We start from the raw sequence: 72,089 nt of genomic DNA on the forward strand, positions 1-72,089 counted from the left end.
GCTTTGCTTTTGCAGCGAGGGAGAAGTGCAGGGGCACTGAAGCAGTCAGGATCTAAAGCACAGAGCCTGCAAGCAGCGCGCTTCTTGCCTAAGTAACCAGCCACTCTGAGACTGCAGGCAATGAACTGTACACAATAGAATTAAAATTCCCCCCCCCCAAATTACTGAAAATGGAGAGTATTTTTTAATAAGAGCTAAATTGCAAACTTGTTTATTTCACAAACCCTTTGCAATTTTACCCATTTATGAAGGTAAGCCAACCCCTTTTAAGGCACATGGCGCAGCTACTAGGCTACATTAGGTTGTTCCCGGCATAGGTCATCAATAATTTTCTGCACAAGAAACTAAAAAATTTGTGCAAAGTCTGAGTTCAAGTCAACTGACAAATACAAAAATAGCTGGGGGTAATAGTGAATTGGGGGTTATAGTGGCCAATATACAAACATATATACGAACAAAATGCATCAGCACACTGGAAACAATGAGAATTCATTCATTGCTGTGTGCTGATACATTTTGTTCATATATACGTTGGATAAATCTAGCAGATGTGCATGAACACCATTATTTTTTCAATGCAATTATTCTAGTATAATAGCATTTATTAAAGCAATCCAGATATTTACTATGCAGGAATCGTCCGATATGACAAAGAACTTGCTAGGGCCTGACCATTCTCATGTCAATTCTGAAATAAAGTATCACACAGACTGAAGGAAACTAGAACACATCTTGTAATGTGATTATATTTGGAGAGGCGTTAGATCACATGTCTCACAGAACGACTCTTGTATCGTCTGGAGAGTCCCAGTTCATATTATGTAACATTAACAGCCGTATCCCCAAATATAAAAAAAACAAGACCACAATTTGCTTTTATTAGAAAGTTATTTCTGAATGACTGTATTGCTTTAGTTTTTTACTGCAAGTGGTACTGGGAAAGAACTAGATTATTGTCAAACATCTCAATGGGAGCTGTGCAATACTTCACTTGTCCGGTGGTGTCAACTAGAGATGAGCAGATCGCTTCTCGCCACCCCCGGCCCATAGTCCAGGTCAGTGCTCCCCGGCCATGGACAGGAGCTGTGCAAATTTCCTTACCCCCTTGGATGTCAAGCTGGCGAGACATCACATCTATGAATAAAATGCCGCACCAGGGAACCCGGAAGCTCAGGAAATTGCCGCAGATCCTGTCCACGGCCTGAGAACACTTACCTTGACAGGGTTTTGATCTGCACATCTCTGGTGTCAACTGATTGCTGGTGGTGCCAACTACTGTGTGATCACCAAATAGTTAAAGTGGATCTGTCATCAGATTTCACAATAGAAACTGAATACACCATTATATAGATCTTAGTCCTTTTTGAAAGTATTTACTTAATCTCCAACCTCTTAGCCTGATTGACAGCGCCTTAGTGTCCCCCCTCCCTGCTAAGATCTCACACTGCTCAGTACAAGCTGCAGCTATGAATACACTTGTACTCATGAGCTCTCTCACTCTATAAAATTCTCCTTTTAATATTAGGTGTAAAAATAGCCATTCTGGTGGGGTTTTCAGAGTAAGTACACCAGCCTCATCAGTTTGGGGAGAACTTTTTTTAATATATTCAGTTTGGATTGTGAAATCTGTTGACAGATCCTAGTGATTTTTTTTTTCTCATTTTTCTTTTTTTTTTCTCCCCCTTTTCTAGGATTTATAAGTTTTCAATTTTTTCCATTGACGTAGCCGTATGAGGACTTATTGAGCTGTAGTTTTTATTGGTATTATTTTAAGGTGCATGCAATGTTTTGATAATTTTTATTGCATTTTTTTTAAGGAAGTGCTTTGATCGAAAAATGGCAATTATGGCATTTCAATTATCTTTTTTTTTCTGTTTAACAGACGATTTAAATAATTTTACACATTTTTCAAAACTAAACAAGTTAAACTTTTCTAACTTGTCATCATAGGAGAGGCCTCCATCCCTTGTAATAATCTAGTTGTCCACCTTTGAATTTACTCTAACTTCTGAATATCCTTGTAAGAATGTGGAGCCCCAAACTGGATCCCATATTACAGATGTGACCTTACAAGCGATTTATAGGGGGTAATAATATATTGGGATCATGGGATTTTATCTCTTTTTATACACCCTAAAATCTTCTTGGTTACACCCTGTGCACGACCTGTACCAAAAATGAACGTCTCAGATCACCAAGGGGTTAATGGACAGGTGATGTTCCTAATAATGCCGTGATATCTCAGGGAGAAGACTCCGGGTACAAGGAGAAGTGTCCGGTGGGCGGCTCCCATACAGGTCTTCCCTGCCTTTCTCAGCTTAAAGACTGCTTCAGATATCTGTGCAAATCGATCCAAGCATTAATGGACTGACTGCTGGTCTCCCTACCCGAGCAAGACAGCCTTATGAAACTGCCAGTCTGTGCTTTAGCAGCCTGTGCTTTAGCAGTCTGTGCTTTAGCAGCCTGTGCTTTAGCAGTCTGTGCTTTAGCAGCCTGTGCTTTAGCGGTTCGTGCTTTAGCGGTCCGTGCTTCAGTGATGCGTGCTCGGACAAATTTGCTTGGACGTCTGCCTTAGCCCTAATTGATGGGTCTTTCCCCACTTGCATCCATTTAGAGACTTGTCAATCAAGTCAACGGACACTTTTGTCAATTCGCGGATTTTTTTTTTTAAACTCTTAAAATCGAATTTCTCCAAAGTTTCCAAGTAACATATGTGCAAAACTCACAATCTCCCAGCTTTTCCAGGTAAGACATTTCCGGATATAATTTTCCACATATTCACAGATGAGCACAACCCAATGATATATATATACACTGATGATCTTTTTCTTTTGGGGAGAAGGTGCTTGAATTGTGAAGAGCGATATTATGTAACGCCTGGGACTCATTAGAGGCTTCAGATGCAGCAATCCCGTTGATTGAAAAACAAATTGGATTTTAAAAGTCTAATGTTATCCCGGAGATAAGGGGCGCTCTCCAGCTAATACTGAGCGCTGCTCTGCCGCTTTTCCAATCAATGCCTATCCAGCTAGTTCAGTAACATCTGGAGAGACACATGCTCTCCTATGGCTGCGGCTGAAAACCCAGAGAGATGAGATTATGTGAGGAGAGAGCAGTAAGCTGACAGCGTGGCAGTAACACGGGCACCGCTGAGCCGGTAATTTACAACAGATTTAAGAGGCCGAGTAATGTGATCTAGAAAATTATTAATATTAGTGGTAGCAAAAATCTAAAAATATTCCAAGCCTCGGACATGACATTGCTCTCTGTGTGCAAGTTCAGGCTGTTCCTAGATAGACATGGATTCTCAAGACCCGGTCTGGCAGCCCTGCCAGTAACCTGTTCCTGCTTAACGGGAGCCGCTTACCTGGCAGCATCCGTGGCCAGTGGCGTAACTAGAGTCCGATGGGCCCTGGTGCAAAATTTGGACCTGTCCCTCCTGCATGTTGGTCAGATGTATGGGACCTCGTAGCATTCTAAATTCTATAAAGACATACATGTTTGCCACCTTCATTTTGTTAATTTGTAGTAATGTCCTCCATGCTGGGCTCCTTACAGGTATATATGTCCCCCATCCTGGGCCCCATCCTGGGCCCCTTCCTGGTACATATGTCCCCCTTCCTGGTATACATGTTCCCCTTACTAATATATATGTCTCCCATCCTGGTATATATGTCCCCCATCCTGGGCCCCTTTTTGGTATATATGTCCCCTATCCTGTGCCCCTTCCTGTTATACATGTTATGTCTCCCATCCTGGTATATATGTCCCCCATCCTGGGCCCCTTTTTGGTATATATGTCCCCCATCCTGGGCCTCTTCCTGTTATACATGTTATGTCTCCCATCCTGGTATATATGTCCCACATCCTGGGCCCCTTTCTGGTATATATGTCCCCCATCCTGGGCCCCTTTCTGGTATATTTGTCCCCCGTTCTGTCTCTACATAAAGAAAACAAACCCAAAAACATTTTTCTCACCTTCCTCCGATCCCCCAAAGCATGGCGTCCTCTTCTATAGCCGGTACAGAGGCCGACAGCTGACATCGACACTCCTGCTATGGCAACGCATGGCGTCACTGCCATGTGACACCAATACCTGTAACGCCGACGTCAGTTGCCGGCCTCTGATTGGCCAGCGACGTGTATTGCAGTGCAAGGAGTCGGAGGGTCCCTGCGCTGCAATACACTTAGCTGGATTTGCATCAGAGGACACACATCCAGCTGAAGTAGGCGCTGGTGTCGGCAGGCCCCTGTCCAGCACGGGCCCGGTCGCGGTCATCTGAGGACGCACCCTCTGCAACCGTGATCGTTATGCCCCCGTTCATGGCTCCTCTTTTGATTAGCCAGCCTGGAAAACTGAATATGGAATATTACCGCTATACACTTGAACAATATTGGCTAGGTTGGTAGCTATTGTGATATAGTGAGTAAGCCCACAGTATGCTTGTAGGAAAAAGCCACGGCACTGACATAATGCAGACAACATTGGCCAGCTCAGTGTATCTGGAGTAACATATGCCGGCAATTTAAAGGGGTTATTTCGTGTTCAAAAATGGTTAAAATTGCAAGTGCCTGTAATAACAAACAATTTTGTAATTTACCTCTTATTAACAATTCTCTGTCTCTTCTAGTAGCATCGGAGAGCACCAAGTTAGAACTGTTGTCTTCAGTAGCACTGTCCTCCCCCAACCAGGAAGCTGAAGGCAGAGGAGCGGTGCGCTCCTGAAGAGCAAACATGACACAACCCACTTGAAAGGGTTTTTCGGTTTGCCAAACCCCTGTCTTTAGGTGCAGTTTGTGACTCGCCCAGGGGGATATGGGGGACTCGGTACCCGGGCCTTTACCTTCTTTGTAGGATGTCACGGCAGTCGGCTCCCGGGCCCGTCCTCTGGGGTCACTCTTTAGAAAGGTGGTTTTTGTTTACAGTTTGTCTCGTGACGCCACCTGTGGTTTCTGGTAATGGTTACCAGCGCTGCTGCAGACCTCCGGGGGTGATGGGATGGCAGCTGGGATGTTTCTGCTCCCCACAGGCGGAGCGGGCCCCCGGGGCAGTGTAGGTTAAGAAGGTGATGCTGGGCGTTGTAGTGCAGGCGCGGTAGCATGATGGAAATAACTGACAGAGACAGTGGAGTGCAGTCATCCGAGTTTACTCACAGTTCTTTTTAGGTACACTGTCCAGGTGTCAGACTCCCGCGTCGCACTGCGTTTGCCAGGCAGGGGTTCAGCACTCCTTCAGGTATTTTAGAAGCACTTAACGGGACCCCCTTCCTTTATGTTCCTTCCTCGGCCGACTTCCCGCGCTGGGTCTTCTCCCTCCTGCCCTGCGCTTCCCCACACACCGTCCCGATCGGGTGCTCTGAAGTCCCGATCAGGTGCTCTGAAGTCCCTCTGGGCAACCTGGAGTTCCCGGACCTGCTTGATGCCCTTCACGGCGACTAGGGTGAGGCTGTGGCAACTGCACCATGAAAGTGCAGAAGCCTCCGGTTTTCCAGCCGAGACTTGGAGTAACATGGCTGGTCCAGGGACCGGTTCCCTTCCTGCAGCCTGTTCCCTCTGACGCCTGGCAGATTCGGGCGAACGGGTGCCGTCCTGCACTCAACGTACCCCCAGGGATCCCTTCTTTTACCGGAGCCTTCCTTCCTGACTCCTCTTACACTCCTGGGCCTCCATCTTACTAGGCCCCACTCTGGAGCAGAGGTCCTGAAGAGACTCTGCTCCCCTCCTCTCCTTACTGCTCACTTCACTGCACAGCACTGCACTAACTAAGATGGCTTCCCTTTTTATATCTATTCTCTAAGTGCTCCCCTGTTCTACGTCCTCCACCCACATCCACTACTGGTTCCCCCTCTCTTTGTTTCTCCCAACTCCAGCCAGGGACAGGGCAGCAGAAGAAGTGCATAATGCCCTTCCAGCCGGCCTGGAGTAGTGTAGTGTTGAGTGCAGGTGTTGGGGTCCCGGGCAGTACTCTACTCCATCCTTACCTGAAGAAGTAGATGCCACACCTCAGGTGAGGTGCAGTACCTCTGTGGCGACTGAACCCTCAGGGGCGCCACATTTGTGTTCAACCAAACTGTGTTTTGTGTAAAGAGTCTCTGCTGCTGCTCCTGGTTTCTGTCGACATAATGTCAGCATTCCAACCAATAACAGAACTCAGCGGCTCTCCCACTGAACTCACCTGATTGGCTGCAGCGCTGTTGGCGTAGAGAGACAGCGCTGGACATGGCGAAGGGGAGTAGAGCATTTTTTTTTAAACAAACTAAAGTCATGAGTAGGGGTGTTCTGAAATTTGGAAAACCCCTTTAATAAAGAAATCTACTTCTACCTGCAGTTTATGAGTGCCGTGTTTTTCCTTGGATAATTTCAGCAACTGTGGAATATTGTGTAAGGTGGCTGTTAGGCACATAGTGGATGAGAGCTAAACCTGGAGTAATGCTTTAGTACATCTAGAAGTAAAAGGGGTTAATCGGCCATGACTAGTCCACCATATCTTCACCCATGGGTGTGGTTCACTTTGTAAAATTAGACCTGTTTGTCTCACAGATGTCTGTGTGTATGGAGGTGTGCAGATCTCTTGGATTGAGTGCCTTTGCTAAAGGACTGAGAAGCTGGACTCTAAGCCAAGCGGGCTGACCAGCACTATTGTGTGGCCTTTTAGCTTTTAAGTTGTATCTTATGCCATACAAGGGCTGTATTTGAGTTTTCCTGTGATGTGGTTTATAATGACTGGAATAAACTATCCGGACTTTAAATAGAAACGGTGTCTCTGATACCTCATATCGCTCCCAAGTGAGTAGCATTGTTACATTTGCTATAAGGTGACTGATTAATATCACCATACAGTAACGAAAAACCTCTATACAGTGATGGAAGAGTCTCATCAGTGACATTAATATTGATATACAGTAAATAATACCACTATTCAATATCAGAATGATACTGCCATACACCGAGTGAATAAGATCCACATATAGTCACCATATAATAAGATATATCAATCCATATAGGGGGAAGAGAGCAACACAATGGCAGTACTGCAATTGCGGATAAAAAAGATATTGTTTTTTTTCTTTCTATCTATCTATCTATCTATCTATCTATCTATCTATCTATCTATCTATCTATCTATCTATCTCTTACACCCTCCTCCTTACGGTCTAGCACTTCTGTGGTGTGATATGATTATTATTAGGATTTGTTCCCTCCGGGCTTCTTATATGATGTGTGATTTTTCTGTACACAGTGAATACCAGGAAAGCTCCGGAGCTGTGCAGACTCATTGGAGATCCTCTTTGTCTTGACTATTAGGTCGCTCCTGTTTTCCCCATCTTGCATTTATTTCATGTGATTTGTGCTATTTATGGAAAAGAAAAATTGCCGGGAGTCTTTTTTTCTTTTTACCGGCCAATGACCTGATTTTTTTTCTCACTTGATTTAACTCCACTACAGAAGTTCTGTAGATATTAATCTGTGCTCCGCTATGTGATATAATTCATACATCGCTAATAAGCCAGAGAAAAGCTGTACGTTGTATGGCGGCAGATAGGACGGGTCTAATTAATGTGGGGACTGAGGTCTACAGTGGGGCAGTAGTGAACATGGAAAGGTTAAAAAACTATGAAATAAATGTGTCAGCACACGTAGAGCATCGCAGCTATGAAAGAAAGGTGTCAGAATATGCAGAGCATCGCAGCTATGATAGAAAGGTGTCAGAATATGCAGAGCATCGCAGCTATGATAGAAAGGTGTCAGGACACAGAGCATTGCAGCAATGATAGAAAGGTGTCAGAATATGCAGAGCATCGCAGCAATGATAGAAAGGTGTCAGAATACGCAGAGCATCCCAGCTATGATAGAAATGTGTCAGAAACTCAGAGCATCGCAGCTATGATAGAAAGGTGTCAGGACACAGAGCATCGCAGCAATGATAGAAGGGGGCCGAAACACATAGAGAGCATCGCAGCTATGATAGAAAGGTGTCAGAATACGCAGAGCATCGCAGCTATGATAGAAGGTATCAGGATACAAAGTATTGCAGCTATGATAGAAAGGTATCAGAATACGCAGAGCATCGCAGCAATTTTGCCTGAGCTGCGGCCAAAATATGTATTTATAGTAAAGCTCCAAGGACACATAAAAATGAATGAATCGACATGTTTACTTCTGTAGGACGGTGTTGTGGGCATGTTCTGTAACCTGAACAGAGGTCACTGCACAGAGAGGAGAGAGAAGCTGCTGTGACAGAAGGGTTAAGCTATTGCACACAGAGGCACCCAAATTTATATGTATATATATCTATAATATAACCGGGGATGCGTGTCTCTGTCCGAAGCCTCGATAGACTGCACATGCGTGACGCACAGTCTGGCTCCAGACAGAAGACCGCATCCAGCCGTTACAGGTAAGAGGAGTGTATGGCGCCGGAGATCGCGCGGTATGCATAGACACTGAACGCTTACCGCGGATCTCCGGCGCCATACTTACATACTTACCTGACCGGGAGGAGCGTTGCCGCGGCGCCTATCTTCGCTGGAGACCGGGGGGCGGAGTGAAGGTGTCAGACCGGCGCGTGCGCATTGCGCTATCCGGCGCCATTTTACTGAAGACACATTTACAGTTTACAGCACTCCTCCCCCGGCCTCCGGCAGAAGAGGACGCAGCAGCGCTGGAGCACAGAGAAGAAAGGTGAGTATAACTGTTTATTTTTTTTGTATGTGAGTACAGTGTGAAAGGGATGAGGGGGCCACACATACCAGGATTGGGGTGAGGGGTACCACACATACCGGGATTGGGGGTGTGGGGTACCACACATACCAGGATTGGGGGTGAGGGGTACCACGCATACCGGGATTGTGGGTAAGGGGTACCACACAACAGGATTGTGGGGTGAGGGGTACCACGCATACCAGGATTGTGGGGTGAGGGGTACCACGCATACCAGGATTGGGTGTGAGGGGTACCACGCATACCGGGATTGGGGGTGAGGGGTGCCACGCATACAGGGATTGGGGATGAGGGGTGCCACGCATACCGGGATTGGGGATGAGGGGTGCCACGCATACCGGGATTGGGGATGAGGGTGTGCCATGCAAACCAGGATTGGGGGTGAGGTGTGCCACGCTTACCGGGATTGGGGATGAGGGGTGCCACGCATACCGGGAATGGGGATGAGGGGTGCCACGCATACCGGGATTAGGGATGAGGGGTGCCACGCATACAAGGATTGGGGATGAGGGGTGCCACACATGCCGGGATTGGGGATGAGGGGTGCCACGCATACCGGGATTGGGGATGAGGGATGGAGTGCAATGCATACTGGGATGAGGGATGGGGTACCATGCATACCAGGATGAGGGATACCATACACACCAGGATAGGGATTAGGGGGCCACACATAACAGGATTGTGGGGTGATGGGTACCACACATACCAGGATTGGGGGTGAGGGGTACCACACATACCAGGATTAGGAGTGAGGGGTACCACGCATACCAGGATTGGGGGGTGAGGGGTACCACACATACCAGGATAGGGATGAGGGGTGCCACGCATACCGGGATTGGGGGTGAGGGGTGCCACGCATAATGGGATTGGGGGTGAGGGGTGCCACGCATACCAGAATTGTGGGTGAGGGGTGCCACGCTTACCGAGATTGGGGCTGAGGGGTGCCACGGTTACCGGGAATGGGGGGAGGGGTGCCACGCCTACAAGGATTTGGGATGAGGGGTGCCACGCATACCGGGATTGGGGGGATGAGGGGTGCCACGCATACCGGGATTGGGGGGGATGAGAGGTGCCACGCATACCGGTATTGGGGGGATGAGTGCTGCCACGCATACCGGGATTGGGGGGTGAGGGGTGCCACGCATACCGGGATTGGGGGGATGAGAGGTGCCACGCATACCAGGATTGGGGGGGTGAGGGGTGCCACGCATACCGGGATTGGGGGGATGAGGGGTGCCACGCATACCGGGATTGGTGGGATGAGGGGTGCCACGCATACCGGGATTGGGGGGATGAGGGGTGCCACGCACGCCGGGATTCAGATGAGGGGGGCCATGCACACCAGGATGAGGAATACCATGCATACCAGGATAGGGATGAGGGGTACCACGCATACCAGGATTGGGGTGAGGGGTACCACGTATACCAGGATTTGGGTGAGGGGTGCCACGCATACCAGGATTGGGATGAGGGGTACCACACATACCAGGATTGGGGTGAGGGGTACCACACATACCAGGATTGGGGTGAGGGGTAACACACATACCAGGATTGGGGTGAGGGGTACCACACATACCAGGATTAGGGTGAGGGGTACCACGCATACCAGTATAGGATGGTGGGGACAGGATGGGGGCAGCACAAATACCAGGAGGGGGGCAGCACATACCAGCATGAGAGACCATATGCCAATAAAAATGCTTTGTGAATCAGCATACATCACCATTTCTCTACTTCTCTGTGAGCATTTACTTATGAGAGTAAAAATAACCTTCATTTATGCCTGAAAATATCCAAGTGAAGTCCTGACTCATATCTGCATTAAAATAGAGATCGGATGTTTCCTGCCAGGCAGATAAAACAGCACTGGAAACTCGGAATCAGCGCAAAACATGGATTCCTCTATATAGACAAGAGATTTTCCTGGGAACACGCTGCGTCCCAGTTAATAACCTTTATACCAATACCCATGGGAAAACAACTGGAAATAGAAAGAAATCTGTGATACAAAGACGCTCCGCTATACATTATTATGCCATGCTGTATACGGCCCCCCGAGGGAGAGGATCAAATATACAAAACAGCAGTGATTAACCCCCCCGGAGAAGCATCCATTTTAACACTAGGACTACTGGACTCGTGACCCCGCCTAGAACTACTGAAAGGAGTCATTTTGACTCCTTGCTTGTTTTCGTTTATTTTTAGAGTTTCATTTGTGGTTATTTATTAATAATTATATTTTTTGTAATGTATTATTATTGTGAGATCCAACAGTAATGCTTTTGATTGTTTTTTTTCTGCTTTTCTTATTTTTCTACAGAAAATAACAATAATTATAATAGACGTTTTTCAAACATTTTTTTTTATTCAAGTGCACACATATAAACAACAACTGAAGAACAAAAAGCAGAGAAAATGTAGGTGGAGGAGCATAAAAATGAAAATATGGCGCAGAATTCACCTTCTAAACATTTGGTGTTTCGCATTTTAGGCATTGCCTTTGATTTATGGCAGTACATTGCCCACACAAAGACTTACCACAAGTCTTACAATTTCCGACAGATCTATTTTTCTTGCACTTTTCTTTGATCTGGCAAAATTTTGTTTGAACCATCACTTCTGAGCATGTAGAAACTTGGGACGTGGAACCCTTTTCCCTATCTGTGACATAAGGACCACTCAACTCTCTCACAAGCGTTTGCAAAAATGCCTTGCGTGACATTTTTTGGTGGGTAATCTCCTTGAATATTATCCATGCATTTATACCCGCAAAGTCTAAGGCATTTTCAAATGCATGAACAGGCCATCTCCTTGTGCATGTTCGTGTGGTATATTTTCGTGCCATCTGATCCACTACATCTACTCCATATTTTGTTTCATTGTAAAACTTTACCGTTTCTGGAGTTTTTTTAGCGGAATCAGAAGCAACAACAACATCTGGATGGACGGAACTCAAAATGACAACATTTTTGTTGGGCTTTCCTTGATATACTGTAAGTGTAAAATTGTCTTCATTTCTAAACACTTTAGTGTTGTACAATTCCTCTTTCATGGATTTTATTTCTTTAGGCACTTCTCGCCTTATCTTGTTCAGTGTTCCCACGATGGTTGTTCCTTTGCTTTTTAGCTGTTTAGCTAATTTTACTGAAGTAAAATAATTATCGGTTGTAACATTGCGACCTTTTTTCAAAAACGGGTCCAATAACTTCATTACCACATGGTCAGCTAAACGGTCCTCAGCACGGCGTGTGTCATCTTTGCCTAGATAAGGGAAGCCATTTGCCAGATATTTGCTCCTCTTATCAACAGCTAGCCAATATTTGTGGCCATATTTATCTGGTTTGGAAGGCATGTACTGCGTGAATGGACACCTAGTTTTGCTTGGGAAAAGTTGCTCATCCACCGTTATGTATGGGCCAGGTTTGTAACACGCAATACAATTTTCAATAAACCTGTCCCACACAGTAGAAAATAGAGCAAACTTGTCCGTTTGCAGTCTCTCCGATCGAGTAGATTTCTCATCAAATCTGAGAAACCTCATAATTTCAACAAAGCGGTCCCTAGACATTGTCGCTTTGCAAAACGGTATTCCCCAGTCATTACACCAAATACTGCTAATCGAGTGACGGTTCGTGCCAGATATTCCACGAGCATAGAATATCGCAATGAATGCATCTAGCTCCTCATCAGATAGAGTAAACTGTAAATTATTGTTCCTGCATGCTTCTGCAAGCGTACAGTTCTTTATATGTGTTAATATATATGAATCAAAAAATAAACGCCATGCGCTCAAAGGACTATCGATAATGATATTTCTTCTGGCATATCCTGTAGGGCCAGGTGCTTCTCGAAGAATATTTTGGCTGTCACGCCTACCAGGCAAGTGTTCTCCAATTTCAACAGGTTTCCATTGAATACCATCCGCTGAAACTAGTATTCCTTCAGATTCGCCTTCTCTGGTGTTTGTTGTTGCATTACCTTCGCCGCCATCGTTATCTGTTGTTCTTTCATTTCTGGGACGTTTTGCTGATTTTTTCTGTCCACGACCAGGAGGATGGTCACGAGGCAACATAACTGCATGAGCCCGATCCCCAGTTGATGTGCTTGGAATATCTGGAAAAAAGTTGATGAATATTTCGAATTTTTGTTTTGTAAGGGTCCGTGCACACTGGCTGGATTAGCGGCGGAATATCCGACCGGATATTCTCACCACAATCCGGCCCGTACCTGCCCGCTCAGGTACAGAGCGGAGTTTCATACCTGAAGCTCCGCTCCGAACCCCGGGCTGGAGCCGCTGTCTGGGACGGAGCCGTGCTCGCGCGTAAGCAAGCGCTGCTCTGTCCCTGACAGCGGCTCCAGCCCGGGGTTCGGAGCGGAGCTTCAGGCATGAGCGGGCAGGTACGGCCTGTATTGCGGCAAGAATATCCAGATGGCTATTCAGCCAGAATTCTGCTAGTGTGCACAGGCCCTAACTCAGTGTGTGGAAGAACAAATAAATACACATAACTACTTACCTTCTGGATTTGTTCCTTCTGAGTCTTCAGATTCACTTGATATGTTCTGAGGAATGAAATCTTCATCACTGTCAGAATCAAATACATGTTCCTGCAATTCGGATTCCGATTCATCCTCCGGTATGGATTGCAAAGTAGCCAGAATATCCTGAGGCTTTATCAAACGTCTTCTCTCCATATTCCTCACAAATTCCATAATTCTATATAGTTCCCTGCTGAAAAATAGAAATGAAATGAAAACTAAAAGAAATAATAACTGTTCTGCCACCTTCAAAAGTAGGTGGGCTGAATCAGTTGACAGACAGCTAAACTATTTCATAACAATTCATACCTGTATGAGTCTTCAGAGCTCGTATGTCTGCGTCTGTTCTCTTTGTCTCTTCAGCTGAACTGAAAGTAAAGTTACTATCCAGAATACTGTCTCCTGCTAGGACCTTAGAAAAACACCACCCTTCATTAGCATAAGATAAGAGCCTAGAGTAAACAAGCTATTTTGTTCAGCATTACACAGTAATACAAGCAGGTAAAACACAAGGAAAATGTGAAAAGTTGACATGTAAATTGAACTACATCTATATGAACATCAGGGTAAATAAGACAGAGTGAAAAAATTATGCACAAAACTTTATAGCAACATTTAGTGACAAAAGGACCTCAAAATATAGTAGGGAGTCAAAATGACTCCCTTCAGTAGTTCTTGGCAAATTTTGAAAAAAACGCGCAAATTTTTCACCAAAATTATTTATTCTCACAAAATCTTTTTTCACATCATATTTGAGGAAAAGTCACCGAGTTTCAAGCCGGAATTCTGAAAAATGTAGTCACAGAAGAGAAATAAAAAACGAAAGGAGTCAAAATGACTCCATCAGTAGTTCTAGTGTTAAGGTTTTTTTCCTCCTTGTATTACAAGATTCATCAATGTTTTATTCTTCCCTCAACATCGCCGTACGAGAGCTTGTTTTTTTGCAGGATGAGTCGCACTTTTGATTGACACCATATAATTTCCGGAAATGTGAAATAAATTCCAATTGGGCGAAAATTAACATAAAAAGTGAAATTTTGCCATTGTTTTTTAATTTTTTTTTTTATGACCCTTTCCAGTTAAAATGACCTGTTCTACGGGTCATTATGGCTATAGTGACACCAAATTTATATAGTTTTTTTTTAAGTACTTAAAAAAAATTGTTTTAGTTTCCATATTCTGAGACCCATAATAGATAGCATTGTATGAGGGATTTTTTTTATTGCAGGTAGGTTTTTTATTTTTCCATTTTGGTGATCACTTTTTATTTAAATTGCACTTAGTTAAGCTAATTATCAAAAGTCATTGATTTCATTTTTTTTTTACTTTCTGTGATCACCGTATGGAATAAAAATTTTGAGATTTTATTCATTTGGGCAATTGAGAACACCGCAATACCAAATCTGTTCATTTCTTTATTATTTCAAATTAATTTTTATGATTTTTTTTTTCATCATTTAAACTTTTATATTTTTTGGGGTTAGGATTTATATATTTTAAAAACTTTTTTTTATGTTTTATACATTTTCTGTTATTAGTTCCCTTAGAGGACTTAAACATGCAATCTCTTGATCACCTTTACAATACACGGCATTACTGTAACACTTTGTAATAATGTATTGTAAAATTGAGGATATCCAATGAAGCCCAACCACAGGCTGAGCTTCCTAGGTGAACTAACATAGCAGACCCGGGAACCCATTGGTGGTACCCCACATGTCAAACAGGGGACGATTGCCAACCGGACTGACTCACGCCATGTTTATTATCTTTAAATGTCGATGTCACCCGACACTGCGGCATTTAAAGGGGTTTTCCCATGAACAAAAGTTAATTTTAATCAATAGATCTTGAAATAACAATAACTTCCACAATTGGATGTGTTTAAATAAAATGTTCCTGTGCTGAGATAATCCTATAAATGTGCCCCTGCTGTGTACTGTGTAATGGCTGTGTCTGACCGTACAGGGACATTGTCGGATCATACCACATCTCCTGGGCAGGGGAGGAAGCAAAAGAGTATACAGACATTACAGTATGGGATCACAGCTGATTCTTTTTGTGAGGTAAAACATTTCCCTGCCTGTTTTTAAACAATGTTTTACTTCAAAGAAAGAATCATTTGCGATCTCATGCTGTAATGTCTGTATACTCTTTTGCTTCCTCCAGGAGGTGGTATAATCAGACCATGTTTCTACACGGTGAGACACAGCCATTACACAGTACACAGCAGGGGACATTTATAAGATTATCTCAGCACAGGAACATTTTATTTAAGCACAGCCAATTGTGGAAATTATTATTATTCCAATATATATTGATTAAAATTAACTTTTGTTCATGGGAAAACCCCTTTAAGAGCATTCAAAGATAGCTCTGATAGCATCAGGTACTATCAGGTGCCGGCTGTGTAACACAGATGACACCTGCTTTGTATGAGGCGGGCTCAGTTTCTGATCAGTGGGCACATTTCCCATGAGTGTATAGTGGATGTCGCTAATGGGTTAATAAAATATTTAATTGTAAAGTGCTGCGGAATATGTTGGTGCTATATAAATAAAAGTGATCAATATTATTATTAATAATAAAATATTCAAAACAGTAGCCAAATTCATGCAAACAGAGATCTGCAGCAGGGAAACCGCCTCTCCCCCAAGTCCAGGTGGAGTTTCATACATGCGGAAGGCGGTAAGGCATGCGATGCAATATATGACACCAGGGGATGATGTTGAGGCGTTTCTGACTATATTTGAAATGGTGGCAGAGCGGGAAAGACTGCCGCGGAGCAGTGGGCAGAGGTGCTGGCCCCCTATTTAACGGGTGAACCCCAAAAGGCCTACTATGACCTGGCCCTACAGGATGCCCAGGAGTATGCCAAATTAAAAACAGAGATATTGGAACGCTTAGGAGTGACTATGTCTGTCAGAGCGCAAAGGGTTCACCACTGGGCGTATGCTGGTGACAAACCTCCTCGCTCACAGATGTTTGACTTGCTACATCTAGTTCAGAAGTGGCTGCAGCCAGAGTCTTCCTCTCCTGCCCAGATGGTCGAGCGTGTGGTGATTGACAGGTTCATCCATTCCCTACCAGGCCGATGCAGACTTGGGTTGCCCAGGGCGACCCTCGGAATGCGGACGACCTCGTAGGCCTGGTAGAGAGGTACCAAGTGGTTCAAAAATCCCTTGGGAAACTGGACATAGTCACTTCCCCATACTGGAGTACCCAAAGGGGGGCGGACTTACCACGTAAGGGGTCTAGAGTCACAAACGGGGGTCGTCCAAATCCCACTGAGGGCCTGGCAAAGACTGCTGTGAGGGATGTGGTATGTTGACGGTGTCAGAATTCTAAACACATAGCCGCCCGGTGTCATATGTCCCCTGAACCAATGGACTGCAGCCCAGGCCAGCGTTGTTCCTATTATGCCTATCCGGCCTGTAGCGTGGATAGTCAACCTGGTGAGGGACCGCAGGCATGTGCCGTGTCCATTAATGGGGTGATGGTGCTTGGACTGTTGGACTCAGTGAGTCTGGTGAGCATAATCAGTGCTACCCTTCCCCATCAGTTGATCCCTGCCAAGACTGTGGGCGTTTGCTGCATACATGGGGACGCCAAGGATTAACCTGTGGACAGAGTCACAGTGGGAACAGACTGAGGAGAAGGATAGTCGTGACTGGGACTACCTGCTACTGTTCCTGCTCTTCTCGGTAAGAGAGGTTCCGCAGGCCTCTACTGGTTTCTCCCCGTTTGAACTACTGTGGTCGACATCCGCGAGGGCTCCTGGATATTGCCAAGGAAACTTGGGAAGTCGAGGTTACGCTCCACCGGAGCATCATAGAACATGTCGCCCAAATGCAGGAGAGAATGGTGAAAGTAATGACTATAGTGAAGGTGCATCTCCTCCAGGCACAAGAGACCTATGCAAGGGTCTATAACCGGTCAGCAAGGCTAAGACAGTTCCAGCCTGCGGATTACGTTCTGGTGCTTATCCCCACCATCGAGAGCAAGATCCAAGGCCCATATGAGGTGGTGGAGAAACTCAGAGAAGTGAACTACAAAGTCCACCAGCCTGGCTGAAAAAGCCGCACCAAGTGTACCATGTGAAATTGCTTAATCCATGGCAAGATCAAGAAACGTTGGGGGCTCCTTGTTTGGGAGCCAGTCGCAAAGCCAAAGTCGAGGACGTCATGATAGCAGAGACTCTATCGCCGGCCCAGAAGCAACAGTGTAGAGAGCTGTTGCAACTGAACTGTGGCCTGTTCTTGGAGTTGCCGGGGCGTACACAGGTGGTCGAGCATGACGTGCGGACGGAATCCAATGTCAGGGTAAACCTTAAGCCCTATAGGATTCCTGAAGACCACCGTGAGGTGATCTCAACCAAAGTGAAGAGAATGCTGGACCTCGGTGTGATAGAGGAATCAAAGAGCGGATGGTCGAGTCCCATCGTTCTCGTGCCAATGCCCGATGGGGAATGGAGGTTTTGTAGCGACTACCGCAGGCTGAATGAGGTATTCAAGTGTGACGCATACCCGATGCCCTGCGTCGATGAACTCATCGAGAAGCTTGGACCTGCGAGGTATATTACCACCCTAGACCTGACGAAGGGCTACTGGCAAATCCCCATGTCCCAGAAGGCCAAGGAAAAGACAGCTTTCTCAACACCTGATGGGTGTTTCCAATACACCTGAATGCCTTTCGGACTGCAGGAGGCCCCAGCCACCTTCCAGAGGGCCATGGCTCGGATCCTTGGCCCACATAAGAAATATGCCGCAGCCTACCTTGATGGTATTGTCGTCTTTAGCCCAGACTGGGATAGTCATCTCCCAAAGGTACAAGCGATTCTGGATGCTCTGAGGATGGTGGGATTTACTATCAATCCGATGAAATGTGCCATTGGAAAGGAGGAGGCCAAGTACTTAGGCTATGTCATCGGGAGAGGCGAAATTAAGCCACAGGTCAATAAAATTGAGGCAATTCAGAATTGGCTGCAACCGTTCTCCAAGAAGCAGGTGAGAGCGTTTCTTGGAATCGTGGGTTATTACCGGCGGTTTATCCCAAATTTTGCCATGATCGCCGCACCACTGATTGACCTTCTGAAGGGCACCAAATCAGTAATGATGAAATGGACAGTTGAAACTGAGATGGCGTTCCAGCAGCTGAAGCTGGCACTGTGTAAGCAGCTGATCCTGGTCGCACCAGACTACTAAAGAATTTGTGCTCCAGAAAGACGCCTCAGAAGTTGGCCTAGGAGCCATACTGTCGCAGGAGATAAATGGGGAAGAGCATCCCATCCTGTATATGAGCCGGAAGCTCTCATCCTGCGAGAAAAAATATGCCATTGCGGAGAAAGAATGCTTAGCCATAAAATGGGCCATAGACACGCTAAGATATTACCTACTTGGCCGAAAGTTTAATTTGGTTCAGACCATGCCCCTTTGAGTTGGTTGAGGGAAAAGAAGGGTAAGAATGCCTGGTTAACTAGGTGGTTCTTAGGTCTCCAAGACTTTCATTTTCACGTGGAGCATAGACCCGGGAAGTTACACGCTAATGCTGATGCCCTCTCCAGAATTCCCTGTTTGGTATCTGAAGGTACCCAAACCCCTGACTTTGGGCAGAGGGGGGTGTTACGGGTCCGGGGGGTGGAACCTCTGTGCTACGGTGCAAGGAGGGACCCAGAGGGGCGTAGCTAAGTATCAACCCGGACCGACCCTGGTCGTACGGCGGCTAACGACTCCGTGACCAGGGAGGGACCAAGCCGAGGGACCGGGTGCTACTCTGGGGACAACCTTGTAAGGGAGAAGGTGACTCCCACGGTACAGATGGCAGGGACTGACCGGAATAGCAGGTAGGCACAGCAGGTAGGCTGGCGAGCAGAAGACTCCAGGTAGGCTATCAGGTAGACACGGCAAGTGACGGCAGGAGTCTCTAGGTGGGCTGGCAGGTGGTCACAGCAAGTGACGGCAGGAGTCTCTAGGTGGTCACGGCAAGTGACGGCAGGAGTATCTTGGTGGGCTGGCAGGTGGTCACGGCAAGTGACGGCAGGAGTCTCCCTGAAGGCACGGCAGGTAACAAGCAGGTAACAGGCAGGTCACAGGCAAATGCTCCCAGGTGAGCGGACTGGCAGGCACGGCAGGTAACAGGCAGGCAACAGGCAAGTGCTCCCAGGTGAGCGGGCTGGCTGGCACGGCAGGTAACAGGCAGGTAACAGGCAGGAAACAGGCTGGCGGGCAAGACTGGTAGTCAGGCTAGCAGCGGGACCTGAGGGCTGAAGCAGAGGTCAGAAACACTGTGCAACAACTTTTGCTCGGGCACCTCCATTTTGGAGGAGGTGCCTTATATATGGGAGGACCCTCGGCTATTGGCCGGGGACTCCTTAGGACGGCGCGCACGGCCCCTTTAAGAGGGAGGGAGCGCGCGCGCGCCCTAAGCACAGTGCCCGGGGAGCTGCGCGCGCCGACAGCAGGAAGAGGAGCGCTGGTGAACGCAGAGCGGAGAGCGCGGGGAGCGAGGAGGTGAGTGGGACGGCATCTCTGCCTGGCAGGGGGCAGAGACGCCGATGCTACAGGGGGAATATGTGACAGAGTCACTGGTATTATATGTGAGGGGAGGTATGTTTCACTGTGGCTGCAAGCCTTAGTGAACTGAACCTACAACTTTTCTCCAGCATGTTATATGTTGGTGGTTAAATCTCCATTGTGAAGGGAGTGGTTTTGTGTGAATGACATAGAGATGGGAGGGAGTCATTCGCCATACCTCCCCCTAAGGGTGTGGCTGAGCAAGGTTAAATGCTCAGTCCCTGTTTTTTTTTCTTGTGTTGTAAGTTTGGAGAGACAAGTTTCTAGGCTGTGTAACTTCAGCTCAGAAGGAGCTGAAGGGTGCTGCAAATTTGTGCAGGCGATCCTGCACACATATGGACTGTGTTACCATTTGTCTTTTGTAATACCTTTATGCCAGCAAGGCTGAGTTTATTTTGCTGAAGTCTGCAGTGCTTTATGCTGACTTAAAAAACCTGCAGACAAAACCGTTCCTGTCTCTACTTCCAACTGCAGCCGAGTGAGTCGTTTTGCCACAGTATATATATATATATATATATATATATATATATAACTTTTTTCATCAACATAACATGTATATATTCACTTTGCCACAGCTTTTCATCACATGGAATGTTAGTGATACTATTTATTTGTTACTATCGCTTGTATAGCACCAAGATATACCCCAATTGGCAACTGTCCCCAATTTTCAAGATCAATCTTTGCAAATTCAGGGATATTGCGGTTTGAAAAGGGATGGGGTTTGTGTAAACCCCTCCTAAAATTTGGAGCATTCCTGGGGCAGTAACAAAAAGTTACATTGAAACAGGTGACATTTTTGCAAAATTTAGCAAAAATATATATATATTTATACACAAGTTTATTTCACCATGGATTTTGCTGCAAAATATAGAAAAAATAGCTACTTTTTTTCTAGAGGATATATTTGCTTGAAATTTTTTAAAATTTTTAATTTTTTTTTAATAAAATAAGTATTTATCTATTTTGTTAGAGTGGATTACACTCGAAGCTGCGTAGATAAGAGTAATGTTAATGGCGGAGCATTGTATATCCACCATATGGATTTTATAGCCATTATTAGCTTATTATATGGTGGAATCATGGTTGATTTTGCTGTTGCTGGGGAAAGTGTTCCTATCCAGGCCTTGTGTGCAGCACTTGATACGCCGGATCTATAGCGGCCTCATTAGTGCGGTGCTGTAATACTTCTATAAACAAATTACACTGTGCGCTAACATGTTATTTATCAGTAAAGATGAATGACTAATCTCGCCTTGTGCAGGCCAGCTGCCTTCCCTCTTATCGAAATGTCAGACGCCTCTAATTATTACTCAGAAGCTTTTCTGCACTAAGTCTCCCAATGTATAGAGGAGAGGGGGGGGTATGGCTGTAGCAATAATTAAAGGGGAGTTATAGCTAAAATATAGGTTGTTTCTGGAAGAGATCATATTAAAGAGGAATTCCACCCACTATATGTTTGAACACAGTATAAATTTAGCACTCGGAAGAAAATGCTCCCCCCACCCCCATGTATTTAGACCTATTAGGGTTTACGACATGTAATGGAGGCAAAAAGTTTGAATTTTTGAGCTACTTTCCCCGATTATGACCTCTTGACGTAAAGAGAGTCAACCGTTCTCTACAGTGGGGCACAAGTTTTGTTTGAGGATGTAATGAGGCTGTGGCGTCCTCAAGGTGTTGGAGAACTCTTGAGTTGTCTGGGTGATGGTAGGAACCAATGGCCGTCTCAGTGCATCCGATGTTCCCCAACCTAATCCCCCACTCTTTTAGATATTTGCATCCATAAGTCATTGCTTCTGGGTAGCAGAACGCTGTTGTCACCAGCTTGGGATTTTGGACAGGTCAACCTCCACCCCCATTCTGGAGCCGGACGTCTCACTAGTTCCTTGTCTGGAACCAATGCCCGTCTCTGTGCATCTGAGGTTCCCCAACCTAATCCCCCACTCTTTTAGACATTTGCATCCATAAGTCATTGCTTCTGGGTAGCAGAAAGCTGTTGCCACCAGCTTGGGATTTCGGACAGGTCAACCTCCACCCCCATTCTGGAGCCGGATGTCTCACTAGTTCCTTGTCTGGCTATTGCAGCCTGACAATGATTCGCAGATTTGCATGGCGCAGTATGGATGCTGCGCCACCACTCCATAGATCCTATTTATTGATTCTGGTCACATGGGCATGCGTTGCTGGAAAGGCACCCACACGGCACGCACGCAGAGATGTCCTCTGAGCAACAACTAACCGGCACATGAAAACCAAGGACTAGGTTTCCCTCCATCATAATGCTGGGATTATGCCCAGTCATTGCCACCCTAAGCATAGGGATGTTAAAGCAACACATTTCACAGTGCAATTAACAGGACCATTACTAATAACACAGTGCATAAACAAGATGTCAAATGATTAAACCCAGAGGCAGCGGCGTACCACCTATAGTGGCAGACCTCGCAGCCCAAGAGCTAAGTCGGCCCAATGTCCTCTCCCTGTTGGAAAGTGTGCCTTTCTGGGAATGCACCTACTTCAACATTTTTTATTGCATTTTATTGCAATGTTGGGGAAGCCAAAAAACATTAATTCTGGCATTTCAATTTTTTTTCTCAGTATGCCGTTTATCGATTTGATTAATTTACTCCATATTGTGATAGAACGCAGCAATACCAAATATGCATATATTTTTTAATTGTTTTATTTTCAGCGGGGCAAAAGGGAAGTGATTTAAAGTTTTGTGGGGTTTTTTTATTTATTTTTTTTAATATATTTTTTAAAACTTTTTTTTTTTTTTACTGGCTTCAATAGTCCCCTTAGGAGACTTGAACCTGCGATCATCCGATCGCCTGTGCTACACATAGCAGTATTGATGCACTGCTATGTGTAGCAGAAATCACAATATTTAAAAAAATATATAGAATACTTTTGTAATTTACTCGCAATGAGCAACACTATGTAAAAGTTTTAGGCAGGTATTAAATATTTTTTTACCACCCCTGCCTAAAACTTTTGCATATTACTGTATATAATATTTTTGTTTATGCCTTTTAGTGTTTTTCCCCTCGAACATAGACTTCATCTTTGTTAGAACATATTTGTGTCCATACCGGTTGTAAAACATCTTCCTCTTTATAATCTTCATCCCATTAAGTTTTGTTCTAAAGTCCATCGACATTGATAAATACGACACTAATTTCCCTTTACAGCGCTGAGCGCCCAGTTTATGGCCCCACCATTCCATTATCTTAAGTTATGTCGCTGTCATTCAATGGGCAAGATTGTTAAGGTGATTTTTAAGTTTAGTAAAGAGTTTTAGTTTTTCTGCAAAATCGTAGAGGACTTTGAGAAAAGATATATGTTGTTCAAGAAACTTATAGGCAAAGAATAATAAAGATTGGTAGATGGACTCAAACAATTTAATCAAAATGTGCAATAAGATCCTCACCTCCTTCCTTGTAAGAAATAGATCTAAGGTAAGACTGTAAATAAAGGAGGATTGGGAGGAGGGGGATGCTGCTGCAGTATCTCTCCCTCGGTGTCTTTGTGGATCCTGCAAGAAGGGCAGAGGGAGACATCTGATTGACTTAGAGCATACACAAAAAGCTCTGACATCACACCAGGAAAAGCCCTTAGCAATCATGGAGAATGAATCTGACTTCTTGGCTTTGTATCTTCCTTTTCCTCATCGGTATTCACTTAAAAAAAAAAGTATTTTTTTTTTGCCTTGGTGTAAATGCCGCTGTTCTCCTGAATTCTGCGTTGTTTTCTTTTGTTCCTGTGCCTCTGCATTCATGAAATATGGCCTCCTCTTTATTGAAAGTAGATCTGGTCTTGTTATCCAAGTGGGCGTTGTCCACAATTTTTTCCTCTAAGTGCCTTTTTGAGCACTACACCCAGTTGGCTAAAAAAATGACTATATATATATACAGGGAAGAGGGGACCAAGTCTCAGGAATGGAGAGGCACTGGAAGAAAAGAAAAACATCGCCGGATTCAGGAGAACAGCGACATTTACACCAAAGGAAAAAAAATTGCATCATCTTAAAGTGAATGTTAATGAGGAAAAGGAAGATAAAAAGCCAAGAGAACAGGACACAGGAGCATTTACCCCAGGAGGGGGGAATACATGTTTATGGCAAGTAACAAGAACTCTTGAGGTCCTGATAGTTGAGATGGGAACATCAGAATAAGCAGATAAGTGTGGTGAAACCTGGCTGTAAGTGTTCCATTTCCCTGCAGCGAACGTATTACACAGTTGCCTATGGGTTGTCTGTTTAAGGATCGGTCAGGGAGTACCAGGAACCGTTCTGCACTTTGGCCGTGAATTGGGGACTCTATTAACTCAAAATTCCCTAATAGGGTATATGAAATTGGGTTATCTAATGCAGACTACCCCTTTAAGAAAAAAACAAACAAACATAAACCACCAGTTCTTTTTTTATATATAGTTTTAATGAATACATCTATGTCGCCAGATCTCACACAGTCGGATATCATTTGGCATTCGAATGTTTCCAAACAGCATGTTACCCTGGATCTAAACAGAAGATCAGGGAGATATAATTTCTCTAGAGATGAGAATTGCAAGCGCAGAACAAACATTTATAGTGGTCCGAGCACCACCTCAGCTGTCAGGCATCTCCTGGGAACAGTCTAACTAAATATCTGAGCAGTATCACATTGTCATGGTACTTCTGGGAGCAAGCATTTACTCAGCGGCATATGCTGCCGAGGACGCGCGCCATGCTGTTTCTTACACTTTACAGAACTGACTTACGAAATAGGATGAATAATATTTCCCATAATGATAAAATTATATTCAGTGATCAGAAAAGGCTACAAACGAACTACAGCCAGAAACACATTAGACCGATAATGGCAAAAGAGTAAAATATAGTTACATAGGACGTAAAACAAACAATCTACAGAAGAGTTTAGTAGATACTTTGTATTATTTTTCTTGATCCGACAATTTTTTTTCCTTACCTAAATTCATGTATTTTTGCCTAAAAAATATTTTTGTAGTTGGGTTTCATTAAAAACTTTGCCCCTGTTTGCCTTCTATAGACTTTGTATTGCACTGTTTATTGCAGGCTGCAGAATGAGTTATCTGAGAATCAGGGAGAAAATTAAGCTATATTCTCCCTGCAGCTGCTTGCTTCAAGTCATCGGGGTGATGCTGGGGCTGGAAACAGTCAGTGCTCTATAATCACGATCACTGATCCTTAGAGGGGTTGTCACGCCTTGGGGTACAAGTCTGCAGTCACTTTATGTGATGAATCTCCGGTGCTGGTGCTGGGAGTGGACAGTCATGTGATTACAAATATGGAATTTGCATACTTCCAGCCACATTCTGACTAGCCTCACTCAATTCATGTGCATCTACACATGTCTAGTAGGCATGTAACCGCATGTATTCAAATCACACACTTGCAGTCACGTATGCGCAGCCCCTGGCACCAGTACTGGGGAATCCTTGAGGATTCACAAGCCTGCAGTCACATAAAGTGACTGTAGACTTTTATCTTATGGCCAGACTACCCCTTTAAGTCAAGGCGCGGGGGCAAGCAATTACAGCCCGTTCACAATGTACTGAGCGCTGACTGTTCATAGCCTCAGTGCCGCTCCGTTGACTGGAAGCAAGCAACTACAGGGAGAATAGAACTTAATTTTCTCCCTTCAGCTGCACTTCCAATTAGACTGCTGCACTTGTTTAACAGTAAAGCATGTAGATGACAGTTATAGTTGCAGGTAAATACTGTTTCTTTTTGCTGACAGATTTTCAGCTTACATAGGTTTTACATTTTTACAGGTAAATTAAAGAGGTCGTCACAACATCAATAATGATTACAATGGTAAAGTGCTTGTAAAAGAAAACAAGTTTGCAATTTTAACCCCTTAAGCCCCGGAGCATTTTCCGTTTTTGCATTTTCGTTTTTGCTCCCCTTGTTCCCAGAGCCATAGCGTTTTTATTTTTTGGTCAATATGGCCATGTGAGGGCTTATTTTTTGCGGGACGAGTTGTGCTTTTCAACGCCATTACTAGTTTTACCATATCCTGTACGGGAAAACGGGAAAAAAATTCCAAGTGCGGTAAAATTGCAAAAAAAGTGCAATACCACAGTTGTTTTTTATTTATTTTTTTTACCACGTTCACTGAATGCTAAAACTGACCTGCCCTTCTTATTCTACAGGTCACTACGAGTTCATAGACACCAAACATGTATAGGTTCTTTTATACTTAAATGGTGAAAAAAAATTCCAAAATTTGGTAAAAAAAAAAAAAAATAGCGCCATTTTCTAAGACCCGTAGCATCTCCATTTTTCGTGATCTGGGGCTGGTTGATGGCTTATTTTTTGCACACCGGGCAAACGTTTTTATTGATAACATTTGGGGTAGATCCGATGTTTTGATCGCCCGTTATTGCATTTTATTGCAATTTTGCGGCGACCAAAAAACGTAATTCTGGCGTTTAGAATTTTTTTCTCGTTACGCCGTTTACCGATCGGATTAATTCTTTTTTTATATTGATAGATCGGGCGATTCTGAACGCGGCGATACCAAATATGTGTATGTGTTTTTTTTTTTTTTATATTTTATTTTGAATGGGGCAAAAGGGGGGTGATTTAAACTTTTATATTTTTTTATTTTTTTTTATATTTTTAAAAACTTTTTTTTTTACTTTTTGCATGCTTCTATAGTCTCCATAGGAGACTAGAAGCAGCAACTATCCGATCGCCTCTGTTACATACAGGGAACGAGCAGGTCCCCTGCATGCAGCAGAAATGGTCCTGTGCTATGAGCGCCGACCACTAGGTGGCGCTCATAGCGACAAGATCATGACAACCACAGGAGTCTGCTGCAGACCCTGGGTTGTCATGCCCACCCATCGGTGGGTCGCCGGTGGGCGGGGCTTATGACGCGCTACCCGGAAGCGCGCGTTAAATGCTGCTGTCAGAGATTGACAGCGGCATTTAACATGTTAACAGCCGCGGGTGGATCAGCTGACATGTGCTCCGTTCAGTGAGGGCTCAGCGCAGCCGCCCTCCTGAACGGGCAGTACACAAATATGCGTACTAATACGTCCCCGCTAATTAAGGGGTTAATGTTATTAAAAATTATCTTTTCTCAAGAAAAAGATATTTTTAATTGTATTCTGTAATACTCGTCTCGGTTACCGGCCACTCCTGCAGTCTAGCAGGATGACCGGGCATGCTCAGTACGTGCAGTCTCTTTTCAACAGAGTGCTATAAGTACTGATCTAAAACTGGCCCAATAACTAGAGAAAACGATCCGGTCAGCTATATTGTCCCTGCACTCCTCCGATGCTGCTGCCAAATCGAAGAGCACACAAGTCGGATCAGAGGCGTCCCATTGTCAATCTTCAGGATCACACCGTCCTTGACAAACCGGAAGCCAGGAGGCAGAGAAACATTCCTTTTAGAGGCCATACCACATATCAAATATACGAGTTGGGGGTCACTTGGGTAATAGTGATCACAAAATAATAAGCTTTCATGTATCCTTTAACCGGTTCCCGACCGCCCACTGTAGATAAACGTCGGCGCTTGCTGGGCTCTGTGCAGCGCCGACGTTTAAAAACGGTGGGTGGTCTCGCAGCGCTCAGGACCCCCAGGTTCCTGCAAGCGCTGCGATTCCGGTGCAGAGCGTTAGCTCTGACAGGGGACATCATCGGGACATGATTGGATCAGGTCCTAGTGATGTTAACCCTTTGCTATGTTCTATATGCCGCGATCTATAGTGATCGCGGCATATAGAAGATAGACAGAGGAGAGGGGGTCGTCTTACTTACCTCTCCGACGACCCCTGATACCTTCCAGGACCTGGGGTTGCTATGGCAGCTGGAGGTCACATGACCGCCTCCAGATCTGCCATATATGGTGTCCTGCCTGGCTCAGCCTGCAGCTGAAGCCAGGCAGGAGACTCTGACTGAGAAACAGTCAGCGAAAATCTCATGTAATGTAATACATGTTTATTACATTACATGAGATCAGTGATCAGAAAAATAAAAATTAATGTCCCATACAGGGACTAAGTAAAAATGTAAAAAAAAGTTAAAAAAAAATGTTTTTAAACTGTTAAAAAAAAATCACAAAATAAATAAAAATAAATAAATAAAATATTAAACCAATAAATCCGTATATTTTTACAAAACCAAAAAAAGTACACATATTTGGTATCGCCGCGTCCGAAACAACCCGAGCTATAAAACTGTCACACTAATTAACTCCTTCTGTGCACACCGTAATAAAAATAAATAAAAAACGGAGCAAAAAAATATGCTTTTTCATCATATCGCCAAACAAAAAGTGGAAAAAAATGCGATCAAAATGCAAAATAGAAATAAAAATGGTACCGCTGAAAACGTCATCTTGTTCCGCAAAAAAAAAGCCACCATACAGCTCCATCAGCCGAAAAATAAAAAAGTTATAGTGCTCAGAATAAAGCAATGCAAAAAAAATATTTTTTTCTATAAAATTGTTTTATTGTGTAAAAGCGCCAAAACATAAAAAAAATACAGTAAGTGTAGTATCGCTGTAAACGTACTGACCCGAAGAATAAAGCTGCCTGATCACTTTTACCACACGCAGAACGGCATAAAAAAAAACCTCAGAAAACAATTCCTGAATTGTTGGTTTTTGTTAATTTTACCTCCCAAAAAACGGAATAGAAAGCGATCAAAAAATGTCACGTACCCAAAAATGGTACCAATAAAGATGTCAACTCGTCCCGCAAAAAACAAGCCGTCACATGACTCTGTCGGCCGAAATATGGAAAAATTATAGCTCTCAAAATATGGTGATGCAAAAACTAGATTTTGCAAAAAAAAGCGTCTTTTGGTGTGTGACAGCTGTCAGTCATAAAAACCCGATATAAATCTGGTATCTCTGTAATCGCACCGACCCGAAGAATAAAGTAATCTCATCACTTATACCGCACGAGGAATGGCGTAAAAAATAAATAAAACCAATTCTTCACCTGCTACTGATTTGTTTATTATGTCTCCCAAAGATCGCAGTAAGGCTCTGCTCACATTTATCCTGCGCTCTGAGCCGAGCACTTACACCAGAGTTTCCGTGTAAATCTCTGAAATATGTGATTCAGCCGGAACCCATGACGGAAGATTCCCTGTAATGTGGCAGATATAGGCCACTGTGGACGCCGTCTAGCCTGGGATCCCACGGTGTCATTTGTTTTAGGCGTGCATAAAAGTGCGGTTGGCCACAGTTTTGTGGACTTCTGAAAAAAAGGACACCGCTAAACAGAGGCCAGACGGAGTCCAGAGTAACTCTGCTGCCTCATTACAGTGAATGGATCCCGCAGGGGTTTCATCTGAATTTCATCACTTGGAAATTTAGATGGAAACCCCGATGTAAGTGCTCAGCCTAGAGCGCCGGATAAATGTTATGTAAAATGTTCCCAATAAAAGCTTCAACTCAGTCCTCAAAAAAAGCTAGTCCCCACTCAGGTCCGTCATCTGTTAAAAATATAAGGGACTTCCAAGTTACTGGTAGCAGAAAGGCTCTGGAAAAGCGAAATGACCCTTGCCCCCCAAAAGAAATTCAGAAAATTTTGTGCTCCCAAATCCAAATGCCTATTCTACAATAATTTGTTCTCCAATTGTCAAATAGCACTCCGTCCCCCCCCCAGATCTCGCCGTATGGCTGAGCGGTACGATACAGCCACATATGGGGTATTGCCACTTTTAGAAGAAATTGTGTGACACATTTCGGCACCATTTTTACCCATTGCCCTGTGTGAAAATGTAAAATCTGAGGGTAAAACATTTTTTTGTGGTAAAAATATAATTATGCTTTTTTCACTGCCCAATGGTATAAATTTAAAAATTAAAAAATACTCACTACTTCCCTAGATGAATTCCTTGAGAGGTGTAGTTTACAAAATGGGGTCACTTGTGGGGGTTTCTGCTGTTTCGGCATGTCAGCGACTCTTCAAATGTGACATGGTGTCTGCAACCTATCCCAGCCAACATAGCGCTCCTTTCTCTTCCGAACCCTGCCATGCGCCCAAACAGTGGTTTGCCTCCACATATGGGGTATCAGCGTGTTCAGGAGAAATTGCACAACAAATTTCATGGTGCAATTTTTCCTATTACCCTTATGATAATGCAAAATTAAGGGATGAAAAACGTTTTTGTGGGAAAAATGTGAAAATTTTATTTTTACAGCTCAATATTATAAACTTCTGTGAAGCACCTTGGGGTTCAAGGTGCTCACCACACATCTAGATAAGTTCCCTAAGGGGTCTAGTTTCCAAAATGGTGTCACTTGTGGGGGGTTTCCACTGTTTAGGCACATCAGGAGCTCTCCAAACGCAACATGGCGTCTGCTAATTATTCAGACAAATTTTACATTCTAAAAGTCTAATGGCGCTCCTTCCCTTCCGAACCCTGCCGTGCGCCCAAACAGTGGTTTTCCCTCACATATGGGGCATCAGCACCCTCAAGAGAAATTGCACAAAAAAATTTGGGGTCCATTTTTTCCTGTTACCCCTGTGAAAATAAAAAAATTGGGTCTAAATTAACATTTTTGTGAAAAAAGTTAAATGTTAATTTTTTCTTCCACATTCCAAAAATTCCTGTGAAGCACCTGAAGGGTTAATAAAGTTCTTGAATGTGGTTTTGAGCACCTTGAGGGGTGCAGTTTTTAGAATGGTGTCACTTTTGGGTATTTTCTGTCATAAAGACCCCTCAAAGTGACTTCAAATATGATGTGGTCCCTAAAAAAATGTTTTTGTAAATTTTGTTGGAAAATGAGAAATCGCTGGTCAACTTTTAACCCTTATAGCTCCCTAACAAACAAAAATTTTGGTTCCAAAATTGTGCTGATGTAAAGTAGACATGTGGGAAATGTTATTTATTAACTATTTTGTGTGACATATCTCTCTGATTTAAGGGCATGAAAATTCAAAGTTTGAAAATTGCAAAATTTTCAAAATTTTCGCCAAATTTCCGATTTTTTCACAAATAAACGCAAGTTATATCGAAGAAATTTTACCACGATCATGAAGTACAATATGTCATGAAAAAACATTCTCAGAATCAGGGGAATACGTTGAAGCGTTCCAGAGTAATTACTTCATAAAGTGACAGTGGTCAGAATTGAAAAAATTGGCCCGGTCACGAAGGCAAAAACAGGCTCTGGTGCGAAGTGGTTAATAAGATGTGTAGAAGAGGGGTTACAAGGACACTAAACTTCAGGAAAGCAAATTTCCAAAGGTTGAGAGATGATCTTAGTGCAATAAACTGGGACGATATCCTGAGACATAAAACTACACAAAGCAAATGGGAGACATTTATTAGCATCCTGAATAGGACCTGTGCACAATATATACCCTATGGGAATAAATATGCAATAAATAGGAGGAAACCACTATGGCTAAATAGAGCTGTAAGGGGCGCAATAAGTGACAAAAAGAAATCATTTAGAGAACTAAAGCAAGTTGGTAGTGATGAGGCATTAAATAAATAAATACATTTAAATAAACTCTGTAAAAACCAAATCAAGGCAGCAAAGATTGAGACAGCGAGACTCATTGCCATAGAAAGTAAAAATAATCCCAAAATATTCTTTAACTACATAAATAGTAAGAAACTAAAAAATTATAGTGTTGGCCCCCTTAAAAATAATATGTGAATTGGTGGATGAGGAAAAAGCCAATATGCTAAATGATTTTTTTTTCAACAGTATTTACACAAGAAAATCGCATAACAGAAAACATGATCAGTGATAATAAAAATTCTCCATTAAATGTCACTTGCTTAACCCAGCAGGAAGTACGGCGGTGTCTAAAAATCACTAAAGTTGACAAATCCCCGGGCTTGGATGGGATACACCCGAGAGTACTGCAGGAATTAAGTAAAGTCATAGATAGACCATTATTTTTAATCTTTAAAGATTCCATAATAACAGGTTACGGGTCCGGGTGGTGGAACCTCTGTGCTTCGGTGCAAGGAGGGACCAGAGGGGCGTGACTAAGTGCCTAGTCGGCCTGACCAAGGTCGCAAGGCGGCTCAATCGACTCCGTGAACCAGGGAGGGACCGAGCAGGGGGACCAGGTGCCACTCTGGGACCGACCTTGTGTGAGAGCAGGTGACTCCCATGGGTCAGATGGCAGGAACTGACCGGTATAGCGGATGAGCATGGCTGGAAGGCTGACGGGTGGTCCGGATAGATAAGCAGGCTGGTTCAGCGGATAGCCAGACGGGTGCTCCGGGTAGGCAAGCTGGCTGGCACGACAGGTAACAGGTAGGTGCTCCAGGTAGACTGGCGGGCAGGCACGACAGGTAACAGGCAGGTGCTCCAGGTAGGCAGGCTGGCATGCACTACAGGTAACAGGCAGGTGCTTCCAGGTAAGCAGGCTGGCGGGCACGGCAGATAACTGGCATGTGCTTCCAGGTAGGCAGGCTGGTGAGCACAGCAGGTAACTGGCAGGCAGACTGGCGGACAGGACTGACAGGCAGACTGGCGGGCAGGACTGACAGGCAGACTGGCGGCAAGGACTGACAGGCAGACTGGCGGGAAGGACTGACAGGCAGCGGGACCTGAGGGCTGAAGCAAGTGTTAGCACACAGAACAGCAACCTTGCACAGGCACCTCCATATTGGAGGAGGTGCTTCAAATAGGGGAAGTCCTCCGGCCATTGGCCGGGGACTTTTTAGGACGGCGCACGCGGCCCCTTTAAGAGGGAGCGCGCGCGCGCCCTAAGCACAGTGCCTGGGAAGCTGCGCGCAGTGCGCGCCACAGTACCTGCGGGATGGGAGCCGGAAGACGCCGGACCAGGGCCGTGGCGGTGAGGGGAAGGGGAACGGCGTCTCTGCCTGGCAGGAGGCACAGACGCCGATGCTACAAGGGTCTGTACCACAGGACTGGCGTATAGCAAATGCGGTGCCAATATTCAAAAAGGGGACAAAAACCGAACTTGGAAATTATATGCCAGTAAGCTTAACCTCTACTGTGGGTAAAATCCTGGAGGGTTTCCTAAGAGATGCTATACTAGAGTATCTGAAGAAGAATAACCTCATGACCCAATATCAACATGGGTTTACGAGGGACCGTTCCTGTCAAACTAATCTGATCAGCTTTTATGAGGAGGCAAGTTCCAGACTGGACCAAGGAAATGCAGTGGATGTTGTGTATATGGACTTTTCTAAAGCTTTTGATACGGTTCCACACAAAAGGTTGATACATAAAATGAGAACAGTGGGGATAGGGGAAAATATATGTATGTGGGTTAAGAACTGGCTCAGTGATAGGAAACAAAGGGTGGTTATTAATGGAAAACACTCAGACTGGGTCTCAGTTAACAGTGGGGTACCACAGGGGTCAGTATTGGGCCCGCTTCTTTTTAACATATTCATTAATGACCTTGTAGGGGGCATACAGAGTAGTATTTCAATATTTGCAGATGACACTAAACTCTGCAGGGTAATCAATACAGAGGAGGACAATTTTATATTACAGGAGGATTTATGTAAACTAGAAGCTTGGGCTGATAAATGGCAAATGAGCTTTAATGGGGATAAATGTAAGGTAATGCACCTGGGCAGAGGAAATAAAATGTATAATTATATGCTTAATTGTAAAACACTGGGCAAAACTGTCACTGAAAAAGACCTGGGTGTATTGGTGGACGACAAGCTCACATTTGGTGGAAAGCGTCAGGCAGCTGCTGCAAAGGCAAATAAAATAATGGGATGCATTAAAAGAGGCATAGATGCTCATGAGGAGAACATAATTTTACCTCTATACAAGTGCGACCACACTTAGAATACTGTGTACAGTTCTGGTCTCCGGTGTATAAGAAAGACATAGCTGAACTAGAGAGGGTGCAGAGAAGAGCGACCAAGGTTATTAGAGGACTGGGGGGTCTGCAATACCAAGACAGGTTATTACTAGTGTTGAGCATTCCGATACTGTAATATCGGGTATCGGCCGATATTCGCGGTATCGGAATTCTGATACTTAATTCCGATACTTTTACAATATCGGATACCGGAATCGGAAGTTCCCATAATGCCTGCGCTCTGCAGTGTCTGTGAAGGATGACAAGTTGGATGGCAGCGCGATCCAGCCTGTCATCAGAATGCCATCCCAGCGGGGGAGAATTCTCCTGATTGTTTAAAAGCCGGCGCGCGGTAAAAAGCCGCCGGCTTTTAAACAATCACACAGCCCCATACTGCTTCCCCGCAGCCTCCCACCCCGATCCTCCGCTCCCCTCGCCACCTCCAATCCCAATCGTAAATTAGGACCGGGCGGGGAGCGCAGCACCAAGGAGCGAAGGACCCGGGCGGGGAAGCCGGCAGTGAAAAGACTTCACCGCCGGCTTTCCCGTTCTGTGCTGCGCTTTCCCGCCGGTTATTTCAAATGAACAGCTGAGGTATCAGGTGATGCCGATCAGCTGTTCATTTGAAGTCGCCGCGGTGCCCTCAGAGGGTTCATGTGAGTTCATGCTTGACTGCATTGCATGAACTCACATGAACTTTCCCACGGTCTCACAGGTCAGCCTCACCTCCCAGACCCGTCATGATTAGTGTGTGTGCGGGGTGTGTGTGCGGGGTGTGTGTGCGATGTTTGTGCGGGTGTGTGCGGTGTCTGTGCGATGTGTGCGGGGTGTGTGTGCGGTGTCTGTGCGATGTGTGCGGGGTGTGTGTGCGGGGTGTGTGTGCGAGGTTTGTGCGGGTGTGCGCGGTGTCTGTGCGTGCAGGCAGACATAGGCCGATGTGACACTACTACTCCCATCGGCCTATGTCTGTCCCCCGTCCACTCCTGCCAGCAGGATCAGCTCGATGGGAGCAGTAGTTCCCATCAGCCTGATCCTGCTATTTAAATTGCCCTACTGTGTCCCCAATAAATGTTAGATACATGTCATTGGTGGCCAGTGGTTACCTAAAAGAAATTAGTTCATACATTACCTGTCCCCGCCGATCGCCACCTAAAATAAAGTAAAAAATAAAAAACTACACCTATACTCACCTAGACACCTAATTCCCCGAAGCCATCGATCTCCTGTAATAAAATATAAAATAATAAACCACAACCTTATCCTTACCCCTCCGTAGTAGTCCACGAGTGTCCCACGAAGATCTCCAGTTCAGAGCAGCCACATAGAATGTGACCGCTCTGAACCGCTGCCGCCGCTAGAATGACGGGGCCGTAAGGGTTCACCGGAGTTCAGGCAGCGCTGCTCCGGTTAGCTCCTTTACGGCCCTGCTGTATCGTGAGAAATTCCCACGGTACAGCAGTGCCGTAAAGGAGGTCTCCGGAGCAGCGCTACCTGAATGCACTCCGGTGACCTCAGTCAGTGGCTCCCGCTGCCGGGAGCGGACGTGTTCCCGGCAGCGTGAGCTTACAGCAGCCATGACAGCTGTCACCATCTCCAGATGTGACAGCTGTGCATGGGAGATCAGCGCAGGAACGTGGACAGGTAACTATTATTTTTAGTAAACTAAGAATTAAATAAAATTGTGTGTTTTATTTCAAATAAATTATTTTTTTCTGGGTGTAGTGTGTGTTTTTTCTTTTTAACACTTTGTAGGTTAGTAATGGGGGTGTCTTATAGACGCCCATCATTACTAACCTGGGCTTCATGGCAGCTGGCGCTGACATGAACCCCACCACTATTACCCCCTGCCACCGCACCAGGGCAGCATGGAAGAGCGAGGCTAAGTGCCAGAATTGGCGCATCCTATGGATGCGCCATTTCTGGGGCGGCTGACGGCTGGTGTTTCTAGCCTGGGAGGGGGCCAATATTCATGGCACCCTTCCTGGGCTATTAATATCAGCCCCCAGCTGTCTGCCTAGCCTGTGCTAGCTATTAAATTAGGGTGGACCCCACGTTATTTTTTTTGGGGGGTTCCCCCATTTTAATAGCTAGTAAAGGCTAGGTATTCAGCTGGGGGCTGATATTAGTAGCCTGGGAAGCTCCGTGGGTATTACCCCCTTCCCAGGCTTCAAACATTTGCCCCAGCTGTCTGCTTAACCTCCGCTAGAGCCTAAAATTAAGGGGAACCCCACGCCATTTTTTTTTTTAAATAAATCCTTTATTTTAACACTAAATGACAAGTACAGTAATCAACACTATTACTGTACTTCATATATATGTGACTGACATGTTTCTATCTATCTAATCTATGTGTGAAGCTCTATTCTGTCTATTATAAATTGTCGGGTACAGATGCTGAATTGCCGGCCGGCTTTCTTAAAGAGACGGTGCATGAAAACACTAATATTTTTTTAAATAAATCCTTTACACTAAATGACAAGTACAGTAAGCAACACTGGCACAGTACTTCATATATATGTGACTGATATGGTTCTATCTACCTAATCTATGTGTGAAGCTCTATTCTTTCTGTTGTAAATTGTCGGGTACCGGTGAATGCCGCTGATGAATTGCCGGCTTTTCATGTCATTCTACATTATTCTTAGTTGTTTTACTTCATGTAGAATTAACCTACAAGGAAAGAAAGGGTTTATTTTCATTCCGATATTTGTGTCCCATTGACTTGCATTGGTTTCCGGTATCGGAATCGGCGATATCCGATACTTTTTGGGTATCGGCCCGATCCAATCCGATACGATATTTCCTGATATCGGAAGGTATCGCTCAACACTAGTTATTACACTTGGGGTTATTTACTTTGGAAAAACGAAGGCTTAGGGGTGATCTTATTACTATGTACAAGTATATGAGGGGACAGTACAAAGACCTTTCTACTGATCTTTTTACTCTGAGGCCTGAGACGGGAACAAGGGGGCATCTTCTACGTCTGGAGGAAAGAAGGTTTAATCATAATTAATAATAATAGTTCTTTACTGTAAGAGCAGTGAGACTATGGAGCTCTCTGCCGCATGATGTTGTAATGAGGGATTCACTACTAAAATTTAAGAAGGGCTTGTGACTCTCCCCCTGGGCCGTGGCGCACCCGGAACCGGGCTTCTATGCGATGCTGTAGGTAGTAGTGGCAACCCGATCCCGTGGCTCAGGGTGGTCAGACCAAATTGTGGCATCTATTTATCAGTGTTTTGAATGTCCGACTACGCCACCCGTGGATTGCAGTCAGGGATGACCGCCGCTGCAAGGTAGACCGCTGAGGCTGGTGTTGGTGTGCAGCATAGGGATAGGATAACTCCCCACGGGAAGAGTGTAGCCTCAGGGCAGTGTAGGTGAATGCTGGGGGTGATAGTGCAGGCCGCAATAGTAAGGGTTCAGAGTCCGCTTCAAACAGTCCAGGGTCTTTATTGCAGATGTTATTACTGACCCAACAGGAGTACCGGTTAGGAGTGGGCCTGGGTATCTGAGAGCATTCGGGCGAGCCCACTGGTCAGGGTGAGTGTGTAGGCCTACCGTTCTCTCTATGCTCTTTCTGACTATCCCCCTCTTCGTGGTGTAATAGCCCACGTCCCTGAGCTGGCCGTGTATTTTGCCTGTATGGCTTGCGACTCGGGCCTTAGGTACCTTTTGCTTTCTCCTGCTGTACTGGTCCCTCTGTGTGGCGGAGCCTCCAGGCTTTTTAGGCCAAGGGACCTGAAATCCCTCGCGGGTTGGTTCTCTGCTGCCGGGCTTGCAACCCTGACAGCCTCGGACCCCAATGTCCGGTGGTGATTCTCTCAGCCAGGACCGGCTCTCGTCGCCTCTGTCCCTGGCCTGCAGTTTCTCCTCTGCCTCACGGACTCCTCAGCTGCTGCTGACCTATCCCTTCCTCTGAGAACCCTACTGGACACTTCCAAAGTGGGTTCTGGTCTCTCTAACCCTGCCCCAGTTCCAGATTTTATAGGGGCAGCCTGCTCCCCCTACTGGCCTGGGACAGGAGGTGTTGCATGCTAATGGTCCCTGACCAGGGAACCTCCCTCCTGCTTTCAGACACAGCCTTTAATATTTGTGGCATCCAGGCCTGGGGTGACACATTCACCCCTAGTAAAATTTAGTACTCCGGGACTAAACAGGAAACACAAATACAGGGTATAAACAACAACATAACATATATGCAAACATTTTATCCTTATGGTCACGGCGCTTCTGTGACCGGGTGTCCATGTCACCCAACTGGGTGAAGTTTTCCACAATGTGGGGACCTGTCCCTATAAACCCCAAGTTCCTGGCCTTGGGCGTGGCGGCAAGGCGGAGCTACCTACTTTGGACCACAAGGAGGCCATGCCGGACAGGTTTTTCTTCTGTGGCCATCTTCGCAAGAGGGCACCAAGTGCAACTATCTACATGGTAGTTCCGGCCATTCAGTGTCCATGACCTGTCACTCCATAGAACTAGAAAAACTGGAGAAAACACTATTAGTTATCAGGTAACAAGCATAAAACATTAAATATTTACAGGTAAATGTAGACTTTGTACTTAGATCTTCCAGCGAGCCGGTACTTGACCCCTAGTGCTCCGGGTTGACCTGCGCAACCCACTGTCTGGTGGTGGCCTAACCTGGCTTTCCCCACTATCATTTAGGGTACAGCTACTAGCTGGGTTTACAGGCAGGGCAGGCAGCTGTCTGTGGGTCCTTTGGTTTACCGCAGGCATGGCAGGCTCACTGTCAGTAGAGGGTTGACTCTCCTGGGCTGCTGGCATGGGTTCTTCTGCCTCCGGGGCTGCTTATTCTTCTTGTTCTTCCTGCTCTCCTGTAGGCTCCTGCTGGGTAGGTTGAAGGAAGTGTAGGACGGGTACCACTATGGCATCGTTTATCCGAGTCCAGGACCGGGGGAACTCTCCGAGAACGGTGCTGACCATTTCCTCCTTGTCCACTGCGGGCTCAAGGTCATCCTGATCTTCACTTGGTCTCTGCAGTTGCTCGGGGCACCGTTTTAGGTGGTCTCTGGAGACAGTGCTAGTGGTTTCTCCTCCATCCTTGGTAATTACACATACCTTCGGGTTGTCGTGGTTGGACGGCAGTACTGTGTACGGGTCGCTCTCCCACTGGTCATCTAGCTTCTGAAGCTATCTCTTCCGCTTCAGGACCTGCTCACCAGGTTCCAGGGGACCAGCAGGGGCGTGTTGGTTGAAGAGCCTCTCTTGCTTTTCTCTCGCTTGAGCCAGGCTCCTCTCCACACTCTCCTGTACCTTCTTGTACTGTAGCCGCCGTTCCGTATCCCAGTCCGCATCTGGGGAGGTGTCCTCGGGTGTCAGGACTCCCATCTCCAAGTCCATAGGCAGCTTACCTGGTCTTGCTCGCATCAGGTAAGCCGGGGTGCAGTTGGTAGCATTCACCGGGATATGGTTGTATAAGTCTATCAGGTCTGGCAGCTTCTCCGGCCACAGGCTGCGTTCTTCCAGGGGCAACGTCTTGAGGAGATCAATGACGATATTATTCATTTTCTCACACAGCCCGTTGGTTTGCGGGTGGTAAGGCGCTGTCCGAATCTTCCTACAGCCGTAGAGGTTGCAGAACTCCTGGAAGACTTCCGCCTCAAATGCTGGACCCTGATCTGTCAAGACTTGTTCCGGATACCCGTGTGGACGGCAGAAGTGTTGTTGGAAGGCTCTGGCCGCCGTTTGGGCCATCAAGTCTTTAACCGGGACCACCACCAAGAACCGGGAGTAATGGTCCACAATCGTGAGGGCACAGATGTAACCGGACCGGCTTGGAGCCAACTTCACATGGTCCAGAGATACCAGCTCAAGAGGCTGTCTGGTGACGATGGGCCTCAAGGGTGTCTTCTGGCTGGTATGGTCATTCCTTCTGAGGTGACATGGGCCGCAGTCCCTGCACCACTTCTCGATGGCCCCTCTCATACCGATCCAGTAGAACCGCTCTCTCAGTAGGAACTCCAGTTTTTTCCACCCGAAGTGTCCCACTCTGTCATGGTAGGCCTCCAGGACCATTGCTGCATCCCGTCTCGGGACAACTACCTGCCAAGTCAGCTCGTGCATCCGGTGGTTGACAAGCCTTCTGCACAGCTTACCTTCGTAGAGGAATAGCCTGCTTTTCTCCTTCCATAACTGCTTGGCTTCCTCTGGAGCGTCCGGGCCAGGGCTAGCGTCTGCCTGGGTTAACATGTCTTTCACCAGGCGAGTTGCAGGGTCACTATCTTGCGTTTCAGCCCAGCCGTGGTGGGGTAAGGGGTTGAACATGACGGTGGTTAGGTCTTTGTCTCTTACCCGGTGAGAATACTGAGTGGCCCCATACCGGTGGAACGCAGGGAGCTCTACTTCCTCCAGCTCTTCCGAGTCTTCTTCTCCTTCGGGTAGGTGGGGCATTCTTGATAGGGCGTCTGCGTTGTCATTGGTTCTGCCTGCCCCTTATTTGATTGTGAAGTCATAATTTGATAGCCGGGCCATCCACCGCTGTTCTAGGGCACCTAGTCTTGCATTGTCCAGGTGTGTCAACGGGTTGTTGTCCATGTACACGGTGAACTTTGCGGAGGCCAGGTAATGCTTAAACCGTTCTGTGACGGCCCACACCACTGCCAAGAATTCTAGCTTGAAGGAGCTGTAATTCTCCGGGTTTCTTTCAGTGGGCCTCAGCTTCCGGCAGGCGTACGCGATCACCCTTTCTCTGCCCTGTTAGTTCTGTGACAGTACGGCTCCTAACCCCACATTACTGGCGTCTGTGTGGAGGATAAAAGGCTGGCCATAATCGGGGTAGGCCAGGATCTCATCCCCCGTGAGGGCCATCTTCAGCTGGCGGAAGGACTCCTCTTCCGGCTTGTCCCACTTGAAGGGTGGCTTTTGACTTCTGGATTTAGACTGACCTATCAGGAGGTCCTGCATTGGAGCTGCCATCTTAGTGAACCCGGGGATGAACCTTCGGTAGTAGCCTACCAACCTGAGGAATTCATAGAATCATAGAATCATAGAATCATAGAATGGTAGAGTTGTAAGGGACCTCCTGGGTCATCTGGTCCAACCCCCTGCTCAAAGCAGGATTCACTAGATCATCTCAGACAGATGTCTGTCCAGCCTCTGTTTGAAGACGTCCATTGAAGGGGAACTCACCACCTCTCGTGGCAGCCTGTTCCACTCATTAATCACCCTAACTGTCAAAAAGTTTTTTCTAATATCTAATCTGTGTCTCCTCCCATTTAGTTTCATCCCATTGCTTCTAGTCTTTCCTTGTGCAAATGAGAATAAAGATGATCCTTCTACAATGTGACAGCCCTTGACATATTTGTAGACAGCTATTAAGTCTCCTCTCAGTCTTCTTTTTTGCAAGCTAAACATTCCCAAATCCTGCAACCGTTCCTCATAGGACATGGTTTGCAGACCAGTCACCATTCTGGTCGCTCTTCTCTGAACTTGCTCCAGTTTGTCTATGTCTTTTTTAAAATGTGGTGCCCAAAACTGTACACAGTATTCCAGATGAGGTCTGACCAAAGAGGAGTAAAGACCGATAATGACTTCACGTGATCTAGACTGTATGCTTCTGTTAATACATCCCAGAATTGTATTTGCCTTTTTTGCTGCTGCATCACACTGTTGACTCATGTTCAGTCTATGATCTATTAGTATACCTAAGTCTTTTTCACATGTACTGTTGCTTAGCTCTATTCCTCCCATTCTGTATATGCTTTTTTCATTTTTATTGCCCAGATGTAGTACTTTGCATTTTTCCCTGTTAAAAACCATTCTGTTGGTTGCTGCCCACTGCTCCAGTTTATTTAGGTCTTTTTGAATCCTCTCTCTCTCTTCTCTAGTATTAGCTATCCCTCCTAGCTTTGTGTCATCAGCAAATTTAATCAGTTTACCCTCAATTCCTTCATCTAAATCATTGATAAAGATGTTGAACAATACAGGTCCCAGGACGGAGCCCTGTGGTACCCCACTTGAGACATTCATCCAGCTGGATGTGAAGCCATTTACAACCACCCTTTGAGTCCGATCACTAAGCCAGTTATGAATCCACCTAACAGTTGCCTGGTCCATTGCATACTTGGTCATTTTTTCAATAAGGATGATGTGAGATACTTTGTCAAATGCTTTGCTGAAGTCAAGATATACTATATCTACAGCATTTCCCTGATCCACCCAGTCAGTGATTCTGTCATAGAAGGAAATTAAGTTAGTCTGACATGACTTGTTAGTTACAAACCCATGCTGACTCTGGTTAATCACTTCATTCTTATCCATGTACTTACATACATGTTGTTTAATAATTTGTTCAAAGATCTTTCCTGGTATAGAAGTCAGACTCACCGGCCTATAGTTCCCTGGGTCCACCTTCTTCCCCTTTTTGAAGATAGGAACAACATTTGCTCTTCTCCAGTCTTCTGGGACTTCTCCTGTTCTCCAAGAATTTTCAAAGATTATGGAGAGTGGTTCTAAAATTTCTTCTACAATCTCCTTCAGTACTCTGGGGTGTAATTCATCTGGACCTGGAGACTTGAACTCATTTATGTTAGCTAAAAATTCCCTCACAATCTTTCTGTTTACTGAATTGCCTCACTTCTTTGATGTTAGAGGGGCTTGGCCAGCTCTTGATGGCTGTAACCTTGTCGGGGTCGGGGGCTACTCCCTCAGCACTCACCACGTGCCCTAGGTACTGTACCTTCGGTTTTAGCAGGTGACACTTTGAGGGCTTCACTTTCAGGCCATAGCCTGCCAGGGCTTCGAACACCTCGGCCAGGTGCTTTAGATGGTCCTCGTAAGTCTTCGAATAGACAATCACGTCGTCCAGGTAATGTAGGACCGTCTCGAAGTTTCGGTGGCCTAGACAGCATTCCATCAGCCTCTGGAAGGTCCCGGGTGCAGTGCAGAGCCCGAATGGTATACAGTTGAATTCACTCAATCCCATCGGGGTGGTGAAGGCGGTCTTCTCCTTGTCAGCCTCTGCCACAGGAACCTGCCAGTACCCGCTAGTAAGATCCAAAGTAGAGAAGAAGTTAGCTGATTTTAGTGCGGCTAAAGACTCCTCTATCCTAGGTAACGGGTACGCGTCTTTATGGGTGATACGATTGATTTGTCTATAGTCCACGCACATTCTCATGGTGCCGTCTTTCTTTTTTACCAGAACCAAGGGGGCTGCCCAGGGGCTACAGCTGTCTCTAATGACCCCGGCTTCTTTAATTTCTCTCAGCATGCCCTTTGCGTTCTGATACTGGGCAGGGGGTACAGGTCTGTGTCTCTCTTTTATTGGTGGGTGGCTACCCGTGGGGATGTGGTGTTCTACCCCTTTCACCCTGCCGAAGTCTAGCGGGTGCTTACTAAAGATTCTCTCGTACTCCTGAACTACCCGGTAGACTCCTTGTTTTTGGTGCGAGGGAGTGGAGTCAGCACCCACGTGGAGTTTCTGGCACCAGTCCTCCTTGTGTTTCTGGGAGCCATTATCCTCCACCGGTGGAGATGGAGGTGTGGCGCCCCTGAGGGTTCGACCGCCACAGGAATGCTGCACTTCTTCAATGGAGTGTGGTGTTCCTCCTCTGAGGTAAGGCCAGTGTGATGGTAGTGATCTAGCCTTTTGCATCCAACACCACATTTCCACCAGAGGGAGCTAGTATGCACTAGGTGCTGCTCCCCTGGTTACAGGAAGACAGGGGAACACAAAGTGGTAGGAACCAGTTAGTGGGTGTGGGTGGAGGAACAACTAGTTAGTTACACTTCTAATTTGAAATTTAATAGAATGCCATCTTTGATTTTGGTTCTGGTTCTTCTCTGGTCCTTTTTGGCTAGTGCTTGTCTAGCCTTTGCTAGTCTGTCGGCTGTCACTGTGCTGTCAAAATACTGTGTGTAATGTGACTTCCCTCCGGTAGCGCAGATCCTGTGTGGGCCTGCACCGGCATGGGACACAGCCCTCGTACCCGGATCTTGGGACGAGAAGGAGGTTGCAGGCGTAGGAACGTCTCAACCCGGCCGAGGACCAGGATCAAGAAGGCCCGGGAGCTTTAGAGTGTGGCTCCCTAGCAAATGGGTCCCGGGGAGGATGCAGACGGAGCGGAGCACGCCACCTGTCCTCCCCTACCTGATCTATTCAGAGGGATTCCGCCTGCAAGAGGGGTACCGGCCCCCGACACCCGACCTCGTACTCTACGTCCAGGACGGGAAAGCCCGGTTAGGCCCTGAGGATCCCACCGGGCGTCGGATGGAGAGGAATTGCCACCCGACCCCTACACCTGAGAGGAGCTCAGAGGGAGACCCGGCCTATCTACACACGCACAGACGGGAAAGGGTGAAGTCTGTAGTGCTGGAACACTCTGGTGCAGGGTCGCTACCAAACACTGGACTTCCTCGGAGGTAGTCGGACCCCCGTCCCTGGTGGCCGCAGGACTCCGCGAGGAGCAGGGAGTCGCCTTCCCGCTAACATCTCTGAGTGAGTAAAGCCTTGGAAGTTCACCCCTATGGCCTCCGGACTGTTCATTAAGCGCCATACCACGCGACACGGTGCCCGTACTCCCCGCACTACTACTACCCCCCCCCCCTTCATCCTGTCTTGCCTGCCCTGAGGCCTTGCTCCGCCTGTGGGGAGCAGTGAGAACTTTAGCCGCCATGACTCCAGGCCTCAGCGGACTGTAGCGGCGCTGGTGGCCCTTCACCAGACACCACAGGTGGCGTAGTCGTTAATCAGCCACTCAACCTGGAATAGCTCACACCATCTCTTTCTAATGTGACGGCCCTGAGCACGGGTCGGGCCCGGGCCACGGCTGCATCCCATCTCTTCAACGCAGGGCCCGGCACCGAGTCCCCCAACACCCAGGGTAAAACACGGGCTTTCTGAGTAGAGGCGTCACAACCTGGCGTAGTCGGCAGGATATCGTGCCCGCAGCAACGGAGAAGAGTGCCCATTGCTATCGGGTACTGTGTGCCTTACACCTTGAACTGTTGTTTTACACTTAAAATGGCGCCCGCCCAAGAAGAACAGGCGCCATAATGCTGTGAAAAGACTGTCTTTGAATGCCTCCCATCGTGGGCTGGGCTCCCGCTTGGCGCCAAAAATGTGGACTGCCCCTTCCATCAGAGACTGTCCGCGGGGTAATGCCCGTCAAACTGGATGGGCTGAACGAAGGCGTGCCTGTCAGCATTCCGCCCAGGAACCGCCCCGAAAGAGGAGGAAGAAGAAAAGCAACAAGGTGCGGCCATGGCAGTGGGAGCTTGGCAGTCAACGGAGGCAGACATGGATGCCTCTGGGGAACAAGACCATGCGTCTGCTGAACCCGTTTCAGGCCCTTCGCCCGGCAGAGAGCAAGGCGGCAGCGTATTGACCCAGGGAGATATTGAATTTCTCCATCGAGAAGCTCCAGAACTCGTAAGGAGGCAGAAAGAGGCCCAGGAGGCGGCGACGGCTGCGCGGTGGGAGGAGATGCTGCTGCGTATCCGAGACCGCCGCCAAGGAGTTGAGGTTCCAGGACCAGTCGACTCGGTGACAGAGTTCGAGGGTGACCTCGCGGCGGGTGAGTGTGCAACCCCTGCCCCGGCTGCAGAGCCAACAGAGACTATTCTGGACCTCATGGCGGAGTACTTAGTTCCCCACGCGGTCACCTGGGAGCAAGCGTTGGCTCCTGAGCTGCAATCGGCAGCCATCAGTGGGGACCTGCGATGCCGCCCACATCCTGATACGGAGGTGCCTGAAGCTGCGGAGGAGACTACTGGCTCCAACCCGGACTGGTCCGCATCAGTAGAGGACTCGCAGCAACCCGTCCTCACCCCGCTACCTGCACTGGCAGTAACCTGCCCCCAGGCTGAGGAGTGGGCCTGGGAAAACCAGGGGGGCGACCTAATGGACTTCCCTCGGGAGACCCAATCTGAAGCGCGAAGGAGGAGCCAGTGGTGCAGCGACCAGATCTTTCAACTCGCAAGGGAGCAACGTCGGCGGGAGCAGCGCTGCGAGCGCCTCGAGGTCAGGACCAAGGCTGCAAAGACTCGGGCGCGTCAGGAGGAGGCCACCCGTCCCAGCCCCCGGTACGAAGGCCAAGTCGTCCGCTTTCATCATGAGGTGGGGTGGGGGTTCATCCAGTGTCCCCTGTTCCAGGACGATGTGTTCGTCCGCCGGCGGGACGTCGAGCCGCGCCTCAAGAAGGGACAACCCGGTCAGAACCTCTTCCCGGGCGACACAGTGACTTTCACTCGCCACCAGGGGGAGCGTGGGTGGTACGCCCTGGACGTCCACACAGTGTCTGGGAGCGACGCCACCCCGCCCTGAGCCTCAGGTGACCGGCTAGCCTCCATCTGGAGGAATGAGCCTTTTCCTAGACGAGAACCCGAAGTCTAAAGCAGCCTCCTGCTGCTGCTGTTGTTGTTAAAGTTTAGTTGAATGCTGCTATTTTTGTGTTTTTCCCTGTTTACAGAGACTTTGGTCCCTGCGGACTATGGTAGGCGGCGGACTGTGTGTGTATATAGTTATGCATCTATTTAGGTGCTTCCTATTGGTTTTATGCAAAACCGTGCCTCTTCTTCTACCTCAGACCTCAGAAGCAAAACCTGTCTGGAGTGGCTTTTGTGGAGGTCCAACTCCGGATCTTCATGCCCTGCAGCCATCCCAGGGCCCACGTAGAGGGTTTAGGGCAGGTCCCTCTTGCTACTGAATTGACCGTCGCTACTTCTAACCAGTCTGCTGCCATTGTCAAAAGTCTCTTGTCCTAATTTATGCTTTATACTTTTATAATTTTATACTTTTGCACTTTTATACTTTTATACTTTGTTATGCAACGTTTAAGAAATGTGCCTCCCATAAAGGGATGATAGTTCTGTTATTATAAAAAGAAAATTTCCTGGGTGTTACTTCCTTTGCAGCCCGTGGATGTGCTGTGTTTTACCAGGGGGGAATGTGGCGCCCCCTGAGGGTTCGACCGCCACAGGAATGCTACACTTCTTCAATGGAGTGTGGTGTTCCTCCTCTGAGGTAAGGCCAGTGTGATGGTAGTGATCTAGCCTTTTGCATCCAACACCACATTTCCACCAGAGGGAGCTAGTATGCACTAGGTGCTGCTCCCCTGATTACAGGGAGACTGGGGAGCACAAAGTGGTAGGAACCAGTTAGTGGGTGTGGGTGGAGGAACAGTTAGTCAGTTACACTTCTAATTTCATATTTAATAGAATGCCATCTTTGATCTTGGTTCTGGTTCTTCTCTAGTCCTTTTTGGCTAGTGCTTGTCTAGCGTTTGCTAGTCTGTCGGCTGTCACTGTGCTGTCAAAATACTGTGTGTAATGTGACTTCCCTCCGGGAGTGCAGATCCTGTGTGGGCCTGCACCGGCATGGGACACAGCCCTCGTACCCTGATCTTGGGACGAGAGGGAGGTTGCAGGCGTAGGAACGTCTCAACCTGGCCGAGGACCAGGATCAAGAAGGCCCGGGAGCTTTAGAGTGTGGCTCCCTAGCAAATGGGTCCCGGGGAGGATGCAGACGGAGCGGAGCACGCCACCTGTCCTCGCCTACCTGATCTATTCAGAGGGATTCCGGCTGCAAGAAGGGTACCGGCCCCCGACACCCGACCTTCTACTCTACGTCCAGGACGGGAAAGCCCGGTTAGGCCCTGAGGATCCCACCGGGCGTCGGATGGAGAGGAATTGCCACCCGACCCCTATAGCTGAGAGGAGCTCAGAGGGAGACCCAGCCTATCTACACACGCACAGACGCGAAAGGGTGAAGTCTGTAGTGCAGGAACACTCTGGTGCAGGGTCGCTACCAAACACTGGACTTCCTCGGAGGTAGTCGGACCCCCGTCTCTGGTGGCCGCAGGACTCCGTGAGGAGCAGGGAGTCGCCTTCCCGCTAACATCTCTGAGTGAGTAAAGCCTTGAAGTTCACCCCTATGGCCTCCGGACTGTTCATTACGCCCCATACCACGCGACACGGTGCCCGTACTCCCCGCACTACTACCCCCCCCCTTCATTCTGTCTTGCCTGCCCTGAGGCCTTGCTCCGCCTGTGGGGAGCAGTGAGAACTTTAGCCGCCATGACACCAGGCCTCAGCGGACTGTAGCGGCACTGGTGGCCCTTCACCAGACACCACAGGTGGCGTAGTCGTTAATCAGCCACTCAACCCGGAATAGCCCACACCATGTCTTTCTAATGTGACGGCCCTGAGCACGGGTCGGGCCCGGGCCACGGCTGCATCCCATCTCTTCAACGCAGGGCCCGACACCGAGTCCCCCAACACCCAGGGTAAAGCACGGGCTTTCTGAGTAGAGGCGTCACAGAGGCAAGGGTTCCACGACCCTGAGAGCATTGGTTTTGACAGCAAACAATTTGGCTAATGTAGCGTACCGGGGCAAGTGTACTTCCCTTTCCCCAATGTTTAAGATCCGGACGGGCACCCTTCCATGGCGGACATCAACCACCCCCCGGGCTGTCAAAATGGTGGGCCTGCTGTCTGAGTACACGGGTTCTACCATGACTTGGTAGTCTCTCCCTCTTAACCCGATTGCAGTCCGACACGAGATCATCATTTCACTTTTGGGAGGCATGGCAATGGGGAAAGGGTCGCTCATCCTCACGCTACCGATCTCACCACCAGACAGTTCTACCTGTTGCCGTCTCATCAGGGCTCTTATCTCCTTCTGGAGGACCCTCTGTTGGCTGGAGCTCGCATTCATCGCCACCTGCTGCAAAATTACAATCACTTCTGAAAGACAATTTTCAATCACGTTAGTACCCAAGGTTATTTTAGGGTGACTTTCTCGACGGTCAATGTCCACAATGATCACTCCTTGTACCGGCAGTTCAACTTTACCAATCTTAATGGTCATCTCTCTGAACCCTACCTGCGGCACGGGCTGGCCATTGCTGGCGATGATGCTCAAGTCACTGTCTGGATAGCGGGTTATGTCAGTGTCACTCCAGTACAAAGTACATAGGGGATGGTAGTCACTTGGGACCCGGTGTCCAGCAGTGCATTCATGGGGATACGTCCCCCTACATACTTATCACGCCAATTAAACGGGCATGATGACCTTATGCCTGGGGGTTGGCCCTCTGCCCCAGGTCGGACCCATTTAAAGTACAGTACCTGGCTACGTGTTCCGGCTGGCTGCAACGGCGGCAAATCGGCTGTCTATCCTCAGTGTAACGATCGGCGGGCCTCCCTCTGAACGACGGGATCCTCCTCCGTCGACGCCACGGGACATCCTCCGGACTGGAAGCCAGCTTGATTGGTCCTGACGGGTCCATCTGTAACGACTGTACGGTCCTGGTCAATGCAGCAACAGTTTTTGTTAGTTCTTGGACCTGATGGTGCAGGTTTGCAGGCGGGGATGGGTTTAGGGCATGCGCATCAGCCCCCACAAGGTCTGCAGGGTAGAGCGCTGCCTCCTGGTGGTAAGTGATGGCAGGGCGCCGGGAAACGACAGCGCCACCTGGTGCGGGTTCTCGGAGCACCCGGATGGCCATATCTTTGAACTGTGCAAAAGTCAAATCAGGGTTCTGTAGGGCCATGAGGCGCAGCTGAGTTCTGTGGGTGCTGGACAGCAGACCTTCTATGAACTGATCAGTCAACAGTTTATCGGTGTCCTGCACGCTGCCAGGGTCAGCTTGTTTGATTGCTTCCAGAGCTTCTTCATGTTCAAGGCATAGTCTCTGATACTATCTTGGGCTCGCTGCTTACAGCCATAGAACCGCATTTTGATCTCTGCTGAGGTACGGGTGTCAAAGGTACCCCGCAGCCGGGTCAGAATGTCCTTTACAGTCCTTTTCTCCTCATCTGACCATGATTTCACTTCCAGCTGGGCTGCACCGGTTAGCTGCCCCGTCAGAATGCTTACTTTCTGTTCTTCTCTCAGGGGATAAACTTTAAATAAACTGTGCAGTCTTTCCTTAAAGTCAGTTAATGTATGGGATTCCCCTGAGTATTGGGGCAGCCAGGCCGCTCCGGGGATGTAGGGCATGGAGAACGGCATCACCGCTGCTGCAGCCACGCTGGTGGTAGAGGGGGCCTCCGCTTCCGACATCTTCCTCCCCCCTAGTTAACTGTGGCCTACCTTCCGTTGATCCTCTTCCGTAGGCTGCAGCTCCGCTGGTGCTGCTCCGGGCAAGGACCTTGCGTCGCGTCCTGGTGACGTCAGCGTCGCTCTCTCTCCTTCCAGGACATTGCTCAGCGTCGGTGCGTAGGGCGGGGCTTCAGGTCTCGCGCGGTTTGGACGTCCACGCCCCTCTTCTTCCCGCGCGGCGTCCCGAAGATGGCGCCCAATGGCGGGAAACGGCCCCGAATGGCGGGAAACTTCACTCAGGTAAGTATAAAGTCTTTTTCAGGCACGCAATACCCGTTTGTGGTGGGTTGGTCACAATCCTGCCGACTACGCCAAAGCTGACTCGCCCCCTGGGCCGTGGGGCACCCGGAACCGGGCTTCTATGCGATACTGGGGGTAGTAGTGGCAACCCGATCCCGTGGCTCAGGGTGGTCAGACCAAATTGTGGCAGTCTATTTATCAGTGTTTTGAATGTCCGCCACCAGTGGATTGCGGTCAGGGATGACCGCCGCTGCAAGGCGGACCGCTGAGGCTGGTGATGGTGTGCAGCATAGGGATAGGATAACTCCCCACGGGAAGAGTGTAGCCTCAGGGCAGTATAGGTGAATGCTGGGGGTGATAGTGCAGGCCGCAATAGTAAGGGTTCAGAGTCCGCTTCAAACAGTCCAGGGTCTTTATGGTAGATGTTATTACTGACCCAGCAGGAGTACCGGTTAGGAGTGGGCCTGGGTATCTGAGAGCATTCGGGCGAGCCCCACTGGTCAGGGTGAGTGTGTAGGCCTACCGTTCTCTCTATGCTCTTTCTGACTATCCCCCTCTTCGTGGTGTAATAGCCCACGTCCCTGAGCTGGCCGTGTACTTTGCCTGTATGGCTTTTGACTCGGGCCTTAGGTACCTTTTGCTTTCTCCTGCTGTACTGGTCCCTCTGTGTGGCGGAGCCTCCAGGCTTTTTAGGCCAAGGGACCTGAAACCCTCGCGGGTTGGTTCTCTGCTGCTGGGCTTGCAACCCTGACAGCCTCAGACCCCAATGTCCGGTGGTGATTCTCTCAGCCAGGACCGGCTCTCGTCGCCTCTGTCCCTGGCCTGCAGTTCCTCCTCTGCCTCATGGACTCCTCAGCTGCTGCTGACCTGTCCCTTCCTCTGAGAACCCCTCTGGACACTTCTGAAGTGGGTTCTGGTCTCTCTAACCCTGCCCCAGTTCCAGCTTTTATAGGGGCAGCCTGCTCCCCCTACTGGCCTGGGACAGGAGGTGCTGCATGCTAATGGTCCCTGACCAGGGAACCTCCCTCCTGCTCTCAGACACAGCCTTTAATATTTGTGGCATCCAGGCCTGGGGTGACACACATGGATGCCTTTCTTGAAAAGTATAATATTACAGGTTATATATACTAGATTCCTTGATAGGGCTTTGATCCAGGGAACTAGTCTGATTGTCATATGGAGCCAGGAAGAAATTTTTTTCCCCAATGTGGAGCTTAGTGTTTGCCACGGTTTTTTTTTGCCTTCCTCTGGATCAACATGTTAGGCTATGGGTGGAACTAGATGGACTTAGTCTTCCTTCAACCTTAAAAACTATGTTACTATGTATGTTATTATGTTTAACCCCTTGACAACCCAAGGTGGTTTGCACGTTAATGACCAGGCCAATATTTTCAATTCTGACCACTGTCACTTTATGAGGTAATTACTCTGGAACACTTCAACGGATCCCCCTGATTCTCAGACTGTTTTTTCGTGACATATTGTACTTCATGATTGTGGTAAAATTTCTTCGATATCACTTGCGTTTATTTGTGAATAAAAAAGGAAATTTGGCGAAAATTTTGCAATTTTCAAAATTTTAATTTTTATCCCCTTAAATCAGAGAGATATGTCACACAAAATAGTTAATAAACAACATTTCCCACATGTCTACTTTACATCAGCACAATTTTGGAACCAAATTTTTTTTTTGTTAGGGAGCTATAAGGGTTAAAAAGTTGACCAGCGATTTCTCATTTTTCCAACAAAATTTACAAAACCATTTTTTTAGGGACCACATCATATTTGAAGTCACTTTGAGGGGTCTTTATGACAGAAAATACCCAAAAGTGACACCATTCTAAAAACTGCACCCCTCAAGGTGCTCAAAACCACATTCAAGAAATTTATTAACCCTTCAGGTGCTTCACAGAAATTTTTGGAATGTGGAAGAAAAAAATTAACATTTAACTTTTTTCACAAAAATGTTACTTTAGACCCAAGTTTTTTTATTTTCGCAGGGGTAACAGGAAAAAATGGACCCCAAACTTTGTTGTGTAATTTCCCCTGGGCACGCAGATACCCCATATGTGGGGAAAAAACACTGTTTGGGCGCACGGCAGGGTTTGGAAGGGAAGGAGCGCCATTTGACTTTTTGAATGTAAAATTTGCTTGAATAATTAGCGGACGCCATGTTGCATTTGGGGAGCCCCTGATGTGCCTAAACAGTGGAAACCCCCCACAAGTGACACCATTTTGGAAACTAGATCCCTCAGGGAACTTATCTAGATGTGTGGTGAGCACCTTGAACCCCCAGGTGCTTCACAGAAGTTTATAACATTGAGCCGTAAAAATAAAATGTTCACATTTTTCACACAAAAATGTTTTTCAGCCCCCACTTTTGCATTTTCATAAGGGTAATAGGATAAATTGTACCATGCAGTTTGTTGTGCAATTTCTCCTGAGTAAGCAGATACCCCATATGTGGGGAAAACCACTGTTTGGGCGCACGGCAGGGTTCAGAAGGGAAGGAGCGCCATTTGACTTTTTGATTGTAAAATTTGCTTGAATAATTAGCGGATGTGCCCCTGATGTGCCTAAACAGTGGAAACCCCCACAAGTGACACCATTTTTGAAACGAGACCCCTCAGGGAACTTATCTAGATGTGTGGTGAGCACCTTGAACCCCCAAGTCCTTTACAGAAGTTTATAACATGGAGCCGTGAAAATAAAAAAATCAAACTTTTTCCACAAAAATTATGTTTTAGCCCCAATTTTTTTATTTTCACAAGGGTAAGAGGAGAAAATGGAACCCAAAAACTTTTGTGCAATTTCTCCTGAGTACGCCAATATCCCATATGTGGGGAAAATACAGTGTTTGGGCGCACGGCAGAGTTCAGAAGGGAAGGAGCACTGTGTGACTTTTTGAACGCAAAATCGGCTGGAATCGAGAACGGATGCCATGTCGCATTTGGAGAACCCCCTGATGTGCCTAAATAGTGGAAACCCCCCCACAAGTGACCCCATTTTGGAAACTACACCCCTCAAGGATTTTATCAAGGGGTATAGTGAACATTTTTAACCCAGAGGTACGACACAGAATTTGATAACATTAGGTCATCATATTGAATAAGTTGTCATTAGTCTTGAGCGCAAGGGCTCACTACTTGAGTTTGCATCGGGTACTCGGGTATGCACCAAGTATCGCGGGTGCTCGAGTCCCCGCCCGCATGTTTCACGGTTATTAGACACCCAAAAAAAAACATGTGGGGATCGCTCGTGCATGGCAGGCAATCCCCGCAAGGTTTTTTTGGCTGCGAAGCATATGGGGCGGAGACTCGAGCATGTCACTCGAGCACCCGCGATACTCAATGCATACCAGAGCACCCGATGCAAACTCAAGTAGCGAGCACTTGCGCTCAACACTAGTTGCCATATCGTCATCTTTTTTTTTTTTTTTTACTTTTGAAAAAAAAAACAACCCTAACCCCAACCCTACCCTAGCCCAACCCTACCCCCAACCCTAACATTAGCACAACCCTAACACCAACCCCAGCCCTAGCGTTTATTTTTTCCGCCGTTCCTAGTGCGGTATAAGTGATTAGACGACTTTATTCTTCGGGTCGGTGCGACTACAGAGATACCAGAATCATATCGGGTTTTTATGACTGACAGCTGTCACACACTAAAAGACACATATTTTGTAAAATCTAGTTTTTGCATCGCCATATTTTGAGAGCTATAATTTTACCATATTTTGGCCAACAGAGTCATGTGATGGCCTGTTTTCTGCGGGATGAGTTGATGTTTTTATTGGTGCCATTTTCAGGCATGTGACATTTTTTGATCGCTTTCTATTCCGGTTTTTGGGAGGCAGAATAAACAAAAACCAACAATTCAGGAATTGTTTTTTTTTTATTTTTTTATTCTGCTCCACGTGTGGAAAAATTGATTAGGTAGCTTTATTCTTCGGGTCAGTACGTTTACAGCGGTACCACATTTATATAGTTTTTCTATGTTTTGGCGCTTTTACACAATAAAAGCTATTTTATAGAAAAAATTATTTTTTGCATCGCTTTATTCTGAGAGCTATAACTTTTTGATTTTTCGGCTGATGGAGCTGTATGGCAGCTTATTTTTTGCGGGACGAGATGACGTTTTCAGTGGTACCATTTTTATTTATATTCGTCTTTTTGATCGCCTGTTATTCCATCTTTTGTTTGGCGGTATGATGATAAAGCATTGTTTTTTGCTTCGCTTTTTTTTTTTTTACCGTGTTCACTGAAGGGGTTAAGTAGTGGGACAATTTTATAGGTCAGGTCGTTCCGGACGCGGCGATACCAAATATGTGTACTTTTATTGTTTGTTTGTTTTTTCATAATAATATTTATTGATGGGTACATTATATTTTTATTTTTGGTGGATTATTTTTTTTTTTTTTTTCACTTTATTACAGTTTTTTTATTTGTTTACTTTGTCCCACTATGGGACTTTCACTTTTTTTATTCTGATCGCCTGCATAGCATAGGGATGGAGCACCATCCCTGTGCTATGCAGGCTGTCAGCGCTGCACAGTGGGAAGATAGTTTGGTCATGCACTGCGCATGACCAAAAAATCTTCCTGCTGTCTGGTGACCTGGATGTTGTCATGACGACATCGGGTCGTCATGGCAACATCCGGGAAGCCACGGCAGACAGCGCTGGAGGCCGGAAGAGGAGGTGAGTATACCGATCACCTCCCCTTTGCCACAATGCTGCGATCGACTTCAATCGCAGCATTGCGGGGGTTAATATGCTGGGAGCGGTGCGGGACCGCGCCCTGCACATAGTACCGGGTGTCAGCTGTGACACCCGGCGGCGATCGCGCCCGCACAGCCTGTGTGCGGGCGCGATCGCCAAGACGTACTAATACGGGTCAGGCTCTTAAAGCCCAGGGCACAGACGCGTATTAGTACGCCTTGGGCTTTAAAGGGGTTAATGGAACCACGTATTTGCTGTCTAATCTGGGAGCAGCATGATGAAGGGACAGAGATTCTGATTCCAGCGATATGTCACTTGCTTTGCTACTTACTGTAGTTTTTATAAAATCCCTGTTTTATCTGCTGCAGATCTAGCAGTTATCAGAATGCTGAGCTCTGTATAACCCCGCCCACACCACTGATTGGCTGCTTTCTGTGAACACTGTGAATAGGCAGAAAGCTGCCAATCAGTGGTCAGGGCGGGGTATATACAGAGCACATTAATATGGAGGACTACATGGCAGCAGGTTTATTTGTTCTTTAGTGATAATCTCCTGCTGATAAAACTGTAATTTTATCAAAACTGCAGCAAGACATCCAGTAAGTGACACATCGCTGGAATCAGAGTCTCTGTCTCTATACTATGCTGCTCTCATTTAAAACCTGGTGACAAATTCCTTTTAAGTTAACTACATACAAAGTTATGGATTATAAAATGAATAAAACAAAAATATATAAAAAACTATTTGCCACTCTTACAGACGGGTTGGTAAATGGTTCCAGGAGGATCGATTTTGGAAGGATTTTATTGCAATATAAATTATATGATGGGCGCTATAAATCACTGCTTGTCCATAATCCTGATTTATAGGGACACGTAGCTGCAATGAGCCCTTCTAGTTCTCGTTTTCATGTACAGTGATTGGCATGTGCAGCACACAGTGCGGAGCACAGCCATGGGAGTGTTCAGGTCAAATGCATAACAAGTCACAGCACGCCTGATAGCGGTATTAACTCTTGTCGATTGAGTGGCACAGTATTAACCCCTAGCACCGCTGCATGGGAAACCCAACCTTATAAGCATATCCAAATACACTGCCATTGGTAGATGGTCGGAAGTTGTAATATTACCTATTATCATCATATTTATTTCTGAAAAATGCAGAAAACTGGCACGGTGTCCTGTGCTGCCCGTTGCTTGCACGCTGACGTCAGCTGCCGGCTACAGATGAGGACGCTGCACGTTGTTGGGCGGGGAAGGAGAGTATAATCATTTATTCTTTTTTTTTTTTTACAATTTTTGGAGATCTATTAACTGACAAGGCTCCTCTAACACTGCACCAGGGGCGGTATAGATGGCGCTCTTAGCATTTACTAGACTTATCCTAGACAGTTTTACTTTAAAATGAACCTGTAACTTCAGGTGGCTTTTCAGTTTAAGTTGTAATGTGGGTGTGTACATGAAGAATAACACTATTTATGCCCATTATATGGCCTGTATCCTGCATTTTCACCAGTTCCCCTTCCCCCCCTATCTCTTAATTTTCAGTTTTCTCTGAGCTAGTGGGTTATCTGTTATGATGTCTTGCATGCACAGCACCCACAGACATGAAGCAGAGGTGTATCAGTGGTTTCTGGCACCCGGAGCAAGAATTCAATTTGGCGCCCACCCCCTCCCAAGCACATATGCGATTTGCACACTTAGTCACGTGCTGACGAGCTGCTCTCCCTAATTCAATGTTCAGTGAAAAACTGAGAGAAGCAAAAAGAAAAGCTCGTTATCACGTGACCGTAAGTATGAAAATCACATATGAGTGAAGGGGTCATGTGATGACTGCAGGAACCTGCAAGCAGAGCTGAATCCTAAGGGCAGAGACAGACATCCGTATAACTTGTGCAAGGATCGCATCATAAACCTCGTACTGGCTCTCTGCCCTCCTGACCTGCATAGAAATACAACACGTTGTCATGGTCAGGTCAGGAGAGGTGCCCGCCAGTCCGTTCAGTGCGCTGCAATCATCACACGAGTTATACGGCAGTGTGTCTCTGTCCTTACAGTGAGTATATTACATGCTGTTAGGATCGGCATGCTACAGGGCTTTATTTTATAATTAAAGGGCTTGTCCAAGTTTGAGATGAAAGTCTGCAGTCTCTCTAGGTGATTGCAAGCTTCTGAATTCTCACAGTGCAGGCACTGCACACTTTTAGGATTCTTCCTTGCTGTGGCAAGAGTGGACGGTCATGTCAGCACAAGTATGCGATTTGTATACTTCTGGCCACATTCTGACTAGACGTGTCCGGCCTCACTCAATTCATTGACATTGAGTGAGGCCACATATGTCTAGTCGGCACGTGACCACATGTATGTAAATCACCGGCATGAGAGAATCCTGACAGCGTGCAGTGCGCACTGTGAGAAGTCAGAAGTCTGTAGTCACATAGAATGACTGCAGACTCATCACAAAATTGGACAACCCCTTTAATGCTCCTAACAAATAAAAACATGAGTATTAGTCAGTATCAGAAATAACATTTACATCCAGGTACCTGATAGATGACACTGTCTCTGGAGTCGTTCTCTTTCTTTTCTTATTCATCTTGTCCAGACACCATGATGACTTTTCTCATCCACAGCCGTCTCTGCAGACTTCCGTCTTCTCCGGTCTTCTGCAGCACATCCCGACATGATGCCCTTAAAGATAACAGCGTCATTATAATGTTCCTGAATAAAAAAATACTGCACTACGCTGAGCCCCTGAATAAATAATTGCCCCTCACTATATTCCCTGCACAAAATATGACCCTCACACTGTCCCTCTTATGGTACATACTCTCCACACTGCCCTCTCCTTTCCATACTGGACCCCTTTTCACACTGTCCTCTCAAACTATGTCCCCATATAGGGCCCAGTCTCAATATTGTGCCCCCTCACCACACTCCCCTCTCCTTGGCATACTCTCCCCTCCTGGCTGTGCCCTTACACTGTCCCCCCATGGTATCCCTCCTCCACATTACATTAGTCTTTATTCTGTGCCCAGTCACACTTTTTCATTCCATACTGTCTCCTCTCACATTCCCCCTGCTAACCATACTGTCTCCTCATATTTACCCCCTCGCTCTCCATACTGCCTCCTCACACATCCCCAACTCCAAATACTGTGTCCGTACACATCCCATCACCCTCGCTCCCCATACTGTGACTGCACCCATGCCCCCACTCGCCCCCTATACTGTATCCACATACATTCCCCCTTCACTCCCCATACAGCGTTCACACCCATCCTCCTTATTCTGTGTCCGCACCATTCCCCCACTCATCATACTGTCTCCGCACCCATTCCCCCATACTGTTTCCTCATACATGTCCCCCATCTCCGCCCTTTCATCCTCATACAGTGTCTTCAAATTTCTCCAGCTCCTCATATTGTATCTGCACCTTTCCATTCCTTGCTCCCCAAACTAGTGTCCTCAAATCTCCCCATTACACCAAATCTCCCCAACCCCTCCCCCGTTACACTAAATTAATCACCCCCACACACTGAATACCCCCATTCCAAATCTTCCCACACACTCTAAATACCCCTATCCTAAATCACCCCCCAAGTACATTGAATACCCCAATCATAAAAACCCCCATGCACATTGAATACCCCCATCACAAATCTCCCCCCACGTTACACTAAGTCTTCAGCTCCAGAGTGGAGCACTTACCATCAATGCGCGCCCCTGTCTGCAGCGCTGATGAGTAACATCAGCAGCATGATCACATGACTTGATCAAGTTGTTACCATTGCTCTTACCCGGAGGTCAGAGATTCAATTGTACTCGCGTCTTTCAGGAGCGAGTACAATCACTGGGAGCCAGCGCGCTGCAGCTTCTGTGGGCTGGCTGTCAGCTTGACACCCAGCTCAGAGAACAGCCGACTCTCAGTCCAGGGGGTGGCAGAATGCTGCCGACGGGGGAGACACATCGGACCACCACATTAGGCGACCCGACTGCGCCGCCGGCTGCGCCCGGGGCACGTGTCCAGGCTGCCCCCCTAGATACGCCTCTGCATGAAGTATTCCTGCTCTACTGTTTCTATGTAGTACATGTGTAGCAGCAGCAGCATCAGCATGGAGGACATTATACAGCAGTAGGTGCATTTATAATACTACACAGCCACTCACATATCTGCCATTTCATGGAGGGGGTGGCTGTCACATCAGTATTTCGCACCTGTGCTGCCCCCGCCTTTATCATGGGGGTCTGCCGCATCCTGCTTGTGCATTGGTAATTTGACCTGGTGTTAGTAAGGCTGTTTTTATTTGTCTGCTACAGCAGTACTAAGCAGTGTGGCTGTGAGTCCAGCGTTAAATCCTGTGAATCTTTCTCACACCTTTCCTGTACACAAAGACAGTCTTTCCAGTCTTGAGACTTATTTTAGCTCTGTTTCTAATGGAATGATGAGTTTTGGAGGTGGGGAGAAGAGAAATGGCTCATAAGTGGAGAAAGGAGCATATTTCTCTAATAAGGTTTCTTACATTGGCTTGTACTATTAATTTATACTAATTTTTTTGAGGGAATCCATGACACTGTGGGGAGTACATCTGAATGGTGACCAGTAAATCCTGTTAGTATAGTTCAGCTCTGTGCAGAGTCCTTTCTGATTGAGCTTTTTTCCCAGGCCGAGGTGTGGCGTAGCCTTCCAAACATGCTGTAAAGCTGTTCTCTGTGTTCTCTAAAGATATACAGTACACTACTGCTTTATTACGTGACTGGCTTTTCTCTACAAGGCAATCTTCAAATGCGGCTTGTCACCTCCCATCAGCTTCACTGGGATGTTAATGTTTCACTGGTGCAAATCTCCGTCTTTAGTTTTTAAACAAGTCTTCCAAGACGAAGAATAGACAACTCTTCCTCCACTAAGCCGGGGGACTTTAGTTTAATGAGCAGAACCCGCCACCCTCTATATCAAGAGGATAACATGGAGCCAGGGGATTAAGCAGTGTAAACTGAAATTCTTCATTTAATAATGAGGTGATTTACAGACAATGTTCACGGATTTTACTGTTCTTCTGAAATTATACGTTTTTTTTTATGTACAGCTCATTGCAAAGTTCCAAGGGTTAGCCGATCATACATAGATAATGCTGGACTATGACTCCTGTTCTGCATTGGTACATGATGGCCATGTCGATTTCTTCCATGTGCATCCGAGTATGACCATTGGGTAGTACAGGTAGTATGCAAAATAGTTCCTAGACCCAATGCAAAATCTGCAAAAGGGCCCCCCCGTCCACAAAATGGCGGTATAATAGTATACCATAAAAAGGCCAAATAAGATAATGGTACAGTTTGCAAACAACACCATGCAGGTTTCCAAATGACTTGACCAGACACGTGTCTTAAAGGACTATCCACTTTGAGTGTAAGAAGACTTGTAAAATTGGGGGCACCACTCCATTCATTCCCTATGGGACTGCAGCAGATTTAATGGAGAGGTGACGTCCGTGTCCCCGATTTGAAAAGTCAAACATCTCTACTCTGCTTACACAAATAAATTATCCCCCCTTTTTACGCCTCATTATCTATCACGCAGGAGTTAAGGCTCCATCTAATTATGTAATATTCTGGCATAATGCACAAGAAGCCTTCATGAAATGCTGCTTTCTGGAAAGTTTGGGGAAACTTAAGGTTCCGATAAATTGGAAATTTTTATCGGAAGTTTCCCCTTTTTCTGGGATGCAATCCATAAATTAGAGAATATATCTGGATTCAGTGCATATAGAAAGATTCTAGTATCATGTGTAGATCGGGGTACATGCTGCGGGTACCCAGCACGGCGTCATGGCCAGGAACAATCTGTATTTCTGTATTTTTTTTTTTTATTCCATGTAAAATAAAGTCATAACAAGGTACAGTAAAGCTTCGTACACTATAAAGCGTGCTCTGTTATGGCTTTGTACAGCTGGAAGTTCTAACACAGCCATGTGCATGACGATGGGATGCCTGACCATACTTGTCCACAGTTCTGCCTTTGCCAGGACAGTCCAGAAACCGGATTACAAAAGGGGCTTAAATTTCCAGAATTTTGTTTTCTAAATGTTGGCATGGACCTTACATATACACTGCTCAAAAAAATAAAGGGAACACTTAAACAACAGAATAGAACTCCAAATAAATCAAACTTCTGTGAAATCAAACTGTCCACTTAGGAAGCAACACTGATTGACAATCAATTTCACATGCTGTTGTGCAAATGGAATAGGCAATAGATGGAAATTATTGGCAATTATCAAGACACCCTCAATAAAGGAGTGGTTCTGCAGGTGGGGACCACAGACCACATCTCAGTACCAATGCTTTCATACTTTTGAATGTTGATTGTGCTTTCACACTCGTGGTAGCATGAGACAGACTCTACAACCCACAGAAGTTGCTCAGGTAGTGCAGCTCATCCAGGATGGCACATCAATGTGAGCTGTGGCAAGAAGGTTTGCTGTGTCTGTCAGCGTAGTGTCCAGAGGCTGGAGGCGCTACCAGGAGACAGGCCAGTACACCAGGAGACGTGGAGGGGGCCGTAGGAGGGCAACAACCCAGCAGCAGGACCTCTAGCTCCGCCTTTGTGCAAGGAGGAACAGGAGGAGCTCTGCCAGAGCCCTGCAAAATGACCTCCAGCAGGCCACAAATATGCATGTGTCTGCACAAACGGTTAAAAACCGACTCCATGAGGGTCGTATGAGGGCCCGACGTCCACAGATGGAGGTTGTGCTCACAGCCCAACACCATGCAGGACGCTTGGCATTTGCCACAGAACACCAGGATTGGCAAAGTCGCCACTGGCGCCCTGTGCTCTTCACAGATGAAAGCAGGTTCACACTGAGCACATGTGACAGACGTGACAGAGTCTGGAGACGCCATGGAGAGCGATCTGCTGCCTGCAACATCCTTTAGCATGACCGGTTTGGCAGTGGGTCAGTAATGGTGTGGGGTGGCATTTCTTTGGAGGGCCGCACAGCCCTCCATGTGCTCGCCAGAGGTAGCCTGAGTGCCATTAGGTACTGAGGTGAGATCCTCAGACCCCTTGTGAGACCATATCCAGGTGTGGTTGGCCCTGGGTTCCTCCTAATGCAGGACAATGCCAGACCTCATGTGGCTGGAGTGTGTCAGCAGTTCCTGCAGGATGAATGCATTGAAGCTATGGACTGGTCCGCCTGTTCCCCAGACCTGAATCCGATTGAGCACATCTGGGACATCATGTCTCGCTCCATCCACCAACGTCACGTTGCACCACAGACTGTCCAGGAGTTGGCGGATGCTTTAGTCCAGGTCTGGGAGGAGATCCCACAGGAGACCATCCGCAACCTCATCAGGAGCATGCCCAGGCGTTGTAGGGAGGTCATACAGGCACGTGGAGGCCACACACAATACTGAGACTCATTTTGACTTGTTTTAAGGACATTACATCAAAGTTGGATCAGCCTGTAGTGTGTTGTTACACTTTAATTTTGGGGTGACTCCAAATCCAGGCCTCCATTGGTTAATAAATTTGATTTCCATTGATGATTTTTGTGTGATTTTGTTGTCAGCACATTCAACTTTGTACAGAACAAAGTATTCAATGAGAATATTTCATTCATTCAGATCTAGGATGTGTTATTTGAGTGTTCCCTTTATTTTTTTGAGCAGTGTACAATATTTGTGCTGGATAACTAAGTCTGATCTATATAAAAACATCCCAATAATAAATCCTAATAAATATATAATGCATAATTTTCTGAGATAAATGGCCCCTAACAAGGTGGAAACAGCTGAAGACCCCTGTGTAAGAGTGGTATAGGGCAGGGCTTCGCACAATTTAATGGACAGAATGTGGCAACTTTTTAGAGTGACAATAGCCCCCCTATATCTACTGCGGCACAGGTTGCTCATATGGTATGTCCTCCACCTGGATAGAAGATAGATCATATCACTCACCCCGTGTTTTATTCGTTCTCAGAGATGAGCAAATCAATTAGAAGCAAATCACAAAAGTTTCAGACTGGATAGAACTTGAACTTTTTGCAATTTGATTAGTTTTAGGACTGGAATGGGGTTAAAAAAAATTCACCTCACTCCGACTCTGACTTGTTTCTCCTTGCAGCTCCCTATCCGCTCCTCTGCGCAGCTTGCTCCTCCAGGTCCAGTCTCCCATTGTCACAGTGCTCTTTGGTGCATAATAGACCTTATAGGGGCCCAAGAGGAAAGGGGGGCACATCCACCCTCAATGTAGGGGGAATTGTGCATTATGATGAGTAATTGGATTGCAAAGGGCCCATATATTGTTCTTGCACAAGGGCCCTTTTCTGCCTGTGCTTGCAAGGGAGCCAGCAGTGCAGAGGACGAGGCGCAGAGTTGTGCAGAGGAACAGGTGAGGGTCAAGGCAAAATGAGAAATTTTTTTTAATGCCCAAGTTTGTTATGCTCTGAGGTCCCATGTGAATTTTTGCAAATCTGTCAAATTTGAGTTTTGGCAGATTCGCTCATCTCTACTCATTCCCTCTTCATAGTTGAATTGTGGCAGGAACCGCATTAATCTATGTGCCTGGTAAAATGAACATTTGATTGATGTCACAGACAAGGTCCGGGTCGCATTATCACACAGATTTATCAAGCAGCTGAAATAAATGTTATTCTGAGCAGCCTATTAATGCTCAATTGTCATCGCCCTGATAAGTAAGTTCTGGAGAACAGCGGGTTTTCCAGAAACGCTTTAAGTGTTCCCGGCCTATTTATCAATCTGCTGACACCGCAGCGGGCCTGTATATATGTCATAAGCCGCAGTTGTGTTTTGCCACCGATTTATAATATGTATATTTTACTGCAGGGAAGAAATGAATAATCCAATCCTAATTGTATCATAAATAATCCATTCTTCTGTCACCTGTCAGGTGACACCGCTGTTTGTGTGTCTAATATTACACTCGCTGTCATTTATTCATTTACATTGCAGAATGTACTGAGTCTGTCCATGGTAAAAAATCAAGAAAATATATTATCATATACTGTACTATGTAAGATTGCAGATCTCCCTGCCGGTAGATGGTGGTGGGAGTCTCATAAGGGGTCCCGCTCAAAAGTCAGCTCTGATGATCTGCAGTGGAGAGTTCAGAGGTCTATGTCCAACTAGAACAAGTTTTTTTGGGGGGATTCATTTCATATTTTATGCAAAAATGGTGCAAAATGGGGAAATGAGCTTGCTAGCCATAGTGGGGACAGTGACTTACAGTGAAGGAAATAAGTATTTGACCCCTTGCTGTTTTTGTAAGTTTGCCCACTGACAAAGACATGAACAGTCTATAATTTTAAGGGTAGGTTAATTTTAACATTGAGAGATAGAATATCCCAAAAAAATCAAGAAAATCACATTGCATAAATGAGCTATTTTTTTTTTTTTCATTTTGTAGTGAGAAATAAGTATTTGATCCCCTACAAACCATTATGAGTTCTGGCTCCTACAGACCAGTTAGACGCTCCTAATCAACTCGTTACCTGCATTAAAGACAGCTGTCTTACGTAGTCACCTGTATAAAAGACTCCTGTCCACAGACCTGTCTACAACATGGGCAAGACCAAAGAGCTTTCTAAGGATGTCAGGGACAAGATCATAGACCTGCACAAAGCTGGAATGGACACTGTCCCCATTGGGGCTCACAAGCTAAATTCCCTATGAGTATGTCTTTGGAGTGTGGGAGGAAACCAGAGAACCCAGAGGAAACCCACGCAAACACGGGGAGAACATACAAACTCCTTGCAGATATTATTCTTGGTGGGATTTGAATCCAGGACCCCAGCGCTGCAAGGCTGCAGTGCTAACCACTGAGCCACCGTAACACAGAATTCACCATTTACAATAGGTGATGTCACAGCTCACCTCCTCCTCCTGTACAATGACTGATAACACCTCTATATACAGTAGGATCCTCCATTCACAATAGGTGATATCCCAGCTCACCTCCTCCTCCTGTACAATGACTGATAACACCTCTATATCCAGTAGATAACACAGGATCCACCACTCACAATAGGTGATGTCACAGCTCACCTTCTCCTCCTGTACAATGACTGATAACACTTCTATATACAGTAGATAACACAGGATCCACCATTCACAATAGGTGATATCACAGCTCACCTCCTCCTGTACAATGACTGATAATACCTCTATATACAGTAGATAACACAGGATCCATCATTCACAATAGGTGATGTCACAGCTCACCTCCTCCTCCTGTACAATGACTGATAACACCTCTATATACAGTAGATAACACAGGATCCACCATTCCCAATAGGTGATGTCACAGCTCACCTCCTCCTCCTGTACCATGACTGATAACACCTCCATATACAGTAGATAACACAGGATCCACCACTCACAATAGGTGATGTCACAGCTCACCTCCTCCTCCTGTACAATGACTGATAACACCTCTATATACAGTAGATAACACAGGATCCACCACTCACAATAGGTGATATTACAGCTCACCTCCTCCTGTACAATGACTGTTAACACTTCTATATACAGTATATTAGGCTATATTCACAAATTGCGTTTTTGCTGCATTTTGTTTTGCTGCGTTTTTTTTTAATGCAAATTAAAAGCTGCATTTTCCCCTACCAGCAAAAGCTATGAGATTTCAGAAATCTCATGCACACACATTGTTTTTTTTCCTGACTGAATTCGAAAACTGCTGTGTTTTTGAAAACTGCAGCATGTCACTTTTTTCAGTGTTTTTGCAGTGTTTTTTTACCCACAGAAAGCAAGTGCAAAAACGCAGCAAAAAACGCAGGTATCAGGTTTTGCTGTGTTTTTAGTGAAAAAAGTAGGTACAGCAGTATGTGAAACACATTTATTTTTGTGATTTTACCAAGTTTAAACCATCATGTCTTGGTGTTCTCTTCTGAGATGGCAGTTAGGATTAGTACAGTTTAATTAAATTAGTGATATGTGTAAAGTAAACATTGGCCAACCAAGGTGTGAAATTGAACAATACCTGACCAACTCAAGGGCTGACCAAAGTGAGAAAGTAAACAGTGTCCTACAAACTCAATGCTCTTCCAATGTCTTAGGTAAACGATTCCCGACCAATTCACCCCCTGTTACATTCTAATTGTGTATTTTTTCACGAACTCATGTGAACTTTTTTGTTCAGAATAGTCACTATTTTTTCAGACATAAATTTTTTTGTCCTCCTTGCTTCTTCCATGTTCATTGAATGTGTATTTTAATACGCAAGGAACATCTGAAAGTGCTGCTTTCTGCATGGTTTTGGGATATTTCCATGGCAAATTCTTCTAGGAGTCCTGGAAATCTCATTTTTCCTGGGTGCTTCCTAGACATTCTTTGAGATTTGGCAAATATGGTTGAAGTTTTAGGATTCACTATGCAGCAGGTCTGTGTGAATACATTGACTGAGGGCTATGGCAAAATGGTCTGGACTTGCTGATGGCACGTTGAACAGGGAGGACAAAGACAATGGGTTATGCTGAAAGACAGGCAGATAAATAAAGTGGGATACACCACAAGCTACAGATTAAGGAGTGTAGTCAATCAACGGAGCTGAAGATGTATAGTAGTGCAGGTATTGGTATAGCGTATTATGAACAAGTCCAGATAACATTTTGTTATTCTAACAGCAGGTGAAGGGTTAAACAGCATCTCTGAGTCAGGATAAAGATGCAGGTTGTAGAAATCACAGGAGTTTGTAGAAATAATTACAGTGCAATGTTAACAAGTCCAGATAACAATTATGCTTACAGTAAGTGAATGGTTAAACAGCAGGTCTGAGCAAGGATGTAGAGGCAGAGATGATCACAGTATAATGTGAAAAAGTCCATATAGCAGTTTGCTGTGCTTACAGCAGATGAAGGGTTACACAACAGGTCAGAGCCAGGAACTATATGCAGGTTGTAGAAACCTCAGGAATTTGAAGAGATGATTGAAGGGTAATGTGGAGAAGTACAGATAATAGTTGCTTAAAGTAGCTAAAGGGTTAAACAGCAGGTCTGAGCAAGAGATGTAGAGGCAGTTCTGATTGCAGTATAATGTAAACAAGTCCATACAGCAGTTTGCTGTGCTTACTGTTAGAACCCTCCTATTTGTTTTTTTCTATCTTGTGGTTTGCGGTCATGTGACCATCTGCCTTTATATTCCAGCTCCGCCCTTCTGGCTGTGCTGGACTTCAGTGTTCTACTGTCTCTCTAGCCTGGTGCTTCTGTGCCTTTCTCTGTCAAGTTCGCTTGGTCCTCTGGGACCTCTAGTACTTTTTGTCATTTTGTCTTTTTGTGTTCTGCAATAACTTCTGTTTAGGAGGTGTCCCTTTTTGTCCCAGTCCTCAGTTCTTTTAGGGACCCCTCCCCTTAATTCTATAGGTCTTCGTTCAGACTAGCCGAGGACTAAGGCGGGTCTGTTCACTAGGAACAGGCAGCCCGCTACATCGTAGCGATTCAGCTTAGTCTTAGTCCAGAGACAGCTTTCCCCTATCATTCCTTAGTACATGTTGCAGATCATAACAGTAAGTCCAGCCCAAAAAAAACTAAAAGGAAAGAAATTTGGGGATCAGTATGGTTTCCGTCCAGGAGTTGGCTCAACGCCTGCAGGGATTGTCTCTGGAGGTGGCCGAGCTTCAGCAACACGTGAGTAGCTGTCCTGGAGCGCATTTTGTCGAACCCAAGGTAGGACTGCCTGATGTTTTTTATGGTAAACAGCAAGATTTTTTTTCCTTTAAAAATGCTTGTTTGTTATATTTTCGTTTGAGACCAAGGTCCTCTGGGAATGAATCACAGCGCATTGGTTTTATTATGTCACTTTTGCGCAATGAACCACAGGGGTGGGCCTTTTCTCTCCAGCGTAATGATTCATGTTTAAGGTCTGTTGAAGAATTTTTTTTCTGCTATGGGGCTATCATATGACGATCCTGATTGAGTCTCATCTGCTGAATCAGAACTTAGACATTTGAATCAGGGGTCAGATGATGTTGAAAATTATTGCTCACACTTCAGGAGATGGGCTTCAGAAGTTAAGTGGAATGATTCGGCGCTGAGATGTTTATTTCTTGCTGGTCTGAGTGAAAGGGTTAAGGATTTGCTAATTGCTTTCCCTGCACATGAGACTCTGCAGGAAGCTATGCAGTTAGCTGTTCGTATAGACAGGAGACTAAGAGACTTATCAGTCGCAGTTTTTGGTGGCCTGGATGGCAGATGGAAGTTATGAAGTGGGTGCGTCGGTGTACTGTGTGTGCTATGTCAAAGGCTTCTGTGCCTTTCTCTGTCAAGTTCGCTTGGTCCTCTGGGACCTCTAGTACTTTTTGTCAGTTTGTCTTTTTGTGTACTGCAACAACTTCTGTTTAGGAGGTGTCCATTTTTGTCCCAGTCTTTAGTTCTTTTAGGAACCCCTCCCCTTAATTCTATAGGTCTTCGTTCAGACTAGCCGAGGACTAAGGCGGGTCTGTTCACTAGGAACAGGCAGCCCGCTACATCGTAGGGATTCAGCTTAGTCTTACTGCAGGGACAGCTTTCCCCTATCTTTCCTTTGTACATGTTGCAGATCATAACACTTACAGCAGATGAAGGGTTAAACAACAAGTCAGAGCCAGGAACTACCTGCAGGTTATAGAAACCACAGGCGTTTGCAGATATGATTGCAGCATAATGTGAATAAATCCAGATAACAGTTATCCTTACAGTAGATGAAGGGTTAAACAGCAGGTCTGAGTAAAGATGTAGAGGCAGTGATGATTGCAGTATTATGTGATCAAGTCCATATAGCAGTTCACTATGCATACAGCAAAGGGTTACATTACAGGTCAAAGCCAGGAAGTACTTGCAGGATTTAGAAACCACAGAAGTTTGCAGAGATGATTGCAGCTGAGTGAACTGGATGGTGTCAAATTCCTAAACAATTGGTACCTGAACTTATAACTTACTGTATACTGAGACACCACATGTGTGTGTTTAAGTTGAACTTAAAAGGCTTTGGGTGACGGTATCAGTGAGATTTTCCAGGCAACTTGTGAAACCTGATGTGGAGAACAGGAAAAGAGCAGCTCCCATAGGGAAAGGGAGCAGAGCCCGGCCCTGGAGTAGAGACAGATGCATAACATTGAGAATTCATCTTTTCTTGCTCTATGGAATAATGCTTTTACTGCTACAAGAGGTGGCCCAAATCTGCTCATGGATGTCAAATGAGGTTTCTAACAAGCTCACAAAGGCGTGATGCTTGGTGTCCACATACTTTTGGTCACATAATATATTTTTTAAGATCTGGGACTGGTGTAATAATTGGAAATTTTACTTGTAACCTCTGTTTCTGAACAATCAGGTATCTGAGATGTATTTTTCCAGATGTATTAATCTCTTCACACTGGTAGTAAATCATCCTGTTATATAACAGAAATGAATCGTTGCTGCACGATTGCTGAAATGTGATGAAATCGATGTCTGAGTAAGGAGCTGAGCTGATGCTTCTACTTAGTCCCATCTGTGATCTGGAGAAGTGAATGAGTGCGCCACTGACCTGTCAAAAACAAGATGACAGATTGAATTAATCTCGCTTCCACTTGGTAAACTGAAAATAAAATTACTTCTCTCTGTGTCAGGATACAGGAGCACAACAGAGCTAATTATGTTTACACAGATCATCGACAGGCGCTGAAATCAGGGTCTTCAGAGCAGGGAGACCACGCGCTGCGTAAAGCCGCCACCTGGTACGGGGATGTATACCGCTTCTCTGCCGCAGAATTGGACATATGCCACTTATCGGAAAATCTATTTTAGGGACAATTTTCTACTAAGGATCCCACTGTCAAAGTCTATCTGAGTAAATTTATCTTCGAGGTCTACTCCAAATATAAACCGAATTTGTACTCAATTGGGCCAGGGAGGTATTTTGGAATAAAAGCACTTTTATAGGATGTATTTTCCCATATGCTCACAATTTTTGTGCTGTAAAATCGAATGCAAAAAAAATTAAAAATGATGGATACTGATAGGAGAAAATAAGGTCTCATTCAGACGTCCTTTTTTTTTGCATACATGAACCGAACCATTTTTTATCAGTTTGCTGGATCCAGTTTTATCCATTTTGGCACGCGGATCCGTTTGTATAACCAGCAAAATGTGACACATGATACCTGCTGATTATCAGACAGTCCATCATGGCGTTTAGGAGTGTCTCTCCCCCAAACAATGTCGGATTAGGTGGAAGAGAATGGCGCCAGACAACCCCCTTTAATACCTTGTGTGAACAGAGGATAATATTATTCAGCCTCCAGCTATACAAGTGCATATGAACTTTTAAAGGGGGTGACCTATCAGGAATATTAGAGCATATATGGGTCCATAGGTCAAGCATAATAGGGCAGCTCAGGTCCTATTCACTTTAATAGGAGATGAGCTGCAATACCCAAAAATGGCCACTACACAGTGAATGGAGCTGTTGTGTATTAACCTGCTCACTGTGGACACCCAGCCGCAATGGGACAAGGGTGTCAGCTGTTCAGTCTCGGTGCCCCACCGATCTGATATTGCCGACTTATTTTAAGGATAGTTTGTACATGTAGAAGAGAAGCCGTCGCACTCACCTAAGGATAAGTCATCAATATCTTAGTTATGGACAACCCTTTTAAAGGGGTTGTCCAGGCTTGGGGCTCAAGTCTGCAGTCACATAGTCACATGTAAATATTTGCAGTGTGAGCCATCAGGATTCTTCAGTGTCGGCACTGGGAGCGAGCGGTCATGTGACTGCAAGTTTGTGATTTGCATACTTCGGCCACATTCTGACTAGACGGGTCCAGCCATACTCAATTCACTTGATAACTCACGTCTAGTCGGCATGTGACCATATGTATGCAAATCGCATACTTTGGCATCAGAGAATCCTGACAGTGCATGCTGTGAGGATTCACAAGTGAGCAGTCACAGAGTGACTGCAGACTTGAGCCTCGAGCCTGGACAATCCCTTTAAGCACATAATTGTCTCGGCTCTTATGGAGTCAATATCGCGTTTTTATATTGGAAAGCTGGAATTTAAGCAGAATATTGTGAAAAGGGTTAGCTCTGCTGGTAGTAACCAGAAATGTATGCAGCACCACTGACGTGTGAATGAGTTTACTATATACTGTGTATTTGTTGAATAAAGGGCTCCTGACAATCAGGATCCGCCGGCTGAGTCAGAGAGAGCTGGGGTCCTACGCACTGACTGTACGGTGAATGCTGCCGGCTGAGACGAGTCACGACAGCTGCCTCTGAAATAAACGGAATAATATAATGGTAGGAATTCATTCATGTAAATTATTAGTGTAGTAAAGTCTAATTGCCACCGCTGATCTATTGTGCTGGAATATGATGTGGGATGAAGAAAAAAAAAAATGAATAAAGCAAAAGCAAGAATATATTAGCCATACACACATGCAAGGTAACGACTACCAATAGAGCAGCAGTTTAAGAGGATGTGTAGCGCCCCGAGGGTTCAGTTGCTACAGGGGTATTGCACCTCAACCAGAGGTGTGATATTCCACTCCCAGGTAAGGATGGAGTATCGACCAGGGCTCAGTTAGCTGCATACAGCACACACACCCCATTTCCGGGGGACAGCTCTACGGTGCTCCCATTTATATATATATATGCAGGCACATCTGACTATGTCCCTGGCTGGAGTGGGGAGGGGGGAGGAAAACCCAGTGATGTAGGAGCAGAAGGGGACGGTTTCTGAGCGTAGGAAGGAGCCCATTGGGTGCTGGTCACCTGAGCTCACACACAGAGGAGGAGGTATATAAGGCAGGCACCATCTTAGTTCTAGGAGGAGAGAAGAGAAGTTCAGTGGAGAGGTGACAGGGAGCAGAGGCTCTGTAGGAGCTCTGCTCAGAGGCAGGCCTAGAGAAAAGGCCAGGGCCAGAGAGGAAGAAGGAAGGAGAAGTAGGCCTGGAGAAGAGGCCAAAGGAAGGGGGAGAAGAAGGAACAGGAAAGAAGGAGAGGAGACAGAGAAATAGAAAGGCTCAGAAACAAGAAGGAAGAAGGGACCCTAAGAACCCACGAGATAATGGGTGAAGGGTCAGGCAGAATAAGAGTACCGGATCCCAAATTGGTGGAGGTAAATCATCCCTCAGCCAAGAACCGGAGGTCGTGATCATTTATTGCTGAGACCCCCCGCCAAACCTGCTAGGAAGGCACCATATAGGATAGCGGGAAACGGGGCCCACGTTTGCCCGCATAGATCCGCGGCAGCTGAACAGAAGTTTGGTCACTGGTGGGGCATGAGTCAGAGAAAGGACAGAAGGGAGTCCTGTGCCATACTCCTGAATTGACCGAGCCCCTCACCTGGTGGACGCAGCACGGCTTGGGCAGTCATTACCTGTACAGAAGTGGCTTGGAGTATACGAACTGTGAGTAAAAG

This window comes from Phyllobates terribilis, unplaced genomic scaffold, assembly GCF_046119375.1.
Source record: "Phyllobates terribilis strain yellow unplaced genomic scaffold, ASM4611937v1 Scaffold_3__8_contigs__length_932513732, whole genome shotgun sequence".
NCBI lineage: Eukaryota > Metazoa > Chordata > Amphibia > Anura > Dendrobatidae > Phyllobates > Phyllobates terribilis.